General features: G+C 41.8%; 4 protein-coding genes across 11 annotated transcripts in view; 2 read left to right on the forward strand and 2 right to left on the reverse strand.

Annotated features, from left to right (window-relative positions):
* Positions 1 to 764: 764 nt before the first annotated feature.
* On the forward strand, positions 765 to 10099 carry LOC110498979 (APOBEC1 complementation factor). 4 transcript variants are annotated; one of them, XM_021575742.2, is made up of 12 exons: positions 765 to 919; positions 3502 to 3645; positions 4116 to 4250; positions 4341 to 4471; positions 4690 to 4928; positions 5154 to 5318; positions 5424 to 5521; positions 5779 to 6058; positions 6769 to 6986; positions 7192 to 7328; positions 8258 to 8394; positions 8784 to 10099. In XM_021575742.2, exons 2-12 carry the CDS (start codon positions 3547 to 3549, stop codon positions 8933 to 8935), a joined length of 1791 nt encoding a protein of 596 aa, XP_021431417.2. In that variant the 5' UTR covers positions 765 to 919; positions 3502 to 3546; the 3' UTR covers positions 8936 to 10099. The 4 variants fall into 4 exon arrangements, with proteins under 4 accessions (XP_021431417.2, XP_021431419.2, XP_036811712.1 ...); XM_021575744.2 differs by having other exon boundaries at positions 6793 to 6986; XM_021575743.2 differs by lacking the exon at positions 765 to 919 and adding an exon at positions 943 to 1112.
* Positions 10100 to 10198: 99 nt separating this feature from the next.
* Positions 10199 to 26486, reverse strand: asah2 (N-acylsphingosine amidohydrolase 2). Of its 3 annotated transcripts, XM_021575739.2 has the most exons (21): positions 26279 to 26482; positions 25643 to 25784; positions 25173 to 25279; positions 24717 to 24860; positions 24339 to 24515; positions 24001 to 24128; positions 23782 to 23859; positions 23482 to 23602; positions 21009 to 21134; positions 20733 to 20822; positions 20274 to 20378; positions 19612 to 19693; positions 18993 to 19108; positions 18710 to 18804; positions 18373 to 18412; positions 12675 to 12773; positions 12492 to 12587; positions 12243 to 12395; positions 12065 to 12121; positions 11869 to 11957; positions 10199 to 10841 (listed from the first exon to the last, which is right to left on the reverse strand). In XM_021575739.2, the coding sequence occupies exons 2-21, from the start codon at positions 25773 to 25775 to the stop codon at positions 10652 to 10654; spliced, it is 2226 nt and encodes a 741-aa protein (XP_021431414.1). In that variant the 5' UTR covers positions 25776 to 25784; positions 26279 to 26482; the 3' UTR covers positions 10199 to 10651. The 3 variants fall into 3 exon arrangements, with proteins under 3 accessions (XP_021431414.1, XP_021431413.1, XP_021431415.1); XM_021575738.2 differs by having other exon boundaries at positions 12243 to 12587; positions 26279 to 26485; XM_021575740.2 differs by lacking the exon at positions 25643 to 25784 and having other exon boundaries at positions 12243 to 12587; positions 26279 to 26486.
* A 521-nt stretch (positions 26487 to 27007) lies between these two features.
* sgms1 (sphingomyelin synthase 1) lies at positions 27008 to 41465 on the reverse strand. 3 transcript variants are annotated; one of them, XM_036955819.1, is made up of 6 exons: positions 41372 to 41465; positions 39361 to 40195; positions 36792 to 36909; positions 29153 to 29306; positions 28800 to 28966; positions 27008 to 28669 (listed from the first exon to the last, which is right to left on the reverse strand). In XM_036955819.1, the coding sequence occupies exons 2-6, from the start codon at positions 39969 to 39971 to the stop codon at positions 28490 to 28492; spliced, it is 1230 nt and encodes a 409-aa protein (XP_036811714.1). In that variant the 5' UTR covers positions 39972 to 40195; positions 41372 to 41465; the 3' UTR covers positions 27008 to 28489. The 3 variants fall into 3 exon arrangements, with proteins under 3 accessions (XP_036811714.1, XP_036811715.1, XP_036811713.1); XM_036955820.1 differs by lacking the exon at positions 41372 to 41465 and adding an exon at positions 41201 to 41362 and having other exon boundaries at positions 39361 to 39979; XM_036955818.1 differs by lacking the exon at positions 41372 to 41465 and adding an exon at positions 41201 to 41362.
* A 24041-nt stretch (positions 41466 to 65506) lies between these two features.
* Positions 65507 to 71307, forward strand: part of LOC110498981 (multiple inositol polyphosphate phosphatase 1) — an 8703-nt gene continuing 2902 nt past the window's right edge. The window contains exons 1-4 of the mRNA XM_021575746.2: positions 65507 to 66809; positions 69252 to 69446; positions 69844 to 69941; positions 70063 to 70193. Coding sequence (XP_021431421.1) covers positions 66218 to 66809; positions 69252 to 69446; positions 69844 to 69941; positions 70063 to 70193 — 1016 coding nt within the window. The 5' untranslated portion in view covers positions 65507 to 66217. The remainder of the gene's footprint in view (positions 66810 to 69251; positions 69447 to 69843; positions 69942 to 70062; positions 70194 to 71307) is intronic.

Here is a 71307-nt window from a genome sequence, read left to right on the forward strand (position 1 = left end):
CACGTAACCAGCATGACTACCACAGCATTCTGTAATGATATACCATCCCATCTGGTTTGCACTTTTTGGGACTATAATTTGTTTTTCAACATAACAATGACTCAGCACACCTCCAGCCTATGTAAGGGCTATTTGACAAAGAAGGAGAGTGATGGAATGCTACATCAGATGACCTGTTCTCCACAATCACCCAACTTTAACCCAATTGAGATGGTTTGGGATGAGTTGGACCGCAGAGTGAAGAAAAAGCAGCCAACAAGTGCTCAGCATATGTGGGAACTCCTTCAAGACTGTTGGAAAAGCATTCCAGGTGAAGCTGGTTGAGAGAATGCCAAGATTGTGCAAAGTTTTCATCAAGGCAAAGGGTGACTACTTTGAAGAATCTCAAATGTAAAATATATTTTGATTTGTTTAAATGTTTTTTGGTTATTAAATGATTCCATAATATATGTCATTTCATAATTTAGATGTCTTCACTAGTATTATACAATGTAGAAAATAGTACAAATAAAATAAAACCTTTGAATGAGTAGGCGTGTCCAAACTTTTGACTGCTACTGCATTCTTGAGTCAAAAGTTATAGTTAATACCGTGATTTAATATGACAAAAAATATTCATGTTGACTTGAGAGTATATAATGTGGTGTTTTAGTTAAGTGAGCAGTGAGTCTGTGTCTGTCTGAGAGCACCATGATCTTGTTGTCCCTGGTCAAAGGGCTCCTCTCTCTGCAGGTAGGGAGGCAGAGAGAGAGATAGGGTTGGTTAAAGTTTAACCCTGCAGGCTCATAAAGCAGCTGGGGGACAGTGAACCTTTGGAGTTTGATATGATGTGATGACAGAATCACCCCAGTGACACGTTGCTAAATTCCCCAGAATGAAGGACTGAGTCTTCCGGGTGTTGATCTCTGGAATTGCTCAGGTAAGCTTAGCTCCCTAACTCTTCCTGGTTGTGTGTCTGCTACTTTGGAGTCTTGTAAAAAAAAAAAAGAAAAGGCTCCCCTTGAAGAGGGGAGCTTAGCACTGAGGATATTTTTCATGTGACAGATCTAACTGATCAACTGTAGTCAAATGTTGTGTTGGGTGACTCGTATGGTTCTGAGGACACAGCCGAGGTAAGAAAGCAGGAGGCAGGCATGGTTAGATGGTTTCATGTAGATGTTTGGAAACAACTTTGATTCAACCAGTGGGGTGTCATTTTCTGTTCATCTTGTTGATGTTGAAGGTGTCACATGTGTGACATGACTGGCGGGGAAAAGCCACGTTTGAAATAGTCATTTTAATTCAGTCGTTTATACTTTTGTAGCCGGTCTATCATTTTTATTTGTCAATTGATTCTAGGACAGTAAGGGCATAGTATTCACAGTAGGGCACTTACAGTTTCAGATAAGACAAACGGATTAACAGTAGCTCTTTCAACTGAAATGTAATCCTATTAAATACACCTACCACTTCCTACCACATACCACGTAAGGTATGGTAGGCTAGATTACAATGAACATATGGGACCTTAGTCATAGCTCCATTTTAAATTCGACGTCCAGTAGAAACAACACATAATAACCCAGTAAACATTAAAGGAGACTTATCTCAAAAGAAAAGATAATTGATAAAACGTGTGACTAATGACTCCAAAAGGGAAATGAGTCTGAACTATTTGATATCATTTGTATTATAAATCTTATTGGACTCATTTCTCCAGCAGCAACAGCGGCCAACCCAGTGGCCTTCAGCCCTGTGTGTATTTAGTCTCAGTCAACAAAGCTACTAAAAGCAGGTACTGATCACTGCCAGATAAGCCTCCATCTAGTTATCTTGTTTACGCAAACGGTAACCAGGCTATCGTGAAGAGAGCCCCAGACAGAGTGAGAATAAGAGAGAGAGAGAGATTGTAATGGAGTTCTGTGGTATTATGTCCACTCAGGGCCTACCCTCATAACAACGCCTTCTCTCCAAGCCACCCAGAACAGAAATAGAACCTAAAGACCGTTTTCCTCCCCAGGTGTTTACCTAGGCTTAAAGTGGCACCCGCGTAACCCAATACCTCATATTTGACAGTAGAGATTCATTGAAGGTGTTTCTTGGTCAGGGAATAGAAGAGTGATGTTGCCATGGCTGGCTGCCTACGCTAATGTTGTGCCAGTGAATGATTAGGCAATAACTCATCTCTCTAGACACCGGCCTGGAGAGTATCATAATGGCAGCTAATACTGAATTCACAGATTCAAATAAATGACCTGGGTCCCAGTATTGTTACTGATGACCGTGTGAACAAACAATCTGAAATCTGAAATGAGAGAGTGAAACCATATCACCTCTGGCTTGACTGACGGTGCTCGACTCGAGAGCAGGTCTACTCCAGCATTTCATATTTTGCCTGGTGTCTTGACATTTACAACAAAGCCTTCCAGACAGCCGTTGAGGAGAGTGATGAGGAGTGAACTGTGAAAACAAAGACATCTGTGGGCTTGTGTGTGTTGGCAGAATTCACTTTCTTAAAGGAGAGATTGGCTTGACTGTATTTGGAAACATTTCAAGGTGAAAAAGACAGTGTGTGCATGATATCATAATTTCCGTCACGATTGGCACTTGAGAACGTTTGAAGATCGTTTGAGTGGCCGTCACCCCTCACGTACCCTTTGACCCCTTCTGAGTGGAGCCTTGTCGTCACTAGCAGGCCTCTCTTTGATCCATACGTGTAGAAAGAAACAGAGACAATCAGGATGGAAATGATTGCAACACTCAGAGTTGCCTGTTTACTGTATCTTCCTGATGAGTTAATCAACCTCTTACCAACAAAAGGGGATTATCTTGAAGTAGCCTATAGTGTGCTAGTGTTGGGCGTCTTGTGTCTTGTGATTGGCCATTGAAAATCAAAAGGCTTGATTAAGGGACCCTTATTCAAAGCTGTTGCATAAATACTTCACGTATGTCTTATGTGACAGTACATAAGTGTGAGAGAGTGGGGTGGAATAGATTGAGACAAAAGGGGCCTCAGTGGGGGTCTGCTGTTCCTGTGGTTGGCTGAGTTTCGTTAATAATTACATAGCTGTCCTTGACGGGGAACTGAATGAAATAGGCTTCTCTCTACATGTCGTCATGACATGGAGCAATGGCATTAGTGCACAACAGCTGAGTACATGTTGGAGGTGCCAGCCAAAATCATACTTGATCATTCTGTAAAGGCAATCATTCTGTAAAGGCAATCATTCTGTAAAGGCAATCATTCTGTAAAGGCAATCATTCTGTAAAGGCTAAAGTGTACTTATGAGCAAATGTATCCCACAATACAGAGCACAATTGTTTTGCTATATGTGGAATCCATTACCGAAGGTCTGAACCAGTTCAAGAGTTTATGCCTAAAAAGTGAAAATAGTAACAAAAGAAGGCTCAGGCATGGTAACAGTGTGATTTGGTGACCTACTGAGCTCCAGTTCAGTCGGGTAACTGTATGGGTTGTTCAGCGCTGTCACTGATGTGTTCTGCATTGTGATTTAATTTCAGTGAGCACCCCTAATTTTGCTGATTTATTGCTGACAATCGCTCTCAATGGAATCTAATCAAAAATCCGGGGATGGACTGACGGGCATGCAGAAAGAGGTGCCGCTGCGTGCACTCATTCAGCGCACGGGATACCAGTTATTGCAGGTAGGAACCAGACCCCAATCATTTAGGGCTTTCACCCAGTATATGACCAATGCACAGTGTTGGATACTATCATATGGCCCCCGCACAAAAGTCATCCTTCTTTAGGGAGTTTGTGTGTGATGTGAGGAAGTGGGGCTCTGATCAAATCCGTCGCCTATCCATCAGCTTCAAACCTATTTTCGCTAGGCCTCGGTCATGACAAGTGATAATGGGGCACCACCCTGTGGTGGAAGAGACAAACGACCGGATCCCTTCGGCCGTTATTGCTGCAGTCTGGCCCCTGGCAATTGAATTTGATTGGTGCTTCTACAGCTCATACTTTATTGCTATGTGGATTGTCTGGGCAATTTGTGCACAACTACAAGATCATACCAAATGAAGATATCAGGGAGATTTCTATATGAATGCTCAAATCTCTCATTCGGAATGAAACCTGTGCTATTGGTTACTCATTCCAGTTGTGTCCACAGGAGAATGGTCAGAGGAGGTACGGCGGGCCCCCTCCAGCCTGGGAAGGCCCTCCCCCAGAGAGGGGCAGTGAGATCTTTGTAGGGAAGCTACCCAGGGACCTCTTTGAGGATGAGCTGGTCCCCCTGTGTGAGAAAGTAAGAGATGTTTGCCCACTTAAAACAGTTGCCAAAGTGTAACCTGTTGTATGTCCTTGTTTTAAAAATAAATCCCCTTTCTATTCACAGTTTGGGAAGATCTATGAGGTTCGGATGATGATGGACTTCAACGGCAATAATAGGGGATATGCATTTGTTACCTTCACCACCAAAAATGAAGCTAAGACCGCCATGAAACAGCTCAATAACTATGAAATCAGGTAAGCAATCACATGACACAAGGAAATGAAATGGAGAAAAAGCCCTGTGTCGCCTAATGGTCAGCTACCAGAAACATATGCCTGAGTCATGGAAAACTCATTGCAGGACTACGAACACTCTCTTCATCAGCATACAGCAACGATATCGGATTTCATTGTGTACATCGTTGACAAACTAAATCAATCTTCCCATTCAATTCAATCTGTTTACTCTCCAGGAACGGAAGACTCCTAGGAGTGTGTGCCAGTGTGGATAACTGTCGTTTGTTTGTGGGGGGCATCCCCAAATCCAAGAAGAGAGAGGAGATCCTGATGGAGATGAAGAAAGTGACAGATGGGGTGTTGGAGGTGATTGTTTACCCCAGTGCTGCGGACAAGACCAAGAACAGGGGCTTCGCCTTTGTGGAGTACGACAGTCACCGCGCTGCAGCCATGGCCAGAAGGAAACTATTACCAGGTACTGGACCCTTATTTCATACAATTAACAGTCATAGTACTGAGAATCAGTCAGTCAGTCAGTCTAAAAACAGCATCATTGTCACATAATCCTATGGAAGGATATAGTGTATCATATTGGATCATGATAACTTTGAGACTTTTGACTGTGAAAACCAATTTGCGTCTTATGACTCTGGGTGGGCTGATTGGCTGAAACGTTGAACTTCCTGATCTTCTTCCCCAGGGAGGATCCAGCTGTGGGGACACGCCATCGCCGTGGACTGGGCGGAGCCTGAAGTGGAAGTGGACGAGGACACCATGGCAACGGTGAAGATTCTCTATGTGAGGAACTTGATGCTGGCTACTACAGAAGAGACCATCGAGAAGGAGTTCAACAGTATCAAACCAGGCAGGTTCAGTTACAGTACAGCCGGAGAGTGTGTCACGTTTGGGTTTCTGTATAGGAGTGTGTTGTAATGGGGTTGATAAGCAGATGCATGTTAACGATCCACAGGTGCTGTAGAGAGAGTGAAGAAAATCAGAGACTACGCCTTTGTCCATTTCACCCAGAGAGAGGACGCGATAAGCGCCATGGATGCAGTGAACGGAAAGGTATAATCTCTCACACTTTCTCGCTCGCGGGCCTCTCTCTCGCACTGGTCCATCCCAGGACATGTAATGTTATGACGACACGTGCTTTTATCTAAAGTGACTCCCAGTTAACCATACGCGCAATATCAATACATGCAACACATGTGGGAATCAAATTCACAAACACAGAACCAAGCAGCATCACACAACAATGCACGATCCAGCCACACAACTGTCCTCTACACTGAACAGTTCCTAAATGTCAACTCCTCCCCTAGCTGGTGGATGGCTCTCCTGTGGAGGTGACCCTGGCCAAGCCGGTGGATAAGGACAACTACGTGCGCTACACCCGGGGTACAGGTGGCCGCGGTGGGGCCCTGCTCCAGGGGGAGTACACCTACACACTGGGCCAGGTGTATGATCCCTCAGCAGCCTACCTTGGTGCCCCAGTGTTCTACGCCCCACAGGCATATGCTGCTATTCCTAATCAGTTCCGCTTCCCCAGTGCCAAGGGGCATGTGGGTGGCCGTGGCCTGGTGCGCACACCCTCGGTTAGAGGTGGGTACCCTCTCTCTGCTTCCTCTCCACAAACAATCAGTGAGACACAATTGAACTATCAATCTTTGTCTTTGAGTACCTGACTTGATCAATGGTATCTGCTATAATCACTTGAGAGATCCAAATCCAACCAGCCTCGATGGGTAGATTCCAACATCAGCACTTCACTGAAAGATTCAACTGAAATGACTTTGGTCTAAATTGCAATGAATGGTTTTAATCAACAGCATGTTCTAAAATAGTTCATTCAAATGAGGCTGGAGCCAAATACACATTTTGCAATGATACAGTGTATTTTCTTTCATTTATGTCTATGTTTGATCTCCTAACAGAGATAAGTTACCCATTTTCATGCATTTAGCACTTTGCTGTACTGCTTTATTTATAGTAGTAAGAGATTTGGGATGTCTGACTGTCATTCAAAATGTGCTCTCCATGGCTGCATATTACAGTCTAGTATAACAAGTGCGATCATTCAATTAAGTTGGATTTGGGGGGAATTGAACATGTTGAAAATGGAATCATTGAAATGAATGACGACCAACCAAAAATCAAAATCGAAATAACGCCACAGCTTTAAGTGGTGAAAATGAGAATCGCTGTACTGTGCCGGCCTGGATGACACCATAATCAGTGTTTACATCGTCTTGATGGCCCCCAGGTGATTTCTGGTGATTTTGATTGGATTTAATGCCTTCTTGCATTCCTAGAAATTTACATGAATGTACCTGTAGGGGCAGCGGGGGTGCGCGGAATGGGTGGTCGCGGATACCTTGCCTACGCAGGTGTAGGCCGAGGCTGTGCCACCTACCAACTAAAGACAGACAAGCACCCCGACGACAAGCTCTTTGACCTGCTGCCGGGCATGGAGCTCACGCCCATGAACCCTGTGTCTATGAAGCCTCCCGGTATCAAACATGCGCCACAGGTACACACCTCCCGGACGAGGCAATGCATGAGAACTGCATGATGAGGAACAACAACAAACACACACACGCACCCACACACTTACTTATTATCCCTAAATAAGGTATTCAGAATTCTGCTCCCTCAATAATTGAATGTTGCAGAAAAACAATGTCATATCATTGATTGATCTATGGATATGTGTTGATTCGTATACCATCTTCCAGATCTTGGAGGATGTGTGTCAGAAGAACAACTGGGGGCAGCCAGTTTATCAGCTTCACTCTGCCATTGGACTTGATCAAAGGCAACTGTTCCTCTACAAAGTCACCATTCCGGCTCTGGCCACCCAATACCCTAATGTGTAAGAAACACAGCCATACTTTGGAGTCTACTGTACACATCAGTTATGTTTTCAGTAGTGGCTTCCTATATCGAAGGACCCCTTTGGATAACATAACCTTATAAAGAAGTTCACTTTTAAATTATTATTTTTTTTTACCAAATCTGTGTTTTGGATGTAAATTGCATGTTACAGAAGTGCCCAAACACTTTCTTTGCGATACCACTTGGTTTTGAGAAGTAATCCAACAGCAATAAAACTCTTCGTGCTCGTTAAGAAGTTGCAAGGGCACAGATAAAACATGAGCAAAGACTCCAAAAACACCCAAACATTGTCATTTTAGAAACGGCAACGCTCTCAGTATAGCGATGCAGGTCTTTAGATGTAGTACACATGAAATTGTGTCATTCCCAACTTTATCCGCAGCGTTATATTCCATGTCAGGCATGTGGCGCATGCGACTCGAGCGATACTTCTTCCGTGTAGCTCGCGCATGAGCACACAGAAAGGTAGGCTCTAGCTCCTGGGAGGGCAACTCCAGTCCTCCAGGGCCTGATTGGTGTCACACTTTTTCTCGATCCCTAGCAAACACAGCTGATTAATCAGATTGCATTCTAAACTGAAGATCATGATTAGGTGATTATTGGAGTCAGGTGTGTTAGCTGGAACTGGGGTAAAACTGAGACACCATATCAGGCCCTCGAAGGACTGGAATTGCCCACCCCTGCTATAGCTCGAGTCACACAACATGTAATATAACGTTGTGGATAAAGATTGTAATGACACATCCGCTGAATAAGCATGAGGAAGTCTATCGCTAGTGGGGGTCAATTTCTAAAGCCAAGTGAAATCGCAAAAAGAGCAAGTGTCTGGGCTCTTCTATTACATACCATTTACATACATACATACAACATCAACTTCTTTAACCTTCTCTCCCTCCTTTCCTCCAGGCATCCGTTCACCCCAGCCAAGCTGTGTACTGCTGTGGATGAGGCCAAGGTTCATGCTGCGGAGCATGCCCTGCAGACCCTGGGGCTGCAGACAGAGGGCGCTGAGGCCTCATCTGCAGCAGTAGCTGCATTCCCAGGTATGTTGTAATTTACTTTTTTTTTAACCTTTATTTAACAAGCCAAGTCAGTTAAGAACAAATTCTTATTTACAATGACGGCCTAGGAACAGTGGGATAATTGCCTTGTTCAGGGGCAGAACGACCAATTTTTACCTTGTCAGCTCGGGGATTCCATCTAGAAACCTTTCGGTTACAGGCCCAACACTCTAACCACTAGGCTACCTGCCTCCCCCAAAGGTCAGTAAGACTTTGGGTTCTAGTGCCATCCTGGAACCTCATTAATGGCATATTCTGGCAAGTGCTAGTTTGTGATAGGTTCTAGAAAAAAAAACGTATCAGACAGACACAATAACAGTAAGATATGAGGTTAAACCATTTAAATGTATGTCATTTCTCCTGATCTGCAGGTTACACAATAGGGAACACCTCAGCCTCAGTAGCTGCCTCCCAGCTCAAACAGGCTGTCACCCTGGGCCAGGACCTGACAGCATACACTACCTACGAGGGCTATCCGGCCTTCGCCGTGGCAACCCGTGGAGACGGTTATGGGGTGTTCTAAATTCTTAGTATATACATTCTCAGTCTGTGTAAAACTTATGTAGTATCCATTATGTCAATTTCATTTGATTGTGTTGATCTATTTAGTGGTAGAGGACCAGAATTAGATGTTGTAGAGTTAGCAAATTGTCAGAAGTAGATTGTTTATGATGCATTTTATAATTATTTTGACAGCCAATTATTTTTTCCCAAATCATCTTTTATATGACACAGTTGCTGGTTCATAGTGACGGACTAGTGACTTCCTTTGACCCAATAGAGTTTGTAGGGTCCCTTTCAAGTTTGTTCAATTGTCCCTAAAAGTGTTTATAGTTCCTCATAAATCATTGATAGAAGTAGAGTTTGCAAATGTCAGGGATACCATTTCTGCCATAGTTTCAATGGTGACCTTTTACTTTCTACCTAAATCTCCTGCAGGTGCCTTTTGATGTTGTTGCACAGTTGTACATTGTTAGACTGAAAACACTGGTGTAGTTCAGCCACTTTTGATGGTGAGATGTGTGTCTCAGTATTTACAAATGCATACACAGAATGTGTTTCCCTCTCTTTTCCGGCGTTATAGTGTGCAGAAAGCGAAAACCATCCACAAGCTGTGAAGCTGAACTGCCTATTTTAATATTTTGAAGGTTTTGTTGTCTATGGAAGTCTGTGCAAACGTGTCTGTTTCATCCATGGGATATTTATTGTCAAAATGTCTGATTTTTACATTGGAGTGTTAGCTATGGACGATCCTCTTGAACAGAGATCGACGTCATTCTGTTTTGCTTATTTCCCTTATTACCTTACACCCGACCTAGGCTTGTGAACATGGACGTTGGAAGTGTTAACACACTTATCAGGGCACGAAACGACACTGATAAATATGATAATGCCTACGCAGTGACAGTATTAAAGTGTGTATAGCACTTAGAACGTATTTTTATACCAGAAATCCAACACTATTTGTATAGTTATATTGTTTTTGGATATTTCAAAATTCTCTGTGCCTCAATAATTGATCTGAAATCCCATAAAAGCAAATGATAAAGGGTTGAAATAAATGCAAATCTGAAATTTTAAGGAGAAATGGGTACATTTTTGGCGACGCTACATGTGGTACTGCTTTGGGTAATTAGAAAGTGTCATGAACTGCGATTGCCCATGTATAATAAATAAACCAACTGCATTTTGAGAACTGCTTTCTTCACTTTACTACAACCTTTTCTCTCTACATATGACTAAGAAATGCATCACAATACTTCAAATCCTTTAATTATATGAAAGAATCAGCACTGCACATAATGACATACTAAAAACGTGAATAAACGGATCATAGACAAATGATGTTAAACTTCCATGGGAGATGAAATATAGACGAGCACTGAAGCAGCTCTCATTCAAAACCACACGTATTTTCCCCTCACACCTTGTAGAGTGTAGACCCCGTTTGGCACATGGGCTATTTGCACGTCAACCCAAAGGCCAGTTTTGTTTTGAAGCGTAGGACTCGTTTAATGCTTTAGCATGGGACTCGGGTAATGCTTTAGCATGGGACTCGTGTAATGCTTTAGCATAGGTCTCGTTTAATTAAAGCTTTAGTACTGTACATGCATTGTGTTACATTGAAATAGAGAACATACAATCTTTATCATATCAGGGCCACTAGAAGTGTACACTATCGTCTGCCTTATTTCCACTGCTGGTCTAGTCGTATTCAAATGATCAGTGGTTAGTAATTCTACTTTATTTTGGAGACTCTGAAGACATCCGACACACCCTCATACGCTATGATCACAGTCTCTAGGAATCCCTTCCGCTGTTTGTAGTGTCCAAAGTGTCGGATCCTGTAGGAGCCAGCCTGGGCTGACAGAGGGATGTGCCACTCAATGGTAGCATTGCTCTCCGCTCCATTCTTCACCCAGTGAAACCTATTGGGAAAGGAGAGGAGACAAGAGAAGACAAGAGAAGACAAGACAAGAGAAAACAAGAACACGGGGGACATGAGGGGTCAGTGTCACCCTCCATTCACACCCTCCATTCGAACCCTCCCCCCCACCTCCACCCCTGATGTCGTCCGGATTATGTTGTCTGAGCTGCTCAAAGAGACTGTGACCTCATTACTGTCACACAGATATATATCAGGCTTTAGACTCATCATGACCACACCATGGAGGTCAGTGGAGCAATGCGGACCCCATTAAACTAGGGTTGAATCTAACCCTAATTGGGCTATACCACCTCTAAAGACCACCCCCAAGCAATCATCCTGCCCAACCTACCAATGCTCCTCTCAAAATACCTGTTATGCTTGCAATTAACGTCGCAGCCAAACTCTGCCAATGAACGACCAACTCGGCCATCAACAATCAAAATACACTACATCCTTATGATTTCTTTAGACACATCTTGTGCGTCATTGTGAACCTGGATTTGAGCCTGTGTTTAAAGGGTTACTGTGAGATTACCCAGAGTCAGATGAACTGGTGGATACCATTTTTATGTCTCTGAGTGCAGTATGAAGGAAGATAGTGGTAGTTTTGCGAGACAACTAAGCCAACTCTAACTAGCATTAGCACAATGACTGGAAGTCTACAGGTACAGTAGCAATGCCAGCGTACCAGTAGACTTCCAGTCGTTGCGCTAACGCTAGTTAGCACTGGCTCGGAAACTACCGCCAACTTCCTTCATACTGCTCGAGTTCATCTGACTGGGTAAGTAGAATAGCCTGTGTGTTAAGCTGTGGTGATAATCAGGTACAAGGTGCTGACTCAGCACAACATTATCAACGAGTGGTCCTTGAAAGATAAGGCCCGATGTGAATAATGCCCAAGATAAAATAATCAAATCGAACAGATAGTTTTCCAGGTGCCGTTAATTATTACAGAGGCCAATAAAAATGGATTGGTTCTGATAGAGTGTTTATGAAATAAGGAATTTGAATGAACAGTGCTCTACCTTGTCTCCCAAGAGGCATCTGTGTGAACGACGTCCCAGTGTGCTGTGCTGTTATGATACTTTTCCACGGTAACAAAAGTCTTATCCCTCTGAAATGACATGGTATCAGTGATGTGCTACACACTATACAACCAAGGTATCTAAAGAAGCATAATGCCATCAATGATACTAGTTAAGTGTAAGATTGCGGCCTCACAATGTCTCCTGAGTGTCTTGGATTCCCTGCAACAAATGTGACAGAAGCAACATCCCCCTACAGGAATACATTAACATCGCTTGAACTGCATTCATATGCTGAGGAGATTCAGTATTGATGTTGTAAATAAAAAAAATTTAAACATCAGCTCATAGCATTTTGACCAAGTCAGACTTACAACCGTGTACTCTGGGTCCACTCGCTCTAAAACCTCTCCAAACGTGGTGTTGATTGGCTTTTTGTCTACAGCCGCAGCAGGAAGCAAGCTGAACAGCTGACTGTCCTTGAAGAAAGGGGGCTCGGGACCCTTGGGCAGCTCCTGCTCTTTACCCTGTGAGCATAGGAGAAGTTGAAATACAGTAGGCTGGAATAGGACATTCACTGTAACAGGAGCCGGTACGTGTACTGTACAGTATGTGGTCCTCACCTCTGCAATGGCCTTGGCCAGGCCCCTAAACTTCTGAATGTATGCAGAAAGTGTATGAGGCCCGTAGATGGTGGAAGCTCCTTCATAACGCTGGATCTGTAGAAAAAAAATACTCATCAGTGTCTATGGGCCCTTTTGTGATCAGTGATTTGATACCGCTCAGAATCGCTTGTTCTCTCGTACCTGGTACTCCTCATAGGTGGTGATGTAATGAGTGTAGATGTTGCACAGGCCAGCGACGACCACCTCAGCGTTACTGAATGTTCCCTGGGCCTCCAATTCCTGATCAACAGACACATACACAAGCATCATGTAGTTCACAACGATGGGGCTGAAGTGGAGTAGGTCGAGAGCTTCAAGTTCCTTGGTGTCCACATCACTAAGGATTTAACATGGTCCAAACACACCAACACAATTGTGACGAGATAAAACTATAGTAAATAAATTCATGTCACCAAATAATTGATTAAAACACACTGTTTTGCAATGGCATACAGTAGCCTCAACAGCACTCTGTAGCGTAGTACCATGGTGTAGCCAGAGGACAGCTAGCTTCCGTCCTCATCTTGCTACATTGGCTTCAATACGAAACCTAGGAGACACATTGTTCTCACCCCATTCCATAGACTTACACAGTAATTATGACAACTTCCAGAGGACGTCCTCCAACCTATCAGAGCTCTTGCAGCATGAACTGACATGTTGTCCACCCAATCAAAGTATAAGAAAATGAATCTAGTACAGAAAGAATAAGCTACAGCCAGTAGCTGTAGCTAAAAGCTTAAATAAATAATTCTCTCTACTATTATTCTGACATTTGAAGTCAGAAGTTTACATACACCTTAGCCAAGTACATTTAAACTTTTCACAATTCCTGACATTTAATCAGAGTAAAAATTCCCTGTAATAGGTTAGTTAGGATCACCACTTTATTTAAAGAATGTTCAATTTCAGAATAATAGTAGAGAATGATTTATTTCAGCTTTTATTTCTTTCATCACATTCCCAGTCGGTCAGAAGTATATATACATTCAATTAGTATTTGGTAGCATTGCCTTTAAATTGTTTAACTTGGGTCAAACATTGCGGGTAGCCTTCCAAAAGCTTCCCACAATAAGTTGGGTAAATTTTATCCCATTCCTCCTGACAGAGCCGGTGTAACTGAGTCAGGTTGTAGGCCTCCTTGCTCGCACATGCTTTTTCAGTTCTGCCCACACATTTTCTATAGGATTGAGGTCAGGGCTTTGTGATGGCCACTCCAATACCTTGACTTTGTTGTCCTTAAGCCATTTTGCCACAACTTTGGAAGTATGCTTGTGGTCATTGTCCGTTTGGAAGACCCATTTGTGACCAAGCTTTAACTTCCTGACTGATGTCTTGAGATGTGCTTCAATATATCCATATAATTTACTTCCTCATGAAGCCATCTTTGTGAAGTGCACCAGTACCTCCTGCAGCAAAGCACCCCCACAACATGATGCTGCCAACCCCGTGCTTCACGGTTGGGATGGTGTTCTTCGGCTTGCAAGCATCCCCCCTTTTCCTCCAAACATAACAATGGTCATTATGACCAAACTGTTCTATTTTTGTTTCATGAGACAGAGGACATTTCTCCAAAAAGTACGACCTTTGTCCTCATGTGCAGTTACAAATCGTAGTCTGGCTTTTTTATGGCGGTTTTGGGGCAGTGGCTTCTTCCTTGCTGAGAGGCCTTTCAGGTTATCTTGATATAGAACTTGTTTTACTGTGGATATAGATACTTTTGCACCTGTTTCCTCCATCATCTTCACAAGGTCCTTTGCTGTTGTTCTGGGATTGATTTGCACTTTTCGCATAAAAGTACGTCCATCTCTAGGAGACAGAAATACATCCACACCTCCAATTGACATGTCAATTAGCCTATCAGAAGCTTCTACAGCCATGACATAATTTTCTGGAATTTTCCAAGCTGTTTAAAGGCACAATCAACTTAGTGTATGTAAACTTCTGACCCACTGGAATTGTGATACAGTGAATTATAAGTGAAATAATCTTTCTGTAAACAATTGTTGGAAAAAGGATGTGTGTCATGAACAAAGTAGATGTCCTAACCGACTTGCCAAAAGTATAGTTTGTTAACAAGACATTTGTGGAGTGGTTGAAAAACGAGTTTTAATGACTCCAACCTAAGTGTTTGTAAACTTCCGACTTCAACTGTATGTTGCAAACTTTCATTCATATGCTAGGTTGTAAAAACCTCATGATGGGTATCGGGAACATTAGAGTATCATGTAGTAGCCGAAACCTATCGATGTTACATTGAGCTGGGTGAATGGAATATGAATGATAGTCATCCAATATGCTGCAATAGAATAAAACAAATATTGGCCTCCCTAATCTTGAACGGCATCGTCCACCCATGCTGTTTACTATCCTAGTTATAGTGCATTCTGAAAGTACTTAGACCCCTTGACTTCTTCCACTTTGTTACTTATTCTAAAATGGATTACATTTCCCAACCCCTCATCAATCTACACAAAATACCCCATAATGACAAAGCAAACAAATGAAATATAATATTTACATAAGAATTCAGACCCTTTACTCAGTACTTTATTGAAGCACCTTTGGAAGCAATTACAGCCTTGAGTCTTTTCGGGATGATGCTACAAGCTTGGCACACTTGTATTTGGAGAGTTTCTCCCATGCTCTTCTGCAGATCTTCTCAAGCTCTGTCAGGTTGGATGGAGAGTGTCACTGCACAGCTATTTCCAGTGATGTTCAATCGGGTTCAAGTCCGGGCTCTGGCTGGGCCACTCAAGGACATTCAGAGACTTGTCCTGAAGCCACTCCTGCGTTGTCATGGCTGTGTGCTTAGGGTCGTTATCCTGTTAGAAGATGAACCGTTACCCCAGTCTGAGGTCCTGAGAGCTCTGGAGCAGGTTTCATCAAGGATCTCTCTGTACTTTGCTCCCTCGATCCTGACTTGCCTCCCAGTCCCTGCCGCTGAAAAACATCCCCACAGCATGATGCTGCCACCACCATGCTTCACCGAGGGATGGTGCCAGGTTTCCCCCAGATGTGACACTTGGCATTCAGGCCAAAGAGTTCAATCTTGGTTTCATCAGACCAGATAACCTTTTTTTCTCATGGTCTGAGAGTGTTTTTGGCTAACTCCAAGTGGGCTGTCATGTGCCTTTTACTGAGGAGTGGCTTCCGTCTGGCCACTCTACCATAAAAGCCTGATTGGTGGAGTGTTGCAGAGATGGTTGTCCTTCTGGAGGTTATCCCATCTCCATAGAGGAACTCTGGAGCTCTGTCAGATTGACCATCAAGTTCTTGGTCACCTCCCTGACCAAGGCCCTTCTACCCCGATTACTCAGTTTTTCCGGGCGGCCAACTTTTTCCATTTAAGAATGATGGAGTCCAGTATGGAGTCCTTGGGGACCTTCAACGCTGCAGACATTTTTTGGTCCCCTTCCCCAGATCTGTGCCTTGACACAATCCTGTCTTGGAGCTCTACAGACAACTCCTTTGACTTCTTTGCTTGGTTTTTGCTCTTACATGCACTGTCAACTGTGGGACCTTATATATAGACAGGTGTGTGCCTTTCCAAATCATGTCCAACCATTTGAATTCACCACAGGTGGACTCCAATCAAGTTGTAGAAACTTCAAGGATGATCAATGGAAACAGGATGCACCTGAGACTCAATTTCGAAGTCTCACAGCTAAGGGTCTGAATACAGGTTTTTATTTTTTTTATTTTTAATGCATTTGCAAAAACCTGGTATCCCTTTGTCAGTGTGTAGACTGATGAAGGAAGAATTTTCAATACATTTTACAATAAGGCTGTAACGTAAAAAAAATGTGGAAAAAGTCAAGGGGTCTGAATACTTTCCAAATGCACTGTATACAATGGGGCAAAAAAAGTATTTAGTCAGCCACCAATTGTGCATGTTCTCCCACTTAAAAAGATGAGAGAGGCCTGTAATTTTCATCATAGGTACACTCCAACTATGACAGACGACAAAATTAGAAAATCACATTGTAGGATTTTTAATGAATTTATTTGCAAATTATGGTGGAAAATAAGTATTTGGTCACCTACAAACAAGCAATATTTCTGGCTCTCACAGACCTTCTTTAAGAGGCTCCTCTGTCCTCCACTCGTTACCTGTATTAATGGCACCTGTTTGAACTTGTTATCAGTATAAATGACACCTGTCCACAACCTCAAACAGTCACACTCCAAACTCCACTATGGCCAAGACCAAAGAGCTGTCAAAGGACACCAGAAACAGAATTGTAGACCTGCACCAGGCTGGGAAGACTGAATCTGCAATAGGTAAGCAGCTTGGTTTGAAGAAATCAACTGTGGGAGCAATTATTAGGAAATGGAAGACATACAAGACCACTGATAATCTCCCTCAATCTGGGGCTCCACGCAAGATCTCACCCCGTGGGGTCAAAATGATCACAAGAACGGTGAGCAAAAATCCCAGAACCACACGGGGGGACCTAGTGAATGACCTGCAGAGAGCTGGGACAAAAGTAACAAAGCCTACAATCAGTAACACACTACGCCGCCAGGGACTCAAATCCTGCAGTGCCAGACGTGTCCCCCTGCTTAAGCCAGTACATGTCCAGGCCCGTCTGAAGTTTGCTAGAGAGCATTTGGATGATCCAGAAGAAGATTGGGAGAATGTCATATGATCAGATGAAACCAAAATATAACTTTTTGGTAAAAACTTTTTTGGTAAAAACTCAACTCAACGTGTCGTGTTTGGAGGACAAATAATGCTGAGTTGCATCCAAAGAACACCATACCTACTGTGAAGCATGGGGGTGGAAACATCATGCTTTGGGGCGGTTTTTCTGCAAAGGGACCAGGAAGACTGATCCGTGTAAAGGAAAGAATGAATGGGGCCATGTATCGTGAGATTTTGAGTGAAAACCTCCTTCCATCAGCAAGAGCATTGAAGATGAAACATGGCTGGGTCTTTCAGCATGACAATGATCCCAAACACACCGCCCGGGTAATGAAGGAGTGGCTTCGTAAGAAGCATTTCAAGGTCCTGGAGTGGCCTAGCCAGTCTCCAGATCTCAACCCCATAGAAAATCTTTGGAGGGAGTTGAAAGTCCGTGTTGCCCAGCAACAGCCCCAAAACATCACTGCTCTAGAGGAGATCTGCATGGAGGAATGGGCCAAAATACCAGCAACAGTGTGTGAAAACCTTGTGAAGACTTACAGAAAACGTTTGACCTCTGTCATTGCCAACAAAGGGTAAATTACAAAGTATTGAGGTAAACTTTTGTTATTGACCAGATACTTATTTTCCACCATAATTTGCAAATAAATTCATTAAAAATCCTACAATGTGATTTCTCGATTTTTTTTTCCTAATTTTGTCTGGCATAGTTGAAGTATACCTATGATGAAAATTACAGGCCTCTCTCATCTTTTTAAGTGGGAGAACTTGCACAATTGGTGGCTGACTAAATACTTTTTTGCCCTACTGTATGTACACATTCACCTCAATTACCCCATACCCCTGCACACGGACCCGGTACTGGTACCCCTTGTATAGCCAAGTTATTGTCACTCAGTGTGTATCTATTATTACATGTTTTACTTTTCTATTATTTCTATTCCTATTTTCTTTCTCTCTGCATTGTTGGGGAGGGCCTTAAGTAAGCAATTCACTGTCAGTTCAAACCTGTTGTATACAAAGCATGTGATTTGATAAAATGTGATTTGCATGACATACATTCATATTTAAAACATAAAGAATGCTAACAGAATATTTGCCTTAATGAGTGGGTGTGCATGCATGTGGTGTGTGTGCGCGTGCATGTGTGTGTGTGCCTACATTTGTATGTGTGTGATATTTGATTCTCACCTGCTTGACTGCCTCTCTTATCCTCCTTCCTGACATCGTGCTGCAACACAACGGGTCAACAGAATTCAATCAATGTCTTCTACACGTCAGCTAAACAAACACTGCGGACTGTCTGTTTTGTGTTGTGTGTTCTCTCTAAAGGTTGACTTGCATTGTTCTTTCAATGTGCGCCTGAATACATGACCAGCAACCACAGAGTCACAACCTGTTCCATCTCAAGTCCAACTCTAACTCATTGTTGCTTAATCACATTTTCCATGGCAGATGGGGGATAATCTAATTAGGGTCTATTAGGGTAATAAAAAATAAAAAACTACAGACTGTAGTGGAAACTCACGTCATTTCTCCAGGGATAGCTACAATGGCCACAGGTCCTATGGTGATGATCTGAACGTCCACAATGCTTGGGTGCCAGGGGAGGGGCCAGGTCATCTAAGGCAGAGAACGACACGGTTACCGTCACATCTCACCGATGGTGACATCATGTACCGTACACTGACACACGGCTCTGGCTATGGAAACCCAATTTCCCTACTGTACCGCCACAGTTCAAGCCCATGGAAAGTCTCTGGCCGCACTTGGACCGCAATGGAAAAAGGCAGAAAGAGAACAGTGCCCACCTCTCCAGTGCTAAAGAGAATAGGTTTGGGTTGGTGGCAGTCCTGCGTCTCATTGGAGGGAGCTCCAAGCAGTGCATCTCTAATTCCGTCCCAAAATGGGTCACCCTCAACAGCCCCTGGATACATATATTTCAGAACAATTCAGTACATTGAGGGGTGATTATCTCAGTGACAATTATCTTAATATAGTACAATAATATACATTGAGTGTTCAAAACATTAGGAACACCTTCCAAATATTGAGTTGCACCTCAATAACGTGGGGGCATTCCACAGGGATGCTGGCCCATGATGACTCCAATGCCACAGTCGTGTCAAGTTGGCTGGATGTCCTTTGGGTGGTGGACCATTCTTGATACACACGGGAAACTGTTGAGCGTGAAAAACCCAGTAGCGTTGCAGTTCTTGACACTCAAACTGCACTTAAATACCAATACCAAATGCCAATATCAAATACCAGTCTACACTGATTGAAGTGGATTTAACAAGTGACATCAATAAGGGATCATAGCTTTCACCTGGATTTACCTGGTCAGTCTATGTCATGGGAGGCGCATGTGTTACTGTTTTGTACACTCAGTGTATAATGGACAATAAAAAGCAGAGAAGGGTTTCTAACCTTGTGTGAAATTGAGGTCGCCTCCTCCGTCTGTAGTCCCTGCGGCGAAGCTGTGGCCCAGGGCTGGTTTACAGGTTCTGCTCTGATTGTGAGAGACAAGCGTGGTCAGAATCACAAAATTCAATACATATTGTATCAAAATGAACTGGGTCAAACTTCTGTAGTTATAATAAATAGAATAATAATAATAAGGTGGGTGCTTATATTTGTCCTATTTCATGTACAAGAGTGTATTAATACGCATGTGTGAATTGAAAATGTTTTTTTTGCACATCCCAACTCTTCCTGAGACACCCTTAGAGAGTGGGATCACGGCCAGTGTCTGCCATAATCGACGGCGAACCTGGAGCAATTGGGATTAAGTGTCTTGCTCAAGGGCACATTGGCAGATTTTTCAGTTATATCACACTGCAGTCGACATCAGGGAATTATATTATCCTTGAAAGTACTTCCAGCATTATCTCTGATGTTGATAAAGCAAGGCACCATAAAAGTCAATACCTAGAACATCCTCTTAGTGTTTCAAGATAAAGAGTGAGGCAGAGGTGAGAAGTTGAATCGAGGGCATTCTTTGTTACTTGCGACACTCTTTTTGGTTTGGCTCCCTGTGTGCTCTTACAGGTTTAGAGGTTAGGTTTAGAGTTAAGGTTAGGGTTTCTCACTGTGTGTGTAGAGTTTAGCTGGACGGTCACGTCAGTCATATTCACCCACTGATGGGCTGCATGGAGGGGCCCACGAACCTCCTGTCTGGCCTTACCATACAGATCCTTTAGGGGGCAGACAACAATATAACAGGCATTTACAGTTTAGTCATTTAGCAGACACTCTTATCCAGAGCTAATTAATGCTAACTTAATTAGCATTAAGTGCCTTGCTCAAGGGCACATCGACAGATGTTTCGCCTAGTCTGCTCGGGGATTCGAACCAGCAACCTTCCGGGTTACTGGCCAACGTTCTTGACCCTTAGATTACCTAGATATGAATCACCAACTCAACTAATCTCTTGATTGAGAAGATAAACATCTATCCACGTAATTGGTTTCTCAGCAAGGCAAAGTTGTTTCACAGATCATGGACTTAAAATAGGCATATCACTCATAGTGACCGGTAAGATGTCTTACCTTTGCCCTTTTGAAAATGTTCTCTCCTATGATCTTGGTGTTGTTGAACATGTCAGATCCTGCCGGACCCAGCGCAACACACATTTTTAGCTGGAAAAAAATCACATAAGAGGTGGTGTACACAGGTTGGAGCGGTAGTGTTTTTTTTTGCTATGGATTCTATGCGAACATAAACTCTGAATTTGCACTGAACGTAAACATGCTGATGCTGTTCAGTAAACGTCTGATACAGTATTCCATGGAGTACTCCTATTGTTTTGTGTCTGCCGTACACACCCCTCCGATGGGACAGGAGCTGTTGAGGTAATCACAGGGGAGTCCAGTGTTGGCACAGAATGGCCCTCTGATGTTTGGGCTGGCGTCTCCCAGGTTAGAAGAGGCAAAGGCTGCCACAAACGGCCCCTGGAACAAGACACAGTGTCACACATACAAATGGAGTAAGGCGTCCTTCACATACAGTACCAGTCAAAAGTTTGGACACACCTACTCATTCAAGGTTTTTTAATTTAAAAAAAAACATAGTAGAATATTAGTGAAGACATCAAAACTATGAAATAATCACATATGGAATCATGTAGTAACCAAAAAAGTGTTAAACAAACCAAAATATATTTTTGATTTTTCAAAGTAGCCACCCTTTGCCTTGATGACAGCTTTGCACACTTTTGACATTCTCTAAATCAGCTTCACCTGAAATGCTTTTCCAACAGTCTTGAAGGAGTTCCCACATGTGCTGAGCACTTGTTGGCTGCTTTTCCTTTCACTCTGCGGTCCAACTCATCCCAAACCGTCTCAATTGGGTTGAGGTCAGGTGATTGTGGAGTCCAGGTCATCTGACACAGCACTCCATCACTCTCCGTCTTGGTCAAATAGCCCTTACACAGCCTGGAAGTGTGTTGGGTCAATTTCCTGTTGCACCCCCACACCGTCACACCTCCTCCTCCATGCTTCACGTTGGGAACCACACATGCAGATATCTTCTGTTCACCTACTCTGCATCTCACAACGACACTCCAATTCGACACAAAATTCTCCAATTTGGACTCTAGACCAAAGGACACACTTCCACCGGTCTAATGTCCATTGCTCGTGTTTCTTGACCTAAGCAAGTCTCTTTTTCTTATTGGTGTCATTTAGTAGTGGTTTCTTTGCAGCAATTCGACCATGAAGGCCTGATTCATGCAGTATCCTCTGAACAGTTGATGTTGAGATGTGTCTGTTACTTGAACTCTGTGAAGCATTTATTTGGGCTGCAATTTCTGAGGCTGGTAACTCTAATGAACATATTCTCTGCAGCAGAGGTGACTTTGGGTCTTCCTTTCCTGTGGCGGGCCTCATGAGAGCCAGTTTCATCATAGCGCTTGATGGTTTTTGTGACTGCACTTGAAAAAACTTTCAAAGTTCTTGAAATTTTCCAGATTGACTGACCTTCATTCATCTTAAAGTAATGATGGACTGTCGTTTCTCTTTGCTTATTTGAGCTGTTCTTGCGAAATATCGACTTGGTCTTTTAACAAATTGGACTATCTTCTGTATACCACCCCTACATTGTCAAAACACAACTGATTGTTTCAAATGCATTAAGGAAAGAAATTCCACAAATTAGCAAGACACACCTGTTAATTGAAATGCATTCCAGGTGACTACCTCATGAAGCTGGTTGAAAGTATGCCAAGAGTGTGCAAAGCTGTCATCAAGACAAAGGGTGGCTACTTTGAAGTATCTAAAATCAAAAATATATTTGGATTTGTTTAACACTTTTCTGGTTACTACATGATTCCATAATATTTGTTATTTCATCGTGTTGATATCTTCACTATTATTTTTCAATGTAGAAAATAAATGAGTGGGTGTGTCCAAACTTTTGCCTGGTACTCTATATATTCCATATATTACACAATGTGTCAAGTCCTGACCTTAGTTTCTTTTTTATGTCTCTATTTTAGTTTGGTCAGGGCGTGAGTTGGGGTGGGCATTCTATGTTTTGTTCTGTGTTTATATTTCTATGTGTTTGGCCTGGTATGGTTCCCAATATGAGACAGCTGTCAAATTTAGTCTCTGATTGAGAACCATACTTAGGTTGCCTGTTTTCCCACTTTTGTTTGTGGGTGGTTATTTTCTGTTTAGTGTGTGTTGCACCTGACGGAGCTGTTTCGGTTGTTCTCTTTTGTTACTTTGTATTTAGTGTTCAGTTTATTAAAATGATGAACACTTACCACGCTGCACCTTGGTCCTCACCTTCTTCTCCCGACGACAATTGTTACACAATGTAATATATTTAATAGACATATTTATTTTGTTTTCCTGTCCCATGAATGTAATCACTTTATTAATCAATACTTGAAATGTTCCCAGCTCTAATGAACTCATACCCCGATTTAGCCAAGTTTTGCATATGTAAACAGTCTGAAAGTTTTGATATTGTTAAAGTAAGAAAGAAATCAAAGCTCAGCTCTCGAATGATTGTGGAGAGCTAAGTTTAATCAACTTGCTTAACGGAGAACTGCATTAACATGATTTAATTACAGAAGTTAAGTTTATTACACATTCAGCCCAAAAGTGCAGAAAAATAACATTTAGATTGGCTCTGTTTATTTGTTCCACACAGGCTCTCAACAGACTCGAGTCACTCTCCCAACACACACATTCAATCATTCTGTAGTTGCAATGGGGAAACGGCCAACAGCCACCACGTCTCTATTATACTAAATATGAAAATGTTGACTGGACAAGGATAATGAAACCTCACCTCTCCAGGCAAGAAGCCAATGTTTTTCTCCTGCTCCAGTAGGTAAGAGGCATAGCCCATGTTATCACTGCTGACCATCTGATTGGTGTAGTTCATACTGACGGCATGGACAGCGAACCAGCTGAAAGTGACAGTGCCATATGTCAATGGGTCTGATAAATGTGAACCAGCGGGTCAGAGGGCCTCAAAGACATCTCACTGACATTCTTATAAGTCATTATAGCCAGATTTTGACCACAACAGGCCACAGGTTGGGTTTGTATGATGCACATAAGAGGTGGAAACGTGTTTCTTATTTACCTGAGCATGCCCATACCATCTCCATCCAGGTCTGTGAACTTCAGAAGTGTGACCTGCTTGTCTGTGTTGGATTTATACCTGTAAAATGTTGTATGATTGAGAGTCTACAATACAAATCCATTTCTGAAACATTCATTAATATGAACAAGCCTGGTCTACAAGCTGTATCCTGTATTTATACTTTGTGAGCTACTGTATAAAAAAATGGTACAGACATACTTGTTCCTCTCCTCTGCAGGGTTGTTGAGGTAGGAGTGAGGACTTCTGTTTAGGTTGCTCTCCTCAAGCTCTCCTTTGCTCATGTAGATTCTCCCAGGTTTTATATTCCTGTGTGCTATATCAATGCTCTAAGTGGACACATAAGGTTTTATTGTCAAACCGCAAACTCCAACAGCATTTTCACTAGTTCATCCATTTTATTGTATTAGATACCATATATGGTGAAGTAATGCAACTCAAGTACTGTAATGCATAAAATGTGATCAATATAGTCAACTTGAGGCTGTAAGATAAATGGATTTATATATTGCAGTCAGGAGTGACATAGGGACAGGCACCTTGACAATTCCATTGACGATGGCTTTGATGGAGGGTTTGATGTAACCTTTACTAGTGATCATGAAGAGGGTGTATTGGAAGTACCCACCCAGACCAGAGTGTGTGTGGGTGCCGCTCAGAATCACGTTGTCCTGTCTGTACAGGATACCATATTTCACCTCAAGTTCCTTCAGCACCTAAAATGGATGAGACAACACTGACCACTAATTCAAGCGTATGCATTTTTTGAGTGTGTTTTATAGCGCATTTGCATTCCCCATTTCCGTCAGCCTCCTCCTTGATTCTGAAAGTTGATAGAGCTTAACGTGTGTGTGTGTGTGTGTGTGTGTGTGTGTGTGTGTGTGTGTGTGTGTGTGGTTCGGTATACTGTAGCTCACCTCCAGCCGTAGCCTCTGAGAGACCATGCCGATGTCAGCTGTCACAAACACCACCCTCTTGCTCCCATTATCCACAATAAAGGCCCTGCTGAAGAGGCGGGTGTGGATACCTGCAGCAGTCTGCTCCAAGTTCGCATAGCCCATCTGGAATGAAGATATACCATTAACTTCCCTGGTTTATGGCATTGTAAGTGCAAACTGTAAACAAAGAAAAAATGAGGACTCCTTATCACAGATCTTATCTCGTTGTCTCGTCATAAATGCTATCACAGATTCTTTTCAGGTACTTCTCAATGTGGGTTGTTCAATCTCGGGCCACATCTCCATGACAATGATTTGTGAGCATACAAGAGACGCCACTAGTGTAATGCAAGAAGCATGCATGACGTTTTGTGAAATAGTCAAGAAAATACAAAAATAAATAAAACTTCAGTTTGAAGGACCGCTGCCACTCACCAGGGGGACATCCCCAGGGGGTCCTGTGCAGTCTGCTCTGCCCACCCCTATGAGGTATGGGTTCTCATGTAGTCCTGCAGTAGGATTTACTGTAGGCTCTGGTTCCTCTGTAGTCAAAAAACATTACACATCAGTTGTTCACACCATCATCAATAAACACGTTTCTGAATTAGACTTTTAGAAATAAAAGGAATGAAGATTTCATTTTTGTCAGTCATGTGGTCAAGGAACGTTTACTCGTATTCGTAAATAAACAACATGTGAAACCCCTGCTATCAATTCAATTCCATTCAAGGGCTTTATTGGCATGGGAAACATGTGTTAACATTGCCAAAGCAAGTGAGGTAGGTAATATATAAAGTGAATATATAAAGTGAAATAAACAATACAAATTAACAGTAAGCTATCTCGCACTAAAATAACAAACTGCCCATATGAGCAAAAGCAGACCAGCGGACATGAACTCTTACGCAATCGGTCTTCCCAGTGGACGGCCATGACTGAGATGAGCCCCACAGACACTGCGGTCATGACCACAAACAGGACCATGAGGGTGACTTCGAGGGTGCTCAGGCCACAGCACACTGTTTTCCCCCGAGCCATGGCCCAACGCTAATCATAACAGACATGGTGGTAAGAATGTTAATAGAGGCACTTCTTAGAAATGTGAGAAGTGTTTCATGAAAGGAAGTCATTCAGCTTAAATCTTGATAATGATACGAAATGTATTAGAAAATGATTGCAAATAGAAGAACGAAACGGTTATTGAAAAACGTAATAAAATCTGTTTATGCTGCATCGTTTCATTCCGTTTTTTGCATGGATTTATTTTGTAACTGGACAGAAAAGTGTAACCTGTCTAAGTTGACTATATTCCACAAGCAATCACAACTGTTGAAGCTCCAATTCTTTCTAACATTGAATGACATTCCAAGACAACAACGGTCAATAGCAGAATCATTTCTAGTTCACTGCAGAATGACACGTCATAGCACACCACGAGAGCATAACGGGTGTTTGTCATGGAGTTGAAAATGCCATTACCCATACATAAGAATTCCATTTCAACGTAGCAAAGCAACATGGTAAAAGCATGTCATACTCACGTATTGTTTACACGTTCCTTGAGCGACGGATCAATATCTTCAGGAGAAAAAGACAACACGAATGGAATTGTGTCTAATAGACCGACAAGGTTATAGTGTACAGTCCTGAAACAAAGGTAATATGACTTGACTGATATTTATTTTTTTACAGCCTGTATTGAAAACAACCCAACAGTACAATAAAATAAATCTCTGCCTTGTCCAAAGGTGGCTTTTGTTACATAACTATTAGATTTCACATAGAAGTATTTTCACTCCAAAAGGTCATAGATGTGTATGATTGATTACAGAGTGATATAATATTATACACGTGACCAAACTGAGCAGAGAAAGATCACTTCTTCAGTACATAAATACAACAATCACAGATTAAGTGTGCTAAATATGATTTATTTCCTGTCGATACATTTTTCCCATGGTTACACCACAATCAGCTCTTCCCATTGGGTGGTTAACAGGACAGTTATGAGGTATACATTTCATTTGAGGAGAGGGGCATTTGGTTCAGCCTTCATCAGTAAGCAGAGACATTGTCATGACCCCTCAATAAAACCTCACTGTGTTAATCTCTCTCCATCACACTGACCTACAATTTGGTCAAGGGACAGTCCACACAATGCAGCTATTTGGCATAATAGGCAATAAATTACATGACATAGAGAGTCTAATATTCCCCTAACAGAGAAAAACAAGAGCAATAATCAATGTAATAAATAAATCAATACAAAATAAGAAGTGAGTCCGGATTTATTTTTTCAAACATGATTGCCTTGGAAAGACACTGACAGGATTCAAAGAATTACATGATTCTTTACAGTCAGAAACAAGGAGAAAATGTAATGGAGTCATAATTGTTCAAGTGTGTGTGTGCTATATCGGTGATCAGCGTCAGGATCATTCAAGCATCGTCCTATCTGTTCCAGTCTAAATACTGATGTATAACTTTAAAACGGTCATTCAATTCAACATGAATACATTAGTGAGGACACTGCTACACTTACTATGCAATCATAACAAGCAAGGCACTGAGGAACATTGTTACTAATTCTCATCTCCTTTTCACTCTCTTTCGTCTCCCAACTGTAGCAATCTAAAGCATTCATTTGAAAAGTAAATCTGTTATATTAGACTAGTCTCAGACTAGACGTAACATAGTAAATGTAAATCTGGGACACTGAAATTAGTGGTTGCTTAAAGGAAAAACGAAAAGAGGGTGGTTGGTCGGGGTGGATGGATGGGCTTTTAACGTGAACATCTAGCATTACGTGTTTTAGTCTCATCACGGACAACTTTAGCATTCTAGCTAATTAGCAACTTTGCAAGTACTTACTACTTTTTAGCTACTTTGCATGTTAGCTAACCTTTCTCCTAACACTTTAACCTAACTCCTAACCCTATCCCAAACCTTAACCTCTAGCTTAGCTAACGTTAGCCAGCTAGCTAACTGTAGCGTTAGCAACCTTGCCACCTAGCTAACGTTATCCACAACTAATTGGAATTTGTAACATTTCATATATTTAGCAAATTCGTAACATATTGTACGAATTGCAATTTGTAACATATCATACGAAATGTCATTTCTAGCATATCATACAAATTGTAATTCATAACATAATACGAAATGGATGATGAACATCCACAAAAGAATGCATACCATATGAAACGTAAAATAGCATACTAAATGGAGTGTCTTGGATTTACATACAGAATAATACGAAATGCTCTGAGACCACGTTGTTCATATAATTAGATAATGGTTTGCACTACAAAAAGCGCCTCTTGCTTCATGACCGGCCAGTTCTCAATGCTACAGCACGTCTTTGAACCAAAACATGAAAGACTAAAAATTTGGGTCAGCCCAAATGCCGTGACAAACATGATTGTTTCGTTCAATTTCAGCAACAGAGTATCTGTAACAATTACAGAGAGAGATATTGGCGTTGACCAACATAGTTACATGTCCTATTGTTAACTGAACTAGATCTGGACCTGCCAATGAAAATGCTTGCGATCCACTCACTGGAAACCCTTGTGAAATGTTTTGGCTGAAACGATGGTTGGTCACAGTGCTAGCCAGTTGGACTGGAGTGGACGTTACAGGAGAAAAGGGAAATGGAACAGCTACAGAGCTTGACTGATATAGCATCTTCTTGTGATTAGATATGGCACTTTCAGGAGTGTAGGGGGGGGGGGGGGTGTCAGTTCCTCCTGTCATGGGCACGCAGTGTCGATCCGGCTGTACTTCACTTGACTACACTGGGCCGGTCGCCATGGCAGCGGCATCTGGTAGTTCCGAGGGACGATGCCTGTGACATTCTGTTCAAGGTACTGGAAAAATCGGTACCACCACACCCTTGAGAAAAAGTTTCTCTGCGATGATTCCTTTAGCTTCTGTGAAACAAATAAAAATGTTAATGAATAACACCATTCCATAATTGTTGAACATACAAGTAATATTAGTCAATTATAGGGTAATCACATTGGTTATTCCACTAGTAAGTGTGACCAAATATAGACTTACTTGCTGGTTGGCCATGGTATGGTACCACCAGAATAGGCGTGTGGTGATGAAGTAAGCCACCGCCACATCTATAGAGTAGTGGTCATGAGCCAGGAGAATGCAGAAGAGTCCCACAGCACAGAGCAGCCAGCAGATCCAGTGGTACCACCATAACTTTTTGGGAGAATCTGTGAGAAACAGAAAATACCTTTTATTTCATGCGACCAATCAAACATGTGTTTTTTCAACAGTCAGATATCAGATTGAATCGTTCTTACAATATACCACCAGGTGTCTCTGTTGCTCCAAAATAAACATTATAGACAGGTTTTTACTAAGAGAGGCTATGCAGTAGTTTTGTGTAGCCTACTTACACTCTTTAATGAAGAGATAGATGAGTGTCAGCATGACTGTGTGGCCACTGTAAAGGTAGTCCCCACACATGTGGTGGGAGCCAGTGATGGTCAGGCCTCCTCCTGCAATCATCTTCATCACTCGGCTCATTTGGGATGCCCAGTCACCAAACAGCTACAACAGGAAGGAAACATCACAAAAGTGTGTGAAGTTAGTGTGCTCCAGAAAAGCATAAGAAAATGAACTTAGACTTACTCAACAACAATACAGTAACATTTGTATCTGTGTAAGGGGCCAAAGGGGAAGTGTTAGCCTACTATTTAGGAGTGTGAACTGAACTAATTATGTTAAACCTGTTCTGACGATTAGAAGCTGATCATATACAGTGCCTTGCGAAAGTATTCGGCCCCCTTGAACTTTGCGACCTTTTGCCACATTTCAGGCTTCAAACATAAAGATATAAAACTGTATTTTTTTGTGAAGATTCAACAACAAGTGGGACACAATCATGAAGTGGAACGACATTTATTGGATATTTCAAACTTTTTTAACAAATCAAAAACTGAAAAATTGGGCGTGCAAAATTATTCAGCCCCCTTAAGTTAATACTTTGTAGCGCCACCTTTTGCTGCGATTACAGCTGTAAGTCGCTTGGGGTATGTCTCTATCAGTTTTGCACATCGAGAGACTGAAATTTTTTCCCATTCCTCCTTGCAAAACAGCTCGAGCTCAGTGAGGTTGGATGGAGAGCATTTGTGCAACAGCAGTTTTCAGTTCTTTACACAGATTCTCGATTGGATTCAGGTCTGGACTTTGACTTGGCCATTCTAACACCTGGATATGTTTATTTTTGAACCATTCCATTGTAGATTTTGCTTTATGTTTTGGATCATTGTCTTGTTGGAAGACAAATCTCCGTCCCAGTCTCAGGTCTTTTGCAGACTCCATCAGGTTTTCTTCCAGAATGGTCCTGTATTTGGCTCCTTCCATCTTCCCATCAATTTTAACCATCTTCCCTGTCCCTGCTGAAGAAAAGCAGGCCCAAACCATGATGCTGCCACCACCATGTTTGACAGTGGGGATGGTGTGTTCAGGGTGATGTGCTGTGTTGCTTTTACGCCAAACATAACGTTTTGCATTGTTGACAAAAAGTTCAATTTTGGTTTCATCTGACCAGAGCACCTTCTTCCACATGTTTGGTGTGTCTCCCAGGTGGCTTGTGGCAAACTTTAAACTACACTTTTTATGGATATCTTTAAGAAATGGGTTTCTTCTTGCCACTCTTCCATAAAGGCCAGATTTGTGCAATATACGACTGATTGTTGTCCTATGGACAGAGTCTCCCACCTCAGCTGTAGATCTCTGCAGTTCATCCAGAGTGATCATGGGCCTCTTGGCTGCATCTCTGATCAGTCTTCTCCTTGTATGAGCTGAAAGTTTAGAGGGACGGCCAGGTCTTGGTAGATTTGCAGTGGTCTGATACTCCTTCCATTTCAATATTATCGCTTGCACAGTGCTCCTTGGGATGTTTAAAGCTTGGGAAATCTTTTTGTATCCAAATCCGGCTTTAAACTTCTTCACAACAGTATCTCGGACCTGCTTGGTGTGTTCCTTGTTCTTCATGATGCTCTCTGCGCTTTTAACGGACCTCTGAGACTATCACAGTGCAGGTGCATTTATACGGAGACTTGATTACACACAGGTGGATTGTATTTATCATCATTAATCATTTAGGTCAACATTGGATCATTCAGAGATCCTCACTGAACTTCTGGAGAGAGTTTGCTGCACTGAAAGTAAAGGGGCTGAATAATTTTTGTTTGAAAAGTTTGAAAAATCCAATAAATGTCGTTTCACTTCATGATTGTGTCCCACTTGTTGTTGATTCTTCACAAAAAAATACAGTTTTATATCTTTATGTTTGAAGCCTGAAATGTGGCAAAAGGTCGCAAAGCTCAAGGGGGCCGAATACTTTTGCAAGGCACTGTATGATGAGACTAAGTTAAAAGAAGGCCTCCAGTCAGTGACGCAGGCCCCTAGCCAAACGGTTTCAACAGTATCGCTAATTATAGTTAGATTCACAGGAAATTATAGTTAGACTCACCCCTACCATGTTCACTAGGCTTATACTGTATGACTCACACTAACTTTAGGGGGGGGGGAACTCTCATGAGGAACACACTGATTCACCACTGCTTCGTGATATCACTGAACAGACGTGCTAACGGTCGGGAGCATTGAGGTTAGCCACAGTAGGCGAAGTCATCATGTGCAGTCCCCCCCAAAAATTCCAGCCGTTGAGTCTCGAAACCGTTCCAAACGTTGGCTGCAGATATATTGACGTCTTAATGGGAGGGCATACAGTAGATCAGCTTTTACTACAGCATGGCTGAGGCGAAACTGCTGAAGAAATGGGTCTACAGTCATATTGACAAATACCGTCTACTATCCATTAAAATGTGACCAACGTTGCCACCAACAAAAACAAACCCTCCAAAGAGGCATACATCGTCTGTTTTCGTTTAATGTGAGAACATCTCCAGTTCTTTTTTAACCGACACTAGCTACGTTTCCATTAACTTGTCCAGTGAATTTGTTGTCGACATTTAGAAAGTTTGCATAGAAAATAAACGCGACAATTGCATGCCACCGTGCATTTCCATGTGGCATGCAATTGTCGCGTTTATTTTCTATGCAAACTTTCTATTTGTCGATAAAAATGGCTAGATGTAACAAAAGAAACAAACAAACGAACCTACAGTGTCTAATAAAAAATAAGTGGTTGAAGTGTTTCCATTACCCATTTAGGCAAATTGCGCATTACGCCTAATAAAAGGGCGACAGCCTGAAGCCTAATGCCATCCCACCTAACGTAAAGTTTATAACTGTGGCAATGCACCCCACAAATCCACCCTTTTAACACAGAGTATCTTTTGACTGGCAGCAAACATTTACTACAGGCTGTGGTGAATCCACTACTATATCTTAACTAGCATCACTTGTTTTCTCAACTCCCGCATAGGAGGTGATTTGATTGACCAATAACTTTGCTCTAAACTTGTTTCTGAACAATTCACCATGCAGCCAACATGACCGAGTGGCGCAGATTACTGTTCAATTTGAGAAGGGCCGTCCTCCCTCACATCACACCATTCACATCACGGCAGAGGTGGAAAAAGTACCCAACTGTCATACTTGAGAAAAAGTAAAGATACCTTAATAGAAAATGACTCAAGTAAAAGTCAACCAGTAAAATTCTACTTGAATAAAAGTCTAAAAGTATTTGGTTTAAAATATACTTAAGTATCAAAAGTATAAATAATGTCTAAATCCTTATATTAAGCACCATTTCTTGGTTTTTTTTATTTACGGGAAAGCCAGGGACACACTCCAACACTCAGACATCATTTACAAACAAAGCATTTGAGGTTAGTGAGTCCGCCATATCAGAGGCAGTAGGGATGACCAGGGATGTTCGGTTGATAAGTGCGTGTTTTTGACTATTTTCCTGTCCTGCTAAGCATTCAAAATGTAACAGGTACTTTTGGGTGTCGAGGAAAATGTATGGAGTAAAAAGTACAATATTACTATTATATTAAAAGTAGTCAAAAATATAAATAACAAATTGAAGTACAGAGACTGAAAAAAAACTACTTAAGTAGTACTTTAAAGTATTTTTACTTACAGTTGAAGTCGGAAGTTTACATAGACCTTAGCCAAAAAACATTTAGATTGAGTTTTTCACAATTCCTGACATTAAATCCTAGTAAAAATTCCCTGTCTTAGGTCGGTTAGGATCACCACTTTATTTTAAGAATGTGAAATGTCAGAATAATAGTAGAGAGAATTATTTATTTCAGCTTTTATTTATTTCAGAAGTTTACATACACTCAGTTAGTATTTGGTAGCATTGCCTTTAAATTTGGTCAAACATTTAGGGTAGCCTTCCAAAAGCATCCCACAATAAGTTGGGTGGATTTTGGCCCATTCCTCTTGACAGAGCTGGTGTAACTGAGTCAGGTTTGTAGGCCTCCTTGCTCGCACACGCCTTTTCAGTTCTGCCCACACATTTTCTATAGGATCCAGGTCAGGGCTTGGTGATGGCCACTCCAATACCTTGACATTGTTGTCCTTAAGCCATTTTGCCACAACTTTGGAAGTATGCTTGGGGTCATTGTCCATTTGGAAGACTCAGTTGCGACCAAGCTTTAACTTCCTGACTGATTTTGAGATGTTGCTTCAATATATCCACAAAATGTTCCTCCCTCATGATGCCATCTATTTTGTGAAGTGCTCACTCCTGCAGCAAAGCACCCCCACAACATGATGCTGCCACCCCCGTGCTTCACGGATGGTGTTCTTCGGCTTGCAAGCATCCCCCTTTTTCCTCCAAACATAACGATGGTCATTATATCCAAAGAGTTCTATTTTTGTTTCATAGACCAGAGGACATTTCTCCAAAAAGTACAAGCTTTGTCCCCATGTGCAGTTGCAAACCAGTCTGCCTTTTTTTGTGACAGTTTTGGAGCAGTGGCTTCTTCCTTGCTGAGCGGCCTTTCAGGTTATGTCGATAAAGAACTTGTTTTACTGTGGACAGAGATACTTTTGTACCTTTTTCCTCCAGCATCTTCACAAGCTCCTTTGCTGTTGTTCTGGGATTGATTTGCACTTTTCGCACCAAAGTACGTTCATCTCTAGGAGACAGAACGCGTCTCCTTCCTGAGTGGTATGACGGCTGCGTGGTCCCATGGTGTTTATACTTGCGTGCTATTGTTTGTAGAGATGAACGTGGTACCTTCAGGCACTTGGGAATTGCTCCCAAGGATGAACCAGACTTGTGGAGGTCTACACAATTTTTTTTCTGAGGTCTTGGCTGATTTATTTGGATTTTCCCATGATGTCAAGCAAAGAGGCATTGAGTTTGAAGGGAGACCTTGAAATACATCCACAGGTACACCTCCAATTGACTCAAATGATATCAATTAGTCTTTCAGAAGCTTCTAAAGCCATGACATAATTTTCTGGAATTTTCCAAGCTGTTTAAAGGCACAGTCAACTTAGTGTATGTAAACTTCTGACACACTGGAATTGTGATACAGTGAATTATAAGTGAAATAATCCGTCTGTAAACCATTTTTGGAAAAATTACTTGTGTCATGCACAAAGTAGATGTCCTAACCGACTTGCCAAAACTATAGTTTTTGTGGAACGGTTGAAAAACGGTATAGTTTGTGTGGAGCGGTTGAAAAACGAGTTTTAATGACTCCAACCTAAGTGTATGTAAATTTCTGACTTCAACCGTAAGTACTTTATGCCACTACGTCATGGGTCATAGAACGGTCCCAGCATGATCGAATCCGCCCTTTGAATGGGGCTCCGGTGTATAACGACCAGTGGTGGTGAGTATAACCAGATATTGGAATATAATGACTTAGGTTTTAGAATTAGATTTCTCCCTACAAAAGGGCTTTATTACAGACAGAAATACTCCTGAGCACCCCAGTCCAACTAGGGCAAAATGAAATAATGGCTGCAGGTATGGTAGTAGCCAACTAATATCTGAGTCTAATACAGTGAACTAGAATCAAGAACTGTAATGGCATTGCCAGCCTGAATCTAATCCAATCTGGAGCTACAGTCAGTCTAATGCATCTGTAAAGCATAAAATTAGGGTTTCCATTAGTTACCACAGTTAAAAAGTCAAAAATGTATTGAAACAAAAATGTGCTTTTTGGTCTTAATTTAAGGTTAGGCATAAGATTAGTAGTGTGGTTAATGGTTAGGGTTTAACACATTTTAAGAAGAAACATTTTAGAAATAGGGGGCCTGTATGACTTTGTAGCTTGACCCGAGTTACTTCCTTGATGACACAGATAGCTTCATCAAAAGTAATGAGAGTTCCGTGAAAATAAAAAAAAATACCCAGTTTGATAAATTAATTTCCCAGCCAAGCAGATACATGTAGTAATCATTTTGGATGTGAATTGGATTATCAAAAAGCTTTGTCCTTTCTTATAACAAAATGCAATTTACCACACCACCTCATAAGATGAGGAAGTACATTGTTTGTAAGGATTTCCTGCTGTAATTGTTAAGGAGATATCCAGTTTGCAGCCTAACATGCAACATAGAGAAGACCAGCAAGAGGACCCTCAGCATCACGCAGACATGCCCTCTCTGTGAGCATTCCTATAAATGGAACAGGGAGGACACTTGAATCAGGTTGGTGACATTTGACCTAGTCAAAGGTCAAAACAGTTTCGAGTTTTGTCCCAAATCACCTTCATAACCTAGCCTGGTGGAACCACCCTGATCATGATATCTGAAGTGAAATAGAAAGGTGATTTCAGCGATCAGGTTGGTTCCACCATGCTAATCATAACCACCATTGATAACGTACTCAGTGCTGTGTGTGTGTGTGTGTGTGTGTCTGTGTGACCGACCAGTGTCTTTGATGAGGGGCCAGGAGCTGACCTACGCTGTCATGGGCCAGGAGCTGATCTATGCTATCATGGGCCAGGAGCTGATCTACGCTGTCATGGGCCAGGAGCTGATCTACGCTGCCATGGGCCAGGAGCTGATCTACGCTGTCATGGGCCAGGAGCTGACCTACGCTGTCATGGGCCAGGAGCTGACCTACACTGTCATGGGCCAAGAGCTGACCTGCGCTGTCATGGGCCAGGAGCTGATCTGCACTGTCATGCCCATTAATGGGGCACCAGAATTAGGTAGGTTTAGTCTGACCTGTTCAAACTTCAACATAGTATATGTTTGTTTGTCAGATATCACCTATCCTAACTGCCATTGGTTATAGAACAGTGACTATGTGTGTATGTGTTCACAGAGGAGCCAGCACATGGAGACTTGCAAGATGATGTGATGAAGTCCAGACTGACAGAATGGCTTGATACGGATGTCTCTGAATGGAGAACCCTGGCACTCAGCATAACATTTTACTAGACAACTTTCCCTTGTATTGTCTTTTTATTATTGAATTGATGATATCAGCCAATATGGGGAAGGAAAAACCCCGAGTATTCTGTACCAGGATCAGGGAACTCCTGTTGTATACGGGACACCACACAGAAAGGTATGACCACTATGACATGTTTGCCAAGGTAGCTCCATTACCACCAGACAAAATCCCAATAGGCACAGTATCTGTATCAGCTGGGAATGACAATGAAAGGTGCACATTGATATATTAGCAAAACACTGCTTCTATGGTATTACTACATTGGAAAGTTATCAAAACACTTAGTTTAGAACATCTACATAAATTCAGCAAGTCACCATACATATACAATAACCTGTAGGTATTGAACTCAAACTGCAGGAGATTAGTTTGTTGTGATTGAGTGGGGGAAAACGGATACGGGCAAGGTTCTGACATATGGGTGTGTCTTGGTGGTGGCAAGGACACACCCAAAAAACACCCACATCAAACCACATCCTCAACATAACACGCGTTTGGCTTCTGTCACTTCTGCAAGCATTTCCTGAGGAGCAAGTCAAAGAAATGAGGCCAAATCAACGGGTGCAGTTCCGCTCTCTAAGACATAAGACAAAGTCATGTAACTTAGTATGCTATGTTTTTGCATATTGGAAAAATGCAACAAATACGGCATGTTTCTGAGCCTAGGGAGAGGTGGTAAGTACCTTAGGAGAGCACTTGAAATGCATCCCTGGCACGGGGAGTGTGGTGATGTACATGGTGATACACCTGTAGAGGTAGAGTGTGCCAATGATGAAAAAGAACCGCCGACCAACGATGGACCTGAGGATGAGAACGTTGAACACAAAGAATCAAGACCTGCTGGAGTGCTTAACCAGCACACTACTAGGGGCTGTTGCGGTGACCGTATTACCGCCACACCGGCAGTCAAGAGTCATGACCGCAGTAAAATTCCACATGACCGTTGAGTCATGGCAACATCCTATTATGCTCTCTGGACATGCGTTGGTACTACCCAAATGTAACTCAGTGCTCTGTTGTCCCTCTAACCACTCTGAAATCAAAAATCGCATCAAACACTTACAATCAAAACAGTATTGTGATTTTAAAACTCACCTCACTATGATTAATCAATTTGAAGAAGTTCAACAACAGGTTGGAACTGAGTGGAAAACATTGTTGTTGTGTATGTTGTTTTAAAGCCTAACACAACTAAATTGACAACGCATTCGAAGGTGCTTATGAAGGTATAACTTGTGAATATGCTTAGGCCTATATGAGCCCAAGCCCGAAAAAAACTGGAATAATTCAAATGATGATCGTGCCGTGCCGTGATCCATAGCCTAATATCCTACTGCATACTAGTCTACTAGTCTATACTCCAAAATCTTCTTCTTTGAGTGTGGACTGTATTATTATGCATACTTGATGGTCTGGTTACCTTATTCTACACTCAAAACATTCTATCCATAAGTCTGGGAGAGAACATATAGGCCTAGGCGATAATGTTGGTTCATTGATTGTGCAGGGCGGCTTACAGAGTTAGCCTACAATTATAGTGAATTTGTATTTGATTTTGAATAGCTTAGTAATAGGCTGCTGACATTACTTTTAGCTACAGAGTCTCACCACCATGCATTTCCATCTCATTTCTCGAGAGCACAGAGAGTTGAATTTAATGTTTAGTTTTTACCACTAAAAAGAAGAGGATCCAGGCTGCTACTATATACAGTGCCTTGCGAAAGTATTCGGCCCCCTTGAACTTTGCGACCTTTTGCCACATTTCAGGCTTCAAACATAAAGATATAAAACTGTATTTTTTGTGAAGAATCAACAACAAGTGGGACACAATCATGAAGTGGAACGACATTTATTGGATATTTCAAACTTTTTTAACAAATCAAAAACTGAAAAATTGGGCGTGCAAAATTATTCAGCCCCTTTACTTTCAGTGCAGCAAACTCTCTCCAGAAGTTCAGTGAGGATCTCTGAATGATCCAATGCTGACCTAAATTACTAATGATGATACGGCCAATTGATCCAATGCTGACCTAAATTACTAATGATGATACGGCCAATTTTTCAGTTTTTGATTTGTTAAAAAAGTTTGAAATATCCAATAAATGTCGTTCCACTTCATGATTGTGTCCCACTTGTTGTTGATTCTTCACAAAAAAATACAGTTTTATATCTTCATGTTTGAAGCCTGAAATGTGGCAAAAGGTTGCAAAGTTCAAGGGGGCCGAATACTTTCACAAGGCACTGTATATATTTCTGCTAATATTAAGCACATTCTCCATGCTCCCCTATAAAACCGGAGTAGCCTACCCGGCATGATTGAAAAACGAACTGCGCTATTCGCTATTCGAGTGCATACAGATGATATGTCTTTTTTCCCCTGACCTGAACAAATTTTACATATTAGTAAAGACAAGATTAAATTGAGAATAGTCTGATGGGTGAAAATATGATCACTTGATGAGAGAACAGCGTGTGCAGCCAGAGGCAAGCTTTTGTTGCAACTTTCTCACATCATCAATAGCCTAAAGTCACATTACGCAGCCCATATATGTATGATTTCTAAGACATTGTAAGGTTTGTCTCATTCACAAGTTGCTAAATAACTCAAAATCAAGCATATAGGACCTGTTTCAAATGATCACTTATACGCTCAACATAGGAACTTCATATGCGCACTCGATCCAGAATGGGAGAAATATCATTTCTATTTTATTCAGCTAAGTTCAAATATATTCTCCTTACTATAAAATCACATCATGTAAAATAATGGCACGGGACTTATAAGCATATCTTGTCTGCTAAATGAACTAGCTTAAAGCCTATGGCATGACGCATAGCCAGATAACAGAGTAGGCCATCTCATATTCTGTTTTTCTGGAGAGAAACAAATCTTCATATCATGTTTCTTTAGACCTGCCTAAAATAAATAATGGATTTATTGTGATGGTGTATATTAAATTGATGTATTATACTTTTTAGAAATGTAGATGTTCAAAATGCAAGCTTGTATGAGGCTTGTAGGCCTATGCGTGGATGCCTGGAGATGCTACACGTGTTGATGTTAATTAACAGGTAATTACTATGAGACCGGCAGTCATTTGCATGACAATAACCCGCCTGGCAAAATGTAATGACCGCCACAGCCTTAAACATTACAGAACATCCTTTAACATGGAGTGGATCATTCAATAAAGTTATGGATGTTCTAATTCAAGTCGTTATGAATTACTGTAGTATATCTTGGTCATTTACCTATATTTTAACAGTGCCCACTGTAGAAGCCACAGGACGATCAGTATCATGCCGTTGATTTCGCATATAGAAAAAGCCCAGTCTACTCGCCCGAAAAAGTCAAAGAACTTGTCTGGTAGGGGTGGAGTGGCCTCCTTGGCAGGCACACGTTCGTGGACCACGGAGATCATAATGGTGGTGAAGATGAAGCAGATCGTGGCGTAGACAAAAGCCACGCCCGTCTTCCCCCACTCCTCAGGAAACGGAGAGCGGGTGATCTCAGGCATGGGGATCTGGATCCGCTCCTTGTGGAACTCATTGACCACACCATTCCTCTCGGGCTTGTTCCCATTAACCTCACTGTTGACGGCCAAGATGGCGTGTCCGTTGGCATGCCTGTTTTTATGCGTTTCAATGTGGTGCTCTATCCTGAGAGTCTCCATCTTGTCCAGGAGCTGTCTGCCTCCGTCCAAGGTGACAAGGGCCAGAGGAGCCGTCTGGAAGTCCGCTTTAGAGAGCTGCATGAGGCCCTTGCCGTTCAGGTGACGTAAGGCCTCTGAGTATTCCTGCATTCCCACATCAGTCAGCCACAGGAGCACATCCTTCGTTGACCAATGGACCACTTTCTTCATGTCAGACCCTGTGGCGTACGCATTGCAAACAGAAGGAGAAACAATGGAGGGAGAGTCCAGAGGTGTTCACGACTAACAAATCCTGAGCCCTCCTGAAGTCACACATCATGTGGTAAGCACATTGGGTGCTGCCAACAAATTGAGTATCCAGTAAGGTTTATCTAGAGGTTAACCCACCAAGGTGGGATTGCATTTTCAGCTGTTCGATGCAGTGACTTTTTGTACTAAAATAGGAGAAAAATTAAAAAACATTTTAATAAATATTCCAAATCAATTTGCATCACTTTGACATATTAGGCTTTATGTTCCCCTCAACCAATCACGTTTATCCTAGACTGTATGCAATCTATTAAATAGTGTGATGACTCAAAGAATAAAAAAATTGTAACTATACAAAATGTATAGTATTATAATATTCTTACATAAAAAAAACTTTAGAATGGTAAAAGTAAAATATTCATAATGAGCGGACTAAAATTCGTCACCCATTCAACATATTTCGAAATTTATGCACACAAACAGGACCACAGAATGTTGACACTTAAACACGCGCTCTCGTTCAGGAGGGCATGAGACTTCTATGTGGGGAGACAAAGCCACAAGTATTCGTTAAAATACCCGTTAAAGGGCATTCAGGTGAGGAAGTAGCCCACAGCTACGTACCACGGTTATTTCATAAACACACCACGTCAAAGCCACAGTTATCCGTTAAAATACCCGTTAAAGGGCATTCAGGCGAGGAAGTAGCCCACAGCTACGTACCACAGTTATTTCATAAACACACCACGTCAAAGCCACAGTTATCCGTTAAAATACCCGTTAAAGGGCATTCAGGCGAGGAAGTAGCCCACAGCTACGTACCACAGTTATTTCATAAACACACCACGTCAAAGCCACAGTTATCCGTTAAAATACCCGTTAAAGGGCATTCAGGCGAGGAAGTAGCCCACAGCTACGTACCACAGTTATTTCATAAACACACCACGTCAAAGCCACAGTTATCCGTTAAAATACCCGTTAAAGGGCATTCAGGTGAGGAAGTAGCCCACAGCTACGTACAAGAGTTATTTCATAAACACACCGAGTCAACGACTAACTACTTCAACCATGTCTGATATTGTTCTTGTATCAATACAGTCCAGCAGAGAAAGCAAATTCCGTTATGAGAGTCAAATAGGTTTAAAATGTTTCACGTTCTGTGGAATAATTTTAAACAAAAAACATGTTACCTTGTTGCTACTGTGTCTATTTTGCCGAATGATCCCCGACACGAAAATAGTTACGCTACACTATTCCTCGAAAAAAATGAACAAACATGCAAATTGAGGCAACTTTGTGTTAAGCGCGGTAGAGGTAACTTCCATGCAAGACATTCGAAGAACATGGGAGGGTATGCTTACAGGATGTGGCTCTCTCTTTCACCTCATGTGCTTTACATTAGCAAAGGGATCCATCGCCCATCGGCGCTACTTCTTCAGAACAAATAAGTGCGTAAATAAGTACATTTGCATTCTAGAGGACTGACATGAGCATAATGCTATAATCCTATTTTGTTTGAATATAGAAGGTGATGTGTAGTAACTATAATATTTCAGTGATATTTCTGCTGTGTGCAGCCTTGACGAATCCCATGGGATGACGCGGTGCACTCTACGCTGATAAACCTATTATTTTCCATGTTATAGCCTTATTCGGATGGGTATTACTAGAGATTATGGTTTTGACATTATTATCCAAGCATGTGCGATATTCCAGAGGAAGATTCACAAAGGATTACTTTTTCCAAACTGCCTCCTCTAATTCACCTTTTTAATCATAACATCACAATTAATAGGCCTATGCTACAAATTAAACACTTTTTTTTTTACATCTGGTTAGTAGGCTATATAAAATCAGTTCAATGTCAATAACATAGCCTAATATTTTAAATCTGATTACATTGAACAAATCCCCAATGCCCTGGACGTTCTGCCGCCCTAGGTGAGACAAAAATAATTACATCTTAGACATCCTTATGAATCTAAGCATGGCACTTTCAAAGGTTACCTTTCCACCCAGACAGAGGCTCTACTGACACAGAAAACTGTAAGCTTCAACTGCTTACTCCGTTGTATAACCCAACAACAGAAGTGCTTCCCTTTTTTTAATCTCCTCCAATAGTATAGGCTGCAGTTTAGCTTCAGTTTGACATAGAGAGGAATCAATATATCCCCATATGCATCGGAGTCACGTCTTTCGCGGGCATTTTAAAGCTTCTACCATAAGGCATTACTGAGTTGAGCATTGTTATAGAACGCTTGATATAATCTGGATACATTTTATGTATTTGTTTAAAAAAAATAAAGCAAATAGATGTCCTTTTAGACCTTTTCTTTAACTTCTACAGGATCGGTGGGTCCCCTGCAGGACGTTGAGCTAACATATGCTAATCGCATTAGCCTGAGGTTGTAAGTAACAAGAACATTTCCCAGGACATAGACATATCTGATATTGGCAGAAAGCTTAAATTCTTGTTAATCTAACAGAACTGTCCAATTTACAGTAGCTATTACAGTGAAAGAATACCATGCTATTGTTGAGGAGAGTGCACAGTTTTGAACATGAAAAGTTATTAATAAACAAATTAGGCACATTTGGGGAGTCTTGATACAACATTTTGAACAGATATTCAATGGTTCATTGGATCAGTCTAAAACTTTGCACATACACTGCTGCCATCTAGTGGCCAAAATCTAAATGGACCTGGGCTGGAATAATACATTATGGCATTTCTCTTGCATTTCAAAGATAGTACAAAGAACAAACCAATTTTTTTTTTACCATCTTTTATCAGATCTAATGTGTTATATTATCCTACATTCCTTTCACATTTCCACAAACATCAAAGTGTTTCCTTTGATGGTACCACAAATATGCATATCCTTGCTTCAGGGCCTGAGCTACAGGCAGTTAGATTTGGGTATGTCATTTTAGGCGAAAATTGAAAAAAGGGGAGTATCCATAATTGCTGCACATTTCACCAGTGAATTTCTTTGGTTTAGAGATTGTGCCTCTTTTCTCATTGTTTTTTTTTAAATATTTGCTTCCTGAGACAAAAACTATTTGCTACCATGTCTCTATAGATCACTTTTAGTTAAAATGATATCCACTAGCTGGCTAACTTTAACAGGCTATGTTAGGCTACTGCCTTAATCACTAATAGTTTTCGTCACAAACATTTAAAAAAAATACAATCATTTAATTGGCAGATTCATTTTTATTAATGTTTCACAATTGGATAATCCCATATAAACACACACATCACCATAGCTACAAATGATAGTGGGAGTGAACTTGGGGAGAAGCGGGAATGGGGTGGGGGCGGGAACTGCAGCAACGCTATGAGCTGTGGCTGGGGTACCGCGGGCGGTATAGTAGCCAATCAGGGGCACCAGCCAATTGTCAAAATGCCCCCCCCCCCCCAAATTCAAGTGCCGCGGCCAAATCTTGCCTAATGGTAGGGCCGACCCTGCTCATGTAGGCATGAATATACTGTATTTCAACGTCATATCTAGACGATAACTCGTGCTTGGCTGCCAAATGTATAGGTCTCCCCATAATATTTAAATTGATGAAGTGTGAACCTAATCATTATTTTAGCGATCCATCCATGATAGACATCCTTCCTAATAACAATGCCCCACATCCTGCTGATTTGAGCTGCTTAACCGTATTTGCACTTGACTGTGTTTATGGATGAGAAAGTGAACTTGCCATTTCCAAAACGTTTAGCGGGGATGGTGCATTGCAATGTATTGTCTAGGACAGGGTTCTCCCTGATTTAGCGCATCTGATTCCATAATTAGCTGGTTGATAAACTGAAACAGGTTAGTTACAACTGGGATTGGAGTGAAACCCTAGTGGAAGGTAGCTCTCCGGGAACAAGGTTGGAGAGCCCTGACCTAGGACATCAACAGCCAGCCAGGGTTTCATTAAATAAGCTATAGACAAAACTTTTTTTTATTGTACATTTATTCCTAATTAATCTGATGCATTTGGCAATGTTCAACGTCAATTCACTGGCACAATGAAGAATAGCTTAGCCATACACATTGATAATATATATACTGTCACAAGCCTTTTTATGTCTCTATTTTGGTTTGGTCAGGGTGTGATTTGGGTGGGCATTCTATGTTTTGTTTTCTATGTTTCTTTATTTCTAAGTTTTGGCCGGGTATGGTTCTCAATCAGGGACAGCTGTCTATCGTTGTCTCTAATTGGGAATCATACTTAGGTAGCCCTTTTCCCTCCTTTAGGGTGGGTAGTTAACTTTGTTAAGAGTCACGGTCGTTTTGTATTGTTTATTGGTTTTGTTGGCGACATTTCTAATAAAGAGGAATATGTACGCTCACCACGCTGCACCATGGTCCGTTTCTTACGACGCCCGTGACATATACTTTATTATAAACTGGGTGGTTCGAGCCCTAAATGCTGATTGGCTGACAGCTGTGGTATAGCAGACTGTATGACAAAACATTTCTTGCATGTAGGGCCTGCCTTGTTGATAGTGTTGTTAAGAAGGCAGAGCAGAGCTTTATTATGGACATACTTCTCCCCATCTTAGCTACTGTTGTTTCAATATGTTTTGCCATGACAGTTTACAATCCAGGGTTACTCCAAGCAGTTTAGTCATTTCAACTTGCTCAATTTCCACATTATTTATTATATGATTTGGTTGAGGTTTAGGGTTTAGTGAATGATTTGTCCCAAATACAATGCTTATAGTTTTAGAAATATTTAGGGCTAACTTATTCCTTGCCACCCAACTTGAACCTATCTGCAACTCTTTGTTAAGTGTTGCAGTCATTGCAGTCGCTGTACATCATGTATAGTGTCGAGTCATCCGCATACATAGACACTCTGGCTTTACTCAAAGCCAGTGGCATGTCGTTAGTAAAGATTGAAAAAAGCAAGTGGCCTAAACAGCTACCCTGGGGAATTCCTGATTCTACCTGGATTATGTTTGAGAGGCTTCCATTAAAGAACACCCTCTGTGTTCTGTTACACGAGTAACTCTTTATCCACATTATAGCAGGGGGTGTAAAGCCATAACACATACATTTTTCCAGCAGCAGACTATGATCAATAATGTCAAAAGCTGCACTGAAGTCTAACAAGATAGCCCCCACAATCATTTTATCATCAATTTCTCTCAGCCAATCATTTGTGTAAGGACTGTCCTTGTTGAGTGTCCTTCCCTATAAGTGTGCTGAAAATCTGTTTGAAAGTCAATTTGTTTACTGTGAAATAGCATTGTATCTGCTCAAACACAATTTATTCAAGAAGTTTACTAAGGGTTGGTAACAGGCTGATTGGTCAGCTATTTGAGCCAGTAAAGTGGACTTTACTATGGTTAGGTAGCGGAATTACTTTTGCTTCCCTCCAGGCCTAAGGGCACACACTTTCTATTAGGCTTATATTAAAGATGTGGCAAATAGGAGTAGCAATATCGTCTGCTATTATCCTCAGTAATTTTCCATCCAGATTGTCATTGTTGATAGACAACACAATTATTTTGATCTCTTCCACACTGACTGTATGGAATTCCAAATTCCAATACTTGTTTTTCATAATTTGGTCTGATATACTTGGATGTGTACTGTCAGCGTTTGTTGCTTGAATGTCATCCCTAAGTTTGCTCATCTTGCCAATGAAAAAGTCATTGAACTAATTGGCAATATCAGTGGGCTTTGTGATGAATGAGCCATCTGATTCAATGATTGATGGAGCCGAGTTGGTTTTTTCCCCAAAAATGTCATTTAAGGTGCCCCAAAGCTTTTCACTATCATTCATCTTTGTTTCATAGTATAGCTGCTTTTTATTTTTTATCTAGTTTAGTCTCATGATTTTTTAATTTGCAGTACGTTTGCCAATCAGTTGGGCTGCCAGACTTACTTGCCATACCTTTTGTCTCATTCCTCTCAACCATACCGTTTTTCAATTCCTCATCAATCCACAGGGATTTCACAGTTTTTACAGTAATTTCATTAATGGGTGCATGCATATTAATAACTGGAATAAGCCATTTCATAAATGTGCCAAGTGCATCATATGGTTGCTCCTCATTACACACCAGCAAATATTCTTTACATCAACATATGAATCACTACAAAAAGTATTGTATGACCTCTTATACACTATATTAGGTCAAAATAACCTCACACTCAACGTCAACAAAACTAAGGAGATGGTTGTGGACTTCAGGAAACAGTAGAGGGAGCACCCCTCTATCCACAACGATGGGACAGTAGTGGAGAGGGTAGTAAGTTTTAAGTTCCTCGGCGTACACATCACAGACAAACTGAATTGGTCCACCCACACAGACAGCATCGTGAAGAAGGCGCAGCAGCGCCTCTTCAACCTCAGGAGGCTGAAGAAATTTGGCTTGTCACCAAAAGCACTCACAAACTTCTACAGATGCACAATCGAGAGCATCCTGTCGGGCTGTATCAACGCCTGGTATGGCAACTGCTCCGCCCACAACCGTAAGGCTCTCCAGAGGGTAGTGAGGTTTGCACAACGCATCACCGGGGGCCCCCGGTGCCCCCCAGGAAACCTACACCACCTGATGTCACAGGAAGGCCAAAAAGATCATCAAGGATAACAACCACCCGAGCCACTGCCTGTTCACCCCGCTATCATCCAGAAGGCGAGGTCAGTACAGGTGCATCAAAGCAGGGATCAAGAGACTGAAAAACAGCTTCTATCTCAAGGCCATCAGACTGTTAAACAGCCACCACTAACATTGAGTGGCTGCTGCCAACACACTGACTCAACTCCAGCCACTTTAATAATGGGAATTGATGGAAGATATATCACTAGCCACTTTAAACAAGGCTACTTAATATAATGTTTACATACCCTACATTATTAATCTCATATGTACTCTATATCATCTACTGCATCTTTATGTAATACATGTATCACTAGCCATTTTAAACTATGCCACTTTGTTTACATACCCTTCATTACTCATCTCATATGTATATACTGTACTCGATACCATCTACTGCATCTTGCCTATGGCGTTCTGTACCATCACTCATTCATATCTTTATGTACATATTCTTTATCCCTTTACACTTGTGTGTATAAGGTAGTAGTTTTGGAATTGTTAGGTTAGATTACTCGTTGGTTAATACTGCACTGTCGGAAGTAGAAGCAAAAGCATTTCGCTACACTGGCATTAGCATCTGCTAACCATGTGTATGTGACAAATAAATTTGATTAGATTTTTTTTATTTGAGTCTTAGGAACTTTGGTTTTCCTAGATATGGCTATTATATTGTAATCACTACATCCTATAGATTTGGATACTGCTTTAAAGAACATTTCTGCAGCATTAGTAAAGATGTAATCAATACATGTTGATTATTTAATTCCTGTGCTGTTTGTAACTACCCTGGTAGGTTGACTGACAACCTTAACCAGGTTGCAGGCATTGGTTACAGTTTGAAGTTTTTTATTGAGTGAGCAGCTTGATGAGGGCCAGTTAATATTTAAATCACCCAGAAAATATACCTCTATTGACATCACACACATTATCAAGCATTTCACACATATTATCCAGATACTGACACATGGTGGTCTATAGCAGCTTCCCACAAGAATGGGCTTTAGGTGAGGCAGATAAACCTGGAGCCATATTACTTCAGTATTTAACATTAGATCGTCTCTAAGCTTTACAGGAATGTGGTTCTGAATATAGACCGCAACACCACCCCTGTTGGAATTTCTGTATTTTCGGAAGATGTTATAACCATCGATTGCTACCAAAGGTATTATCTAACTGAGTTTCAGAGATAGTCAGAATATGAATGTCATCTGTTACAAGCAAGTTATTGACTTCATGGACCTTGTTTCTCAGGCTGCATACAGTGCATTGCGAAAGTATTCGGCCCCCTTGAACTTTGCGACCTTTTGCCACATTTCAGGCTTCAAACATAAAGATATAAAACTGTATTTTTTTGTGAAGAATCAACAACAAGTGGGACACAATCATGAAGTGGAACGACATTTATTGGATATTTCAAACTTTTTTAACAAATCAAAAACTGAAAAATTGGCCGTGCAAAATTATTCAGCCCCCTTAAGTTAATACTTTGTAGCGCCACCTTTTGCTGCGATTACAGCTGTAAGTCGCTTGGGGTATGTCTCTATCAGTTTTGCACATCGAGAGACTGACATTTTTTCCCATTCCTCCTTGCAAAACAGCTCGAGCTCAGTGAGGTTGGATGGAGAGCATTTGTGAACAGCAGTTTTCAGTTCTTTCCACAGATTCTCAATTGGATTCAGGTCTGGACTTTGACTTGGCCATTCTAACACCTGGATATGTTTATTTTTTAACCATTCCATTGTAGATTTTGCTTTATGTTTTGGATCATTGTCTTGTTGGAAGACAAATCTCCGTCCCAGTCTCAGGTCTTTTGCAGACTGCATCAGGTTTTCTTCCAGAATGGTCCTGTATTTGGCTCCATCAAACTTCCCATCAATTTTAACCATCTTCCCTGTCCCTGCTGAAGAAAAGCAGGCCCAAACCATGATGCTGCCACCACCATGTTTGACAGTGGGGATGGTGTGTTCAGGGTGATGAGCTGTGTTGCTTTTACGCCAAACATAACGTCTTGCATTGTTGCCAAAAAGTTCAATTTTGGTTTCATCTGACCAGAGCACCTTCTTCCACATGTTTGGTGTGTCTCCCAGGTGGCTTGTGGCAAACTTTAAACGACACTTTTTATGGATATCTTTAAGAAATGGATTTCTTCTTGCCACTCTTCCATAAAGGCCAGATTTGTGCAATATACGACTGATTGTTGTCCTATGGACAGAGTCTCCCACCTCAGCTGTAGATCTCTGCAGTTCATCCAGAGTGATCATGGGCCTCTTGGCTGCATCTCTGATCAGTCTTCTCCTTGTATGAGCTGAAAGTTTAGAGGGACGGCCAGGTCTTGGTAGATTTGCAGTGGTCTGATACTCCTTCCATTTCAATATTATCGCTTGCACAGTGCTCCTTGGGATGTTTAAAGCTTGGGAAATCTTTTTGTATCCAAATCCGGCTTTAAACTTCTTCACAACAGTATCAAGGAACCTGCCTGGTGTGTTCCTTGTTCTTCATGATGCTCTCTGCGCTTGTAACGGACCTCTGAGAGATCTCTCAGAGATCCTCACTGAACTTCTGGAGAGAGTTTGCTGCACTGAAAGTAAAGGGGCTGAATAATTTTGCACGCCCAATTTTTCAGTTTTTGATTTGTTAAAAAAGTTTGAAATATCCAATAAATGTCGTTCCACTTCATGATTGTGTCCCACTTGTTGTTGATTCTTCACAAAAAAATACAGTTTTATATCTTTATGTTTGAAGCCTGAAATGTGGCAAAAGGTCGCAAAGTTCAAGGGGGCCGAATACTTTCGCAATGCACTGTATGTTAATATGAGCTATTTTTAGCACTTTTATGGGTTGCTTGATTGTTTTTAAATGATTTTTAAGGCTTATCAGAAGTAGACTTGCTCATGTGAGTGAGCTGCACAAAGTGGTCTTCCTACTAGGTCGTAGGCTCATGATTACTGCATACACTAGCTGTAGGATAAATAGAGGTATCCAGTGCAATTAGGGGTACATACATTAAGTTACTTACATTGTGTTTGCCAATGCCCCTAGGATCATGTACATTTGATGCAGTATTATGACGACTCATTGTCACAATGGTAGGGATTAACTGAGCTGTTCTTGAATCATTGAAAAGTAATTGTTTCAACGTAGCCTTGAAATGCGTGGACAGAGTCCAGGAGCCAAGATGATTTGGCTGGACTCCATCATTCCTGTAGAGTATCTTCGGTTTCCAGAAGGTGTCAAAGTTATCTACAAAAGTGACTCCAGCAGAGCTAAAGTAATCTTTTAGCCAGATGTGTAATTCCAGCAGTCTTCTGAATCTTTCACATCCACGGCCCAACGATGGTGCTGGACCTGAAACGATTGGCCATTTTTTTTTTGTCTTTTAATGGTAAAATCAGTTCTTTAAAATCAATTTCCAAATGTTCTGAGCTAACCGTCGTGATGTCATTTGACCCCACATGGACTACAACAGAGTCAGCTCCCGGCATCTGTCGTAGAACAGTCGGAAGCAGCCTTGTGATGTCATGTACTCATGCTCCTGGGTAGCACAGGGTTTTTGCCCACCATAGAGCTGCCTATGATGACAGCTGGTGATGTTGAATGGGCCGGTCTCTCAGGCAGCCTTCCGGTCTGATGAGGGTGGGAGCTCCAAGAATTTGAACCCAAGGTAGAAGCCACCAGATAGGACGAAGACGCGGTACCCCCGGATCCGAGGTACCCCCGGATCCGATCTTGAATGGGAAGCCCTCAAGGAAGAGTGCGCCAGAACATCTGGATCTAGGGCAGCAAGGCTGTTTCTGGTCTGTGTCAAATCCGGGCTCAACATCTCCTCAACATCTCCATGGAGACCCCTGTTGCCAGAGGACGCTTTCTTCGACTTAATTCGGCGAGTGACGTACCGCCATGGCTGGTTAGTTGGGTCGAGAACAACTCTGTTCTCCAGGGAAGGGCGAGACCCCTTCAGGGATGGAACCCTGCTGAGCACCGGCCAGTCGGCTGTGGAGAGCTGGCATGCCAGCAAAACTTCCACCAGACCAGAGCAGCGTCCGGCTACTGGGGTGGAAGAAAAATGAAAAGTAGGCTGGCGTGGATTCCCCAGTAGCTTGTGTAGGTTTGCTACTTGCTTGCTAAGAGTAGCCACTTCGCTCCTGTAGCAAGCCATTACTACATTGAAAGTCAGCGCGGTCCACATTGTCCTGGAACAAAGCAAAGTCAACACAGCTCCTGCAACACTGGAAACGTTCAATAGCGACCTCCATTTGAGACCGCTGAGCCAGCTAGGCTAGCTGGGCTTTAGTGTCTCTCCCTCTATGCGGAATCTGGCAGGATCGCAGGACAGGCAGCAGTGCTCACAGCAACTAAGCCAAACAGATCAGCCGGATCTGTTATAAGTATATAAAACACTGTCAACTTTTAAACAGAGGTCTCTAGTTCAGGTTTCAGCGCTCAACAGCATCCAACAACAAACATACGTCAAACATTGATTCTCAATTGCGATCCAGTTCTAGAAAGAAATCCATTTACTTTAATTTCAGATCAAAATAATTTCACAAATGAAAAATGTACATTTACTGTATACACTGTTATAACTGGCTTTATCACAGTTGCAGACGAAAGCATTTGACAGTTACGACGTGTTTCTGGCGGCCTTCTTCCATTACATATTGGTGTTTGGAGCATGCTAGATAGCTAATTAGCACAGGTGGTTGCCTCGGTTTTCCATCTAACTTTCGTAAACACGCGCTGTAACATGGAAATATGGCCGTGTGGGAACACTAACCACAACCCTATAAAAGGCATTGTAATGTACCCCCCCCCCCCCCCCCCCCCTCGCTGATGTGAAAGATACCTTACTTATGTAAGCCGTACCACAAGCTATGAGTGTTCACGTTCAGACCAACCATCGGAGCTCTTAAAGTTCCCCGGGAAGAAGAGTAGCCAAGAGCATGAATCAACAAAATTAGTCTAATTTAGAACGTCATTATAAAGCAGAATATAAATTGTGGGCCTATTGTGACCATGACGTGGCCTATTCAAAATTGTACGTGCCACAACGTAGAAGTGCTCTCAAATCAGTGTGAATGACAGAGCCACAGAGAGGAACCGTGGGAAAAAAACCTGAATGCCAAGAGTCCGACTTAGCGATGTCCACCACCATTGAAATTAGTAATAACATATAGGCCTACAACAGGGAAAGTAGTTATCTTTCTAAACATTAGGGGTGTCCCAAGTGTCCTGTCATCCATTGACAGATTTTAAGTCTTCAACCCTGTAGGTCTCATAGGCCAGTGTATTGGACCGTACAACAAATGAGGATATCAAAGAACGAAGTCACACCCCTTGTTGAATAGTTATGTGAGGCAAGAGTGATTGATTTGGGATATCTAGGAGGCTAATTCTTGCAATTTAGTGATTACAGTATCAGTCTGAGCCACAGTCTATGTTGAACATCTAAAAGATTTAACACAGTCAAGCAGTTTCACAACATCGTTCAAGATAACAGTCTAAAATCACATGATGAGCACTGATTGCGTCATATGATGAATCAGTTGTTACATGAAGCCTAAGCCTAATGGTACAGACACACTGAGGAATCTGACTGCCGATAGGTACTTAGCACAGTAAGAGGCCGTTCCTTCTCTCGCTAGAACAAAATACGTCCCTGCTGTGAACCGACCTGGTACCGACAAACCTGTAGTTTCTATTGTAGAATCGCAATGCTCATCAGTGGCCGAGAACTTGACTTTGAGACAATCAGAGTTGGGTTCAGTTTGCTTGCTAGCTATCGTTAACAAAACGGTTAGCGTCGCCATTTAGGACAACATAGCTACCCACTGGGCACAGATGTCAATTCAACATCAATTGCACATTGGTTCAACGTCATTTCATTCAAAACAACATTGATTCAACCAGTGTGTGCCCAGTGGGTAGCTAGCTAATCCACGACTCTTGATAGGTAACATGCAGCTGCTTCATTCAAAAACAAATCCATTGTGATGTAGTTATGTTGCTAGCTACGCTAGTTATCTAGTTGTGGCCATCTGGTTATTATCTAGCTAGCTAGCAACAACATTAGCACAGCTTCCTAGTTAGCTTACATTAGCTACAGTAGGCACAAGCCAAAAAAAATATACTGCCACCTTGTGGCATGGAGTATTTAAATTAATCAGATTCTTTGTGAACAACAAAACGTTAACTGCCGACACTGTGCAGAGGTGCAAAGTAGTCTACCTATCGGCAGTCAGATTTCTCAGTGCATCTGACCCATAAAACTAAAAACTAGCCTCAGAACAAAGTACTACCCCCTACAAATGTCAGTTTATTTCCTACTCAGGTCTCTTCAAACCATAATAGAAACACTGAACGTGTATTGCATACAGAGTATTCTCAGTAACCTCACATGGCCAGACAACTATTGATGACAGAGTGTAAAATCAGTGAGGAATCCATCCTTCGTACTAAAACAGGTGTGTGTGTGTAATAAAAACACTACTTGTGATATCCAGGGTTTGCTCTGCCTGCCATGGTCCCCATATGGAGTTCCTACATATGCTGAGCACTTGTTGGCTGCTTTTCCTTCACTCTGCGGTCCAAATCATTCCAAACCATCTCAATTGGTTTGAGGTCGGGTGATTGTGGAGGCCAGGTCATCTCCTTCTTGGTCAAATAGCCCTTACACAGCCTGGAAGGTGGCCAAAAAGTGAATTGCTTTGCCACATTTTTTGCAGTATTACTTTAGTGCCTCGTTGCAAACAGGATACATGTTTTGGAATATTTTTATTTTGTACAGGCTTCCTTCTTTTCACTTTGTCAATTAGGTTAGTATTGTGGAGTAACTACAATGTTGTTGGTCCATCATCAGTTTTCCTATTACAGCCATTAAACTCTGTTCCTGTTTTAAAGTCACCATGGCCTGGTGTAATCCCTGAGCGGTTTCCTTCCTCTCTGGTAACCAACCGAGTTAGGAAAGAAGCCTGTATCTTTGTAGTGAATGGGTGTATTTATACACCATCCAAAGTGTAATTAATAACTTCCCATGCTCACAAGGATATTCAATGTCTTTTTTCTCTCTTCTTTTTTACCCATCTACCAATAGGTTCTCTTCTTTGCGAGGCATTGGAAAACCTACCTGGTCTTTTCTGAAAACATAATTCCAATTTGACATTAAAAATGGGTATTGTGTAGAGGCCAGTGACAAACCATTTTTAATTCAGGCTATAACACAACAAAATGTGGAAAACGTCAGTGGATCTGAATACTTTCTGAATGTGTAATAAGCAACTGCTTTGTAAGAATGAAGTAGGAATACAATCAGAAGACCAAGAAACAACATGGTCGATTAAGTAGGGCCAATTTCAAGTTTTCATAACAATCGGAAATCGGTATTTTTGGGCACCAATTTTTTTTTAGATATATTTTTTTACACCTTTATTTAATCTTAATTTAACTAGGCAAGTCAGTAAGAACACATTCTTATTTTCAATGACGGCCTAGGAGCGAGGCAGAACAACAGATTTTTACCTTGTCAGCTCGGGGACCCAATCTTGCAACCTTACAGTTAACTAGTCCAACGCTCTAACCACCTGCCTCACGAGGAGCTGTTACGCAAATGCAGTAAACCAAGGTAAATTGCTAGCTAGCATTAAACTTATCTTATAAAAAACAATTAATCAACGACTGTCGTTGCTCCAATGTGTACTTAACCATAAACATCAATGCCTTTCTTAAAATCAATACACAAGTATATATTTTTAAACCTGCATATTTAGCTAAAGGAAATCCAGGTTAGCAGGCAATATTAACCAGGTGAAATTGTGTCACTTCTCTTGCGTTAATTGCACGCAGAGTCAGGGTATATGCAACAGTTTGGGCCGCCTGGCTCTTCGCAAACTAATTTGCCAGAATTTTATGTAATTATGACATAACATTGAAGGTTGTGCAATGTAACAGGAATATTTAGACTCATGGATGCCATCCGTTAGATAAAATACGGAACAGAATAAACGTTTGTTTTCGAAGTGTTAGTTTCCGGATTTGACCTAAGGCTCGTATTTCTGTGTGTTTATTATAGTTAAGTCTATGATTTGATATTTCATAGAGCAGTCTGACTGAGGGGTGGTAGGCAGCAGAAGGCTCGTAATAGTCAAAGGTATATGGTTTAGAGAGAAATTGTAGACGCGTTTAATTCCTGTAATAACTTGCGGCTGAACTTGAAATGGGTCCCTTCGTTATTTTACCGTTCATGTCTTCCATAGAGAATGTATTGATCTACTTCAAATAAGGTCTGTGTTTCGTGCACGTTTTGATACCCGTGTAAATCTCACTAGGATAAGGTAACGTTTGTCAAAATATTTTCATAAATCCACTCTACAAAAAAAATGCTCTTCGCTTATATTTAGCCAATATTACCTTGTCCTATGGATATCTACACAGTTATACAATTGGCAAGGTGGTGTAAGCCTACACGAAACACAGACCTTATTTTAAGTGAATCTAAAAAATACCCTATGGAATAAATTAATGAAGGAACCGCTTTTCAGATTTTGCTAGAAGGTGTCATGGGAATTATTACTCACACTTTGGTAGTCAATTCTTACCATGTCCATTATTAAAATAGGATTTCCTGCATATAGAAATTACGGTTTTTGTTTTCAACATTCATCACAGGTAACTTAAACTCTATTTTTATTCAAACAGTTGAGAGTATTTGTCTCCTAAGTGTAACAGTATAACTTTAGACCGTTCCCTCGCCCATACCCAGGCGCGAACCAGGGACCCTCTGCACACATCAACAACAGTCACCCACGAAGCATCGTTACAAAAGCCACGGCCCTTGCAGAGCAAGGGGAACTACTACTTCAAGGTCTCAAAGCAAGTGACGTCACCGATTGAAACACTATTTAGTGCGCACCACCGCTAACTAAGCTAGCGTTTCACATCCGTTACATAAGCAGACTCTTCAGTATCATTGTCACTTCAGAGCTGTGTGTGTGTTTTACAGATGGCAGAGAAAAGCAGAGCACCAGTGTGGGACTATTACATGGAATTGGCACCAGGGAAAGCAAGGTGTCTTATTTGTGATAAAGATGTAAGCATGGGGTCAGCAACGGCTAAATCAAAAAATACCACCAACCTGTGGAATCACCTTAAGAACACCCATCCAAAAGCCCATATGTATTATATTAAGTTAAAATAAAAGTGTTCATTCAGTATTGTTGCAATTGTCATTATTACAAAATATTTATATATTTATATATATACACACATACATACACACATTTTACAAATCGGCCGATTAATCGGTATCGGCTTTTTTTTGTCCTCCAATAATCGGTATCGGCGTTGAAAAAATCATAATCGGTCGACCTCTAATTACAACCCTCCTCTCTATTCACATTCAATGGAAATAGGTCTATGTGCATTCAAAGCATTTGCCTCCAGCCACCTAACAGGTGACATTTACTCACTTGGACCAAATCATTTTTGGAGGAAAAAGTCAGACTACAGAGTCCACAGAGAGACAGCACGTTACTTTAGAGAATGAGTCATTTTCTCCTTGAAATGTGATGAGAAGTTTCCACTGTGGTGTCTATTGGAGCATCACATTCTATTTCACGGCAGCTTCTGGTGACTCAACTCAATCTAGACATACTAAAATCATTGAGGCAGGAGCGTTAGACCATTTTGCGCTTTTCATCAAGAAAGACAACGTGGGCCAATCCTCTAAATTTGGCCACGGCATCACCTCATTGCTGTCAGACAGCCACATGATTCGGCTTTAGTAAAGCCACGTCGAAGGAGAAGCGGCGGGAGAGGATGAGAACAGGGGACATGGGGTTGTACGGTCTAGGTCTGGTGACCAGCTGGCATCATTTATCGCTTGATGATAACTTCCTTCCCCACTGATCTGATAACACCACCGCAACCAAGCTGGAGCGAGAAGAACCGTAGCTCAGGACAAAAGGTTGTTGACTGGTTTGGACCATTCAGCAGTGGCGCTGGTGCACCAAAACACTGGCTTTAAAAAACTTGAATATGAGACATCCCCTTAAAAGTATTAGACAGATGTAGAGGATCTGCATCCTCTACACCTCTACATACTTCAGAACAGATCGGCTAATACCTAGAAATAATTATTGACAACGTTCTTCGCAGGGAAGATATTAAAGAGAAATGGAGCAGCCGTAAAAATCATTATGCAACTTCACAAGGTCTACAAATGATCTGCTCTCTCTGATACAGTACATTACTAACGTTGGGATTGGGAAAGTATGCTGTGAGATAAAAAGTTGCACATCTCTGCAGTGGCCTTGCCAGTTGAACGGTGGAGGACCATTGCACACTTTTCAGACAGTATGGAAAGCTGCCCGTGCACTTCACACGGGCATTTATTTGTAAGCGAACAACTGAACGTTTGACTTCGGGGGAAACTTTTTTTTTTACCACGTTTTTGTTTGTTTTGTTATTTTTTTGTTGGGAGGGGGGAGATTATCCATTTCAAATGATACGTTTATAAAACATGTACCAGTAGGCTGCCACTCAAAATAAATTAAAAACAGTAAGAAGCAGTTTAATTGGTAGTAAATTCAATATATATAAAAAAGAAATGGGCCTGCACCCCCAGCCTCCCATCCCATTCCCCCAACCCCACCCAGCCAAAATGTCTTTCTCCAGAAAACCTCCCTGGTCTTTGTGGTTGAATCTATGTTTGAAATTCACTGCTCGACTGAGGGACCTTAGAGATAATTGTATGCGTGGGGTACAGAGTTGAGATAGTCATTCAAATATCACGTTAAACACTATTTTTGCACACAGAGTCCATGCAACTTATTATACGACTTGCTAAGCACATTTTTACTCCTGAAGTTATTTTGCCTTGCCATAACAAAGGGGTTGAATACTTATTGACTCAAGACACTTCAGCTTTTAATTTTTTAATTAATATCTAAAAATGTCAAAAAACATAATTCCACTGACATCCATTTTAAATTCAGTCGGTAACACATTAAAAAGTGGGAAAAGGGGTGTGAATACTTTCTGAAGGCACTGTGAAGTACATATACTGTATATTGTTTATTTGTATGTGTTGGGCTTAACTGATATGCTTTACAGAGTTAAGTATATTTGTCCAATTGTTGGAAAACTCTAATGTTAAAAGATTTAATAGTAACTGTATCCACTGCCGAATTGGGGGAGTGAGATGATTGCTATCTAAGAGACATCGCTTTTTTTTGCAGCAGTGCTGCCTGCCAGTAATAGTCTGATTCAGAGAGTCAAGGATTCAAGAGCTACAGTGGGGCAAAAAAGTATTTAGTCAGCCACCAATTGTGCAAGTTCTCCCACTTAAAAAGATGAGAGTCCTGTAATTTTCATCATAGGTACACTTCAACTATGACAGACAAAATGAGGGGAAAAAATCCAGAAAATCACATTGTAGGATTTTTAATGAATTTATTTGCAAATGATGGTGGAAAATAAGTATTTGGTCAATAACAAAAGTTTCTAAATACTTTGTTATATACCCTTTGTTGGCAATGACAGAGGTCAAACGTTTTCTGTAAGTCTTCACAAGGTTTTCACACACTGTTGCTGGTATTTTGGCCCATTCCTCCATGCAGATCTCCTCTAGAGCAATGATGTTTTGGGGCTGTTGCTGGGCAACACGGACTTTCAACTCCCTCCAAAGATTTTCTATGGGGTTGAGATCTGGAGACTGGCTAGGCCACTCTAGGACCTTGAAATGCTTCTTACGAAGCCACTCCTTCGTTGCCCGGGCGGTGTGTTTGGGATCATTGTCATGCTGAAAGACCCAGCCACGTTTCATCTTCAATGCCCTTGCTGATGGAAGGAGGTTTTCACTCAAAATCTCACGATACATAGCAGCCATTCATTCTTTCCTTTACACGGATCAGTCGTCCTGGTCCCTTTGCAGAAAAACAGACCCAAAGCATGATGTTTCCACCCCCATGCTTCACAGTAGGTATTGTGTTCTTTGGATGCAACTCAGCATTCTTTGTCCTCCAAACACAACGAGTTTTTACCAAAAAAGTTATATTTTGGTTTCATCTGACCATATGACATTCTCCCAATCTTCTTCTGGATCATCCAAATGCTCTCTAGCAAACTTCAGACGGGCCTGGACATGTACTGGCTTAAGCAGGGGGACACGTCTGGCACTGCAGGATTTGAGTCCCTGGCAGCGTAGTGTGTTACTGATGGTAGGCTTTGTTACTTTGGTCCCAGCTCTCTGCAGGTCATTCACTAGGTCCCCCCGTGTGGTTCTAGGATTTTTGCTCACCGTTCTTGTGATCATTTTGACCCCACGGGGTGAGATCTTGCGTGGAGCTCCAGATCGAGGGAGATTATCAGTGGTCTTGTATGTCCATTTCCTAATAATTGCTCCCTCAGTTGATTTCTTCAAACCAAGCTGCTTACCTATTGCAGATTCAGTCTTCCCAGCCTGGTGCAGGTCTACAATTTTGTTTCTGGTGTCCTTTGACAGCTCTTTGGTCTTGGCCATAGTGGAGTTTGGAGTGTGACTGTTTGAGGTTGTGGCCAGGTGTCTTTTATACTGATAACAAGTTCAAACAGGTGCCATTAATACAGGTAACGAGTGGAGGACAGAGGAGCCTCTTAAAGAAGAAGTTACAGGTCTGTGAGAGCCAGAAATCTTGCTTGTTTGTAGGTGACCAAATACTTATTTTCCACCATAATTTGTAAATAAATTCATTAAAAATCCTACAAATGTGATTTTCTGGATTTTTTTTCTCATTTGTCATAGTTGAAGTGTACCTATAATGAAAATTACAGGCTTCTCTCATATTTTTAAGTGGGAGAACTTGCACAATTGGTGGCTGACTAAATACTTTTTTGCCCCACTGTATCATAGTTAACGTAATAAATGCAAATCATTGAATATTTGCATACATGCAATTTTGTAATTTTTCCCCAGAAGCATTTACATGTTTTATTTATTTATTTAACCTTTATTTAACTAGGCAAGTCAGTTAAGAACAAATTCTTATTTTCAATGACAGCCTAGGAACAGTGGGTTAACTGTCTGTTCAGGGGCAGAATGACAGATTTGTACCTTGTCAGCGCGGGGATTTAAACTTTCAACCTTTCGGTTACTAGTCCAACGCTCTAACCACTAGGCTACTGTGCCACCCCATTTAACTGAAGGTCACTCACACATCATATGGAGGAATGTGCCTACCTGATTTAGGGGACAAAGTGAACAGTTGTGAGTTAGGGCCAGTCTCATCGTAAAATGTTTCCTTGGTATAAAATAAATCAAATCAAATCAAATTTTATTTGTCACATACACATGGTTAGCAGATGTTAATGCGAGTGTAGCGAAATGCTTGTGCTTCTAGTTCCAACAATGCAGTAATAACAAGTAATCTAACTAACAATTCCAAAACTACTGTATTGTACACAGTGTAAGGGGATAAAGAATATGTACATAAGGATATATGAATGAGTGATGGTACAGAGCAGCATAGGCAAGATACAGTAGATGGTATCGAGTACAGTATGTACAAATGAGATGAGTATGTAAACAAAGTGGCATAGTATAAAGTGGCTAGTGGTACATGTATTACATAAGGATACCGTCGATGATATAGAGTACAGTATATACGTATGCATATGAGATGAATAATGTAGGGTAAGTAACATTTATATAAGGTAGCATTGTTTAAAGTGGCTAGTGATATATTTACATCATTTCCCATCAATTCCCATTATTAAAGTGGCTGGAGTTGAGTCAGTGTCAGTGTGTTGGCAGCAGCCACTCAGGGTTAGTGGTGGCTGTTTAACAGTCTGATGGCCTTGAGATAGAAGCTGTTTTTCAGTCTCTCGGTCCCAGCTTTGATGCACCTGTACTGACCTCGCCTTCTGGATGATAGCGGGGTGAACAGGCAGTGGCTCGGGTGGTTGATGTCCTTGATGATCTTTATGGCCTTCCTGTGACATCGGGTGGTGTAGGTGTCCTGGAGGGCAGCTAGTTTGCCCCCGGTGATGCGTTGTGCGGACCTCACTACCCTCTGGAGAGCCTTACGGTTGAGGGCGGTGCAGTTGCCATACCAGGCGGTGATACAGCCCGCCAGGATGCTCTCGATTGTGCATCTGTAGAAGTTTGTGAGTGCTTTTGGTGACAAGCCGAATTTCTTCAGCCTCCTGAGGTTGAAGAGGCGCTGCTGCGCCTTCTTCACGATGCTGTCTGTGTGAGTGGACCAATTCAGTTTGTCTGTGATGTGTATGCCGAGGAACTTAAAACTTGCTACCCTCTCCACTACTGTTCCATCGATGTGGATAGGGGGGTGTTCCCTCTGCTGTTTCCTGAAGTCCACAATCATCTCCTTAGTTTTGTTGACGTTGAGTGTGAGGTTATTTTCCTGACACCACACTCCGAGGGCCCTCACCTCCTCCCTGTAGGCCGTCTCGTCGTTGTTGGTAATCAAGCCTACCACTGTTGTGTCGTCCGCAAACTTGATGATTGAGTTGGAGGCGTGCGTGGCCACGCAGTCGTGGGTGAACAGGGAGTACAGGAGAGGGCTCAGAACGCACCCTTGTGGGGCCCCAGTGTTGAGGATCAGCGGGGAGGAGATGTTGTTGCCTACCCTCACCACCTGGGGGCGGCCCGTCAGGAAGTCCAGTACCCAGTTGCACAGGGCGGGGTCGAGACCCAGGGTCTCGAGCTTGATGACGAGCTTGGAGGGTACTATGATGTTGAATGCCGAGCTGTAGTCGATGAACAGCATTCTCACATAGGTATTCCTCTTGTCCAGATGGGTTAGGGCAGTGTGCAGTGTGGTTGAGATTGCATCATCTGTGGACCTATTTGGGCGGTAAGCAAATTGGAGTGGGTCTAGGGTGTCAGGTAGGGTGGAGGTGATATGGTCCTTGACTAGTCTCTCAAAGCACTTCATGATGACGGATGTGAGTGCTACGGGGCGGTAGTCGTTTAGCTCAGTTACCTTAGCTTTCTTGGGAACAGGAACAATGGTGGCCCTCTTGAAGCATGTGGGAACAGCAGACTGGTATAGGGATTGATTGAATATGTCCGTAAACACACCAGCCAGCTGGTCTGCGCATGCTCTGAGGGCGCGGCTGGGGATGCCGTCTGGGCCTGCAGCCTTGCGAGGGTTAACACGTTTAAATGTCTTACTCACCTCGGCTGCAGTGAAGGAAAGACTGCATGTTTTCGTTGCAGGCCGTGTCAGTGGCACTGTATTGTCCTCAAAGCGGGCAAAAAAGTTATTTAGTCTGCCTGGGAGCAAGACATCCTGGTCCGTGACTGGGCTGGATTTCTTCCTGTAGTCCGTGATTGACTGTAGACCCTGCCACATGCCTCTTGTGTCTGAGCCGTTGAATTGAGATTCTACTTTGTCTCTGTACTGGCGCTTAGCTTGTTTGATAGCCTTGTGGAGGGAATAGCTGCACTGTTTGTATTCGGTCATGTTACCAGACACCTTGCCCTGATTAAAAGCAGTGGTTCGCGCTTTCAGTTTCACACGAATGCTGCCATCAATCCACGGTTTCTGGTTAGGGAATGTTTTAATCGTTGCTATGGGAACGACATCTTCAACGCACGTTCTAATGAACTCGCACACCGAATCAGCGTATTCGTCAATGTTGTTATCTGACGCAATACGAAACATCTCCCAGTCCACGTGATGGAAGCAGTCTTGGAGTGTGGTCAGCTTGGTCGGACCAGCGTTGGACAGACCTCAGCGTGGGAGCCTCTTGTTTTAGTTTCTGTCTGTAGGCAGGGATCAACAAAATGGAGTCGTGGTCAGCTTTTCCGAAAGGGGGGCGGGGCAGGGCCTTATATGCGTCGCGGAAGTTAGAGTAACAATGATCCAAGGTCTTTCCTCCCCTGGTTGCGCAATCGATATGCTGATAAAATTTTGGGAGTCTTGTTTTCAGATTAGCCTTGTTAAAATCCCCAGCTACAATGAATGCAGCCTCCGGATAAATCGTTTCCAGTTTGCAGAGAGTTAAATAAAGTTCGTTCAGAGCCATCGATGTGTCTGCTTGGGGGGGATATATACGGCTGTGATTATAATCGAAGAGAATTCTCTTGGTAGATAATGCGGCCTACATTTGATTGTGAGGAATTCTAAATCAGGTGAACAGAAGGATTTGAGTTCCTGTATGTTTCTTTCATCACACCATGTCACGTTGGCCATGAGGCATACGCCCCCACCCCTCTTCTTACCAGAAAGATGTTTGTTTCTGTCAGCGCGATGTGTGGAGAAACCCGTTGGCTGCACCGCTTCGGATAGAGTCTCTCCAGTGAGCCATGTTTCAGTGAAGCAAAGGACGTTACAGTCTCTGATGTCCCTCTGGAATGCTACCCTTGCTCGGATTTCATCAACCTTGTTGTCAAGAGACTGGACATTGGCAAGAAGAATGCTAGGGAGTGGTGCGCGATGTGCCCGTCTCCGGAGTCTGACCAGAAGACCGCCTCGTTTCCCTCTCTTTCGGAGTCGTTTTTTTGGGTCGCTGCATAGGATCCACTCCGTTGTCCTGTTTGTAAGGCAGAACACAGGGTCCGCGTCGCGAAAAACATATTCTTGGTCGTACTGATGGTGAGTTGACGTTGCTCTTATATTCAGTAGTTCTTCTCGACTATATGTAATGAAACCTAAGATGACCTGGGGTACTAATGTAAGAAATAACACGTAAAAAAACAAAAAACTGCATAGTTTCCTAGGAACGCGAAGCGAGGCGGCCATCTCTGTCGGCGCCGGAAGTACAGTCTGATATAGTCTGAACAAACTTCAAATGTATAAATTGATGGATTGGATTTCAGGATGCCATGGTCATATTTTTCCATACTCTGTTCCAGTTAAAGGGTTGTTCAGATTCAATTAGATCTGTGGACCACACCTTTTTAATGGCTAGCTTTCCAAAAGTTGTTTATATATTATAGAGATTAGTTCAAACTTGTCTCGACTTCGGTCAACACTCGTCTCAGTTTTGACCCCTGGTTTCAGGCCACAAATGAGTCGTGACATTATTGCAATACAAATTGGTGAATTAAAACTTTTCTTACATTTCTTCAACAAACCGTGGTGGTTTAGGCACTACTGTTGCACAGATGGAAATTAAAACAATGACTCAACTGGACCAAGATCAACTTATTTTCATCCACTTTACAAATATATTTGTTTCGTGTGTCAAACAGGACAGATCCTGCTAGCGTGATTCATAGGGATAACTACCAACAGACACAAACTGTGTGTTTCAGGAATTCTCTCAGTCCATTCCCCCTATTTGCACTAACCAGTCCTTCATCAGCAACAAAAGCAGTTAAATATCAGCTAGACGAGCCAGGACAAAACTTAACAATTGGAGACATTGTAAGAGCCTGAAAAGTGCGAAATCTAAAGCCCAAAAGTGCGACCTCTATCTTAAAACAGCCAAGCTAATTTATCAGTGCTCATTTGGTCATGAAAAAACCATCTTGATGCCTACAACACAGCAGTGTGTGCTTTGGCCTTTGACTGACTGTGAAAAACCACACCCAAACCACATCCATCTGAAAGGCAAGTTGAGGAAATTAAACATTATATCAAGCTTGTTTGGTTAAATTTACCATAGGCTAAATTGTGTAAAAGATCGGACCATCTTCAGCCAATGGAAGGAATTAAGACCATATTACTGATGCCAGGGAAAGCCACACACAGCTACAATCAAATCCAACCCTCATCACTGTGTATACATTTCAAAGCATATTAGCCTACCTACCAAACAAAGGCATTGCCTTTCAGCCAGTCTCTTAGTAGGCATTATCATTGAGAAAAACTAATTGCAGAACAGCCACAGGTAATGAAAAACTCCTTCGCCCATGAGTGCAGTCTACTCAACCCAACACAGGGATAAGTTACCACAATTTATAACCTCTCTCTCAAAAGTGGCACTGAGGTTTTCCTAACGAGGCCCGTGAATAATTCAGGAACACAACGGGAACTTCTGCCAGACACAGACACCACCTCTATTTACAGATAGTCTGTACCCAACCAGGGACATCGAGTTCAACCTTCACTGTCATGCAGGTCTTGTGTTTATCCATCAGTCAAGCCTAAGAGACCCAATGGTACGTGTTATTGGCACAATAGAAATACAATAGGCCGTTTACATATGCAGGTATCATTTACCCATTCAAACTGGGATTAACCACCAAGAGAAAGAAAAAAATATATATGGTTAGGCCTGAACCTACCAAGTACAGGACAACAGCCGACCTGGCCTACCGAAGCTGTGTCCTTTTGAACAACGTCCAAGGTCAAATTTTCCATCCAAGGTGTCATACTCTGGTGGCTTGTCATTGTTGATAGACAACAAAAAATGTTTCACCTCTTCCACACTAACTTTAAGATGTAAAATTACATAAAAAAGGACTTAAATTATGGACATTAATTGTTCACCAATTCCCATATGCCATAGATTAGGCCATAAATATTTCCCCCCCCCCCTAGGCAGTTAAAAGCTTTTTCTTAAAAACAAGTTTTGAATTGTAAAGAATTTGAAAGGCAATGCAAGTAATGTATATCTAGGGCTACACTATACACCTTTACTATTAAATCATATATATATATATCATGTGATATGCATATCATTGCATGATTCATTCATTATAAAAACGAGAACAATAAAGAAGTGCAAGCTTCCATTAGAATTTCACTGCACCTGTGCAATTTATCTCTGGAGATGGACAGCTCCACCGGGGATTTTTTTTTGCCTAAAAAATGAAGGTAAGGAGTGGTTGATGAAAGGTGTCCTCTCTATTAAGTACACCTGGGAGATTTCTAATGAGCTATGGATAGCCACAGGCTCCTGCGTATTCAAATAAACAGTAAATGTACTTGAACATTACACCATATATTAACGAAGCCGTCTGCACGCAACACAGATTTGGAATTTAGCTTGCAACTGAGCGGTCAAACAGACCAAGAAATCGCGTGTGTTGGCGTCCGATAGTGAAGTCTTTGCCTCCGAAAGATGGAATGTGCACGGCACCTGAAATTCTTTCAGCAATTTCACTAATACAAAGCCCATTTCTCATTTTCTTACTGCTCTGCTGATGAATAGCTACGGAACTTTACAATCCTGGCATTTCGCAAATCTCGGGAAATAAGATAAAATATGTGTCTCGTGCTCAGGCACATAAAAAGCACTGTGATAAATATTTTATTGTATAGCAGTCGCCCTCTGGTGGGGAGAAGTGGTATTTTTATGATAGAAACCAAATGATGTTGAATCCATTGGGTCTAGCTGCGTTTGGGATATTTGATTGATTTTGATATCCCACAGCCCTGAACACTGTTTGTGTTATTATCTTGATTTATGTCCAATTTCTACACAGATTATAACTAAGTCATGCAGTTTAGTGTAGGTCCCTTGCCACACGAAAACGCAGGGATTTAATACGGTTGGCCGGCTTGTGGAGCTCCATTTTTTTGTTGTTGCCAAGTTCAAAGTTCGCAGCGAAACAACAACAAACAAAGCAGACAGCAATGTACTAGCTAACTTAGTTTAGTCGTTTGTAAGTATCAATTGCTTCTACCTCAACTCATTTGACGAAATGACACCAGCGTTATCTAAACAAACGTTGTTGTTCACGACATTTAGTCTAGCTTTGACCCGGGTTTCATACTGCTCAGTTGCAAATGCTAACGTTAATTCAAGCATACCTGCGATTGCAAATTATTTCGGAACGAAAGGCAGATATGAGGAAGTAAACCCCTATCTCATTAATGACATCCTCTCGGTAAACAAATCCCTTTTAAAACCGGGATGTACCGATTGCACTGCTGTTCATGTGACCGCCATAATTCGGCATGGAACACGATATCCAACGACCAAAAATATCAAAAGGATGCAACGGCTTTACGACCTTGTTCTAAACGACGCAAAGAACACCGATAAATGGCTGACTGACATAAAAACCAAGTGGGAAATGTGGTACACTGAAGACATGGATGGCAAGCTTGTGGAAAAGGGGCGAGATGACCATAGGCATCTGGCTGTCAGGTTGGCAACATTCTTTCCATCTTTGATGTCAGAGGAAAACCTCAGGAGCCATCGTATCCGTTTCATCACTAGCTCCAAACACAGATGCGTGGACAGCATTGTCGCTTTCCAAGAAGGCCTACTCAACCTTTGGAACGTAACAGGTGAGTTTGTAGAGTAAACCTAGTTTAGTCTTTTTCCTATTATCTGAATTATAAATAGGCCTGGGGGTAAACTCAGTCACAAACACGGATCACCAGTGCTTTTTGTTTGTCCCGCTCCCAGAAAAACGTTAATGTAAAAGCGCGGTGAGCCTTCAGCGTATTCATCCTATCCTGCCACACTGATTCTAAATCTAATTTTATTGGTCACGTACACATATTTAGCAGACGTAATTTCGCATGCTTGTGATAAATAATCCACAGAAAAAAACAAATACTTAAAAGGTTGCTTATGAGCTAGAAGCAGAGCTGCCATGTCTGTCGGCGCCATAAACCTGAGCTGTGTTCGAAAACTACCATTTGTGATGTACATTTAGTATGTGGTATGCTTATTGGTCATTTAAGTAATAATGCCCGAGAAGCTGGTGTTTGGTGGATATATTGGCAAAGGTGTTGTTAGGCCCCTGTAAATGTTAGTCTAAAAGAAATGTGAGAATGTCTAGATGTTTTTTATAGTTACGTTTATAAATTGCCTGGCTGGGCTGATGAGGCAGATGGAACAGAGTAAATAGGCATTTTTGTCATAGCAGGTGGTAACTTGTGGAATAGACACGGTCTGGAATGCAGTTTTAACCAATCAGCATTCAGGATTATACCCAGCCATTTTATAAAGTTAGTATGCCAAAAGCTCCTGGATGTCTTACTACAGTCGCCAAAATTCGAAGTATACAACAGTGGACACTTTCTGTGCTTTTAGGGCCCATAATGCAATTCTTCAGAAATTAGCGTGGCTTCACAACATTTTCAGATTTTAAGAAAATGGTGGAAAATATGGAGCCGAAGTCTGACGAGAGCAGATACAAATGTAAGTACAAAAAGTTCAAAAGTTAAATTAGTTAACTATAGTTATGATAAATGTTGAGCAATGTAATACATTTTTTAAATTACTTTTCAAATAAGTTACGTTACACGTGATGTTGGCTGACAATTTGTTTTGCTACGCTAGCCTTACGAATCGCATATCATTACAGCAGTTGCTTGTATGTACCGGTATGTTAGCTAGCTACCTAATGTTACTTGGCTACTAATAAATCGACAGTTTATTGACAGTTTATTAATTATATGCTATCTAACTAACTACCCAACGTTTATTGAATTGATTATTCACGTCATGCTTAGCTAAGTGGTATTGTCGTTGTTCGTTCGTTCTCAATGGACATTGTTAATGAAGTCGTAAGAGGTCTAGCTAGTAATTTGTTATGCTAACATGGTGGCAAGAAGTTGCATAGCAACAGCATCAACTTCCGGTAGACAGGCGGAGCGTAAGTACACTTAACTGAAAGGATGCCGTTAGTTTACAGTATACTAAAATTAACTTATACTACATACTTAATGAGTATATACTACAAACAATGTTAGTATGTTAGTATGGGTATTCGAACACAGCTCTGCTCTCTTATTTGTACATAGGTTATGGGGAGGGCCGGTAGGGTAAGTAACTGATCTTGACACAGATCTTGGTAGTGGTGGTCAGCTAGTGAAGAGTTCCCTACCTAATTACAGCACATAGCCAAGGCTAGTCATCTCCCTACTGAATTTGAAACGTGGGAAAGGCAAAAATTATTTTTTAAATGGATAAGTAAAGGCAAATCGAGTTTGAGGACATTTTTCAAGTCCAGAAATCTAGAGAAAGATGGTGAATCGAACCCAGAACCAGCCAGAGGACTATCAGTGTCGGAGGAGAGGAGTGAGGGGCAAACTGTTCCTGATGGCGATGCCTTAGCTAGCAGCACTGCTAATCCTGCAGTGCATCCACTGACAAAGTGCTCGGAGCAGGTGCAATTTGGAGTTCAAGAACACGCAAACGTATAACCTGCTGTAGCCTACATTGATTTATTTTATTTGAAGTTATATTTCCGATATTATGATATTTGATCTACTGCTACATTGATGTCTTGAAAATGATATGAAATTCGGGTCTTGCAAGCCCCACAGCTGAGTATGTGTGCTCATGCATATGGCGGGTGTTCTACAGTGACGTCAAAAATGTTGCTGTACATTGTCTACAAAATTAGGCTATAAGAAATTCGGACTTGTAGAAGCCCCGCAGCTTTACTCAAGTATGTGGCCATAAAATGCGTTGAATTAATCAGCACCTTGGAGAGTGCTGTCCATTTCACCACCATGTAACAGTAGCCTGCTATATGTTTGCTCTGTCTGCTGCGCTGCTACATTGTGTTTGAAACTTTTTCTCTCAATGTAATCCGGTACCTCAGAGCCCCCCACATAACTCCCCCTCTCTCACACTCACACTGTGTTCCGGGACCTATCGATTTACAAATGAAGCACTGCTGATCACCATTAGTACTGTCGGGTGGGGCCGAGATCAGCAACAATAATACACAATGTTTGGACTTATTGTATTCTCTTTTTGTCTTGTTACAGAAGTTGGACCCAGCCACGAAATCAATGATGAGTTGATGAGATTCTTTGACCAGTGCAAAAAATTTGTTGACGATGTGGAGAACAACAAAACTGCCCTCGAAGAGGTCCACCTCTTCAAGGCCTCAGCAGAGATGAAAATAGTGCAGATGAAGATGGCTGCCCAACTGCAAGTTCCATACAATCACATCACACCAGGTTTTTATTTTTTATTTCACCTTTATTTCACCAGGTAGGCCAGTTGAGAACAAGTTCTCATTTACAACTGCGAACTGGCCAAGATAAAGCAAAGCAGTGCGACACAAACAACAACAGAGTTACACAAGGAATAAACAAACATACAGTCAATAACACAATAGAAAAAGTCTGTACAGTGTGTGCAAATGGCATAAGGAGGTAAGGCAGTAAATAGGCCAATAGTAGCGAAGAAATTACAATTGAGCAAATGAACACTGGAGTGATAGATGTGCAACTGGACTTGTTGCTTGGTTCCAAATCGTAGCCACTTTGTGTAGTTTAGGGAGTTCATAATTTTACAGTTGAAACTTGCCAATTGAATTCATTCATTCAATAATTCTCCCCTCTTTCTCACCAGATCTGGTGGAGGCTGCATTCTTCCTGTGCTCATACGAGTTTGCCATCAAATCTTTGAACTCCCCCTGGTGCAACCTGTTTGATGAGACGGACGCCCAAGTATGTACACAGCGGGAGAGCTATTGCCTCTGCCTCATAAACAAGGAAGAACCCAGTTCAGTCATACAGTTCAAACCAGTCTTTCACATTTTCATTAACACAATCACCTGGACCTTTTCAGGTGCTGGAGTACAAAAATGACCTGAAACAGTACTGGAAGAGGGGCTATGGTCATGACATCAACCGCAAGTCCAGTTGCGCTCTTTTTCATGACCTGTTCAATCGCCTTGATAAGGCTGCTCATGAGATCAGGTGAGTTGGTTTTAAAGTTAGTCCACAGTCATTTTGACTACCATGATCGTATAATTTAAACACAAGTGCTTAAATAGGCCAATCATTGTTATCAAGCCACTCTCCTTGTTATTGAAAAACTTTTTTTATTTTTTTATTTCACCTTTATTTAACCAGGTAGGCTAGTTGAGAACAAGTTCTTATTTACAACTGCGACCTGGCCAAGATAAAGCATAGCAGTGTGAACAGACAACACAGAGTTACACATGGAGTAAACGATTAACAAGTCAATAACACAGTAGAAAAAAAAGAGTCTATATACATTGTGTGCAAAAAGCATGAGGAGGTAGGCAAATAATTACAATTTTGCAGATTAACACTGGAGTGATCAGATGGTCATGTAGAGATATTGGTGTGCAAAAGAGCAGAAAATTAAAATAAATATAAACAGTATGGGGATGAGGTAGGTAAATTGGGTGGGCTATTTACCAATAGACTATGTACAGCTGCAGCGATCGGTTAGCTGCTCAGATAGCAGATGTTTGAAGTTGGTGAGGGAGATAAAAGTCTCCAACTTCAGCGATTTTTGCAATTCGTTCCAGTCACAGGCAGCAGAGAACTGGAACGAAAGGCGGCCAAATGAGGTGTTGGCTTTAGGGATGATCAGTGAGGAAGTTTACAGAATGGTGTCGTCTGCATAGAGGTGGATCAGGGAATCGCCCGCAGCAAGAGCAACATCATTGATATATACAGAGAAAAGAGTCGGCCCGAGAATTGAACCCTGTGGCACCCCCATAGAGACTGCCAGAGGACCGGAAAACATGCCCTCCGATTTGACACACTGAACTCTGTCTGCAAAGTAGTTGGTGAACCAGGCAAGGCAGTCATTAGAAAAACCGAGGCTACTGAGTCTGCCGCTAAGAATATGGTGATTGACAGAGTCGAAAGCCTTGGCCAGGTCGATGAAGACGGCTGCACAGTACTGTCTTTTATTGATGGCGGTTATGATATCGTTTAGTACCTTGAGCGGGGGAGCTGTTGACCGAGGTTGGAGTAGCCAGGAGGAAGGCATGGGCAGCCGTTGAGAAATGCTTGTTGAAGTTTTCGATAATCATGGATTTATCGGTGGTGACAG

This window comes from Oncorhynchus mykiss, chromosome 20, assembly GCF_013265735.2.
Source record: "Oncorhynchus mykiss isolate Arlee chromosome 20, USDA_OmykA_1.1, whole genome shotgun sequence".
Lineage (NCBI taxonomy): Eukaryota > Metazoa > Chordata > Actinopteri > Salmoniformes > Salmonidae > Oncorhynchus > Oncorhynchus mykiss.

What these genes read in the sequence shown, in the direction of transcription:
- asah2 (XM_021575738.2), bottom strand. Translation starts at nt 25,775, where the DNA reads ATGGCTCGGGGGAAAACAGTGTGCTGTGGCCTGAGCACCCTCGAAGTC. An exon ending in TTGGCTTCTTGCCTGGAGAG is followed by an intron (nt 21,135 to 23,481) that starts GTGAGGTTTCAT and finishes GTCTTGTTCCAG; the next exon opens with GGGCCGTTTGTGGCAGCCTT. An exon ending in GATGCCTCTTGGGAGACAAG is followed by an intron (nt 10,842 to 11,868) that starts GTAGAGCACTGT and finishes CTTTCCCAATAG; the next exon opens with GTTTCACTGGGTGAAGAATG.
- LOC110498979 (XM_021575742.2), top strand. Translation starts at nt 3,547, where the DNA reads ATGGAATCTAATCAAAAATCCGGGGATGGACTGACGGGCATGCAGAAA. An exon ending in CTCAATAACTATGAAATCAG is followed by an intron (nt 4,472 to 4,689) that starts GTAAGCAATCAC and finishes TTTACTCTCCAG; the next exon opens with GAACGGAAGACTCCTAGGAG. An exon ending in GTTCAACAGTATCAAACCAG is followed by an intron (nt 5,319 to 5,423) that starts GCAGGTTCAGTT and finishes AACGATCCACAG; the next exon opens with GTGCTGTAGAGAGAGTGAAG.
- sgms1 (XM_036955819.1), bottom strand. Translation starts at nt 39,971, where the DNA reads ATGAAGAAAGTGGTCCATTGGTCAACGAAGGATGTGCTCCTGTGGCTG. An exon ending in TGGGCACTGTTAAAATATAG is followed by an intron (nt 36,910 to 39,360) that starts GTAAATGACCAA and finishes TCTCATCCTCAG; the next exon opens with GTCCATCGTTGGTCGGCGGT. An exon ending in ATTTCAAGTGCTCTCCTAAG is followed by an intron (nt 29,307 to 36,791) that starts GTACTTACCACC and finishes TTCCTGTTGTAG; the next exon opens with CTGTTTGGTGACTGGGCATC.